Source organism: Rhinolophus sinicus, linkage group LG05 (genome assembly GCF_036562045.2).
Source record: "Rhinolophus sinicus isolate RSC01 linkage group LG05, ASM3656204v1, whole genome shotgun sequence".
In the NCBI taxonomy this organism is placed as follows: domain Eukaryota; kingdom Metazoa; phylum Chordata; class Mammalia; order Chiroptera; family Rhinolophidae; genus Rhinolophus; species Rhinolophus sinicus.
The window spans coordinates 63057221-63122993 of record NC_133755.1 but is presented as its reverse complement, the minus strand read 5'-3'; the positions used below and the strand labels follow the sequence as shown (position 1 = coordinate 63122993).

The following is a 65773-nucleotide window of genomic DNA, read 5'->3' as shown; positions in this document are numbered from 1 at the left end:
GGGATTCCAACCATTGGGGTGGAATCGAAGGCTGCGGGAAACCCAGACTTCCTTTTAAACATCCCCCACACAGACTCGCTTGCTCGCAGGCACTCACCTTGGGTTCCAGAGGAGGGACAGTGACTCGGGGGGCCTTGGGGATATACAGGGGGCAGACTGAGGAGTGTGGCATCAGTGGGAAGACTGGAGGACAGTCGGCATTTTCCTGTGAGGGATCCTCTTCGTGTGCAGCCAGCAGGCGGGCGCCATCTTTACTATGTTGAGCACGCCCCCCACAGGCCAAATCTGAATCTGATTGGCCTGGTGAGCTCTGCTGCTGCTTCACCCTGTTGACTCAGCTGGGATTCTGCCCCACCCAACGCTTACATTTCCGGAGGCACTTTCTCCTCAAGCAACTATCCCCTCCCACATTGCACTCTTTCTAGGAAAACTATTGAAATCCATGGGCCCCAGGCAGGTGCCAACTGCCCTTGGTGTACTCTGACACTTTTGCTGAGTCACTTCAGGCTCAGCACCAGCACCAACCAGAATTTACATTAACCTGGTGACCACAATTCTTCCCACTCTCGTGACTCCCTGAGACCCTGCCTCACTTAACTTGCATACCACAGGAGGCTTTATCAATGGCTGAAACTTAAGGGAGCTGGCAGGTGGCAGCAGGCCTCCAGGCTTTTTGTGGAGTTACCCCAGGCCTGTTACTGGTGGCAGCCATCCTCGATTCACAGCGTGGAGTTCATCACCACCAAACCAGTATTACAAAGAATCTTAGAAGGACTTTTTTAGATGAAAAGAAATAAAAAATATGAATAATATAATAGCAACAACTACCTATCAACAATTACCTTAAGTGTAAATGGATTAAATGCTCCAATCAAAAGATAAGGTGGCTGAATGGATAAGAAGATAAGACCCTTTCATGTACTGCTTACAAGAGACTCACTTCAGATCAAAAGACACACAGAGACTGAAAGTAAAGGGATGGAAAAAGATATTTCATGAAAATGTAAACAAACGAAAACAAACAAACAAAAAGCTGGGGTAGCAATACTCATACCAGACAAAACAGACTTTAAAACAAAGATTACAACAAGAGACAAAGAAGGACCTATTAATCCCACTTCTGGGTATTTATCAGAAGAAACCAAAACACTATTTCTAGTTGACATGCTCATCCATATGTTCATTGCAGCACTATTTACAATAGCTAAGATATGAAGGCGACCTGGGTGTCCCTGAATGAATGAAGGGATAAAGAAGAAGTGGTACATGTATACAATATAAGCTTATATACTTAGCCATAAGAAAGAATGAAATCTTGCCATCTATGGCAACATGGATGGATCTAGGGGGTATTGTGCTGAGTGTAGTAAGTCATATAGCAAAAGACAAATGTCACATGATTTCACTTTTAAGTGGAATCTAAAGAACAAAATAAATAAAACAGAAACAAACTGAGATACAGAAACTATTTTGACGGTTGCCAGATGGGAGGGAGATTGGGGGTCGGTCAGAAAGGGGAAGAGATTAAGAAGTACAAATTGGTTGTTATAAAATAGTTATGGGGATGTAAAGCATGGGGAATCTAATCAATAACATGGTAATATCTATGTGTAGTGTCAGGTAGGTACTAGTCAGGGGGATTACTTCATAAATTATACAAATGCCTAACCACTATGCTGTACTCCTGAAATTAATTTAAAATAATATTGAATGTCAAAAAAATAAAATGACCACATATGTTTAAAAAATAATATTCAGATTTTGTCAATTTTAATAATTTTTATAGAATATTGTCAATTTTATTTTTAACAATATAACATTAATAGAATTCACTTATGATTTTTAAAATCTCTGTCATATTTATAGTTTTATTTTCATTCCTACTATTATTGTTCATTTATTCTTTGGAAAAGTTTATTTTATTAATTTTTTTCAAAGTCAGCTTTTGATTTTCTTGATAATTTCCACTTTTAGTTTCTTCCTTCTGTGTAGTGTGAAATTACTTTGTTTTTCTAGCTTACTGTGTAACATGTTTAATTCTTTTTTACTCAGTCTTCTGTTTCTACTAAATGCTTTTATTAAAAAAAATTTAATTATAGTTGATATTTAATATATTAGTTTCAGGTTTAAACATAGTGATTAGACATTTATATAATTTACAAAGTGATCCTCCTGATTAGTCTACTACCATCTGACACCATACAGTTACTACAATATTATTGACTATATTCTCTATGCTGTATTTTACATCCTTGTGACTGTTTTGTAACTGCCAATTTGTTCTTCCTAATCCCTTCATCTTTTTCACCCACACCCCAAATCCCTCTCCCATCTGGAAACTATCAGTTTGTTCTCTGTATCTATGAGTCTGTTTCTGCTTTGTTCATTTATTTTGACTGTTAGATTCTCTATATAAGTAAAATCATACTATATTTTTCTTTCTCTGTCTGACTTATTTCACTTAGCATAATATCCTCTAGGTCCATTCCATCTATGTTGTTGCAAATGGCAAGATTTCATTGCTTTTTATGGCCAAGTAATATTCTGTTGTATGTATGTACACGTCTTCTTAAACCAGTTGTCCATTGATGGACACTAAGGTTGCTTTCATATCTTGGCTACCTTAAATAATGCTTCAATGAACATGTAGATGTATATTCCATCTGTGTGTCCTCTTGGGAGAAATATCTATTCAGGTTCTCTGCCCATTTTTAAATCAGATTATTTTTTTGCTGTTGAATTATATGCAATTCTTTATATATTTTGGATATTAATCCCTTACTGGATGTATCATTGGTGAATATCTTCTCCCATACAATAGGTTGTCTTGTCGTTTTGTTGATGGTTTCCTTTGCTGTGCAAAAACATTTTAGTTTGATGTAATCCCATTTGTTTATTTTTTCTTTTGTTTTCCTTGCCTGAGGAGACATATCCAAAAAAAAAAAGTTACTAAAAGCAATATCAAACAGTTTACTGACTATGTTTTCTTCAAGGAGTTTTATGGTTTTGGGTCTTATATTAATATTTAAGTCATTAATCTATTCCAATTTTATTCTTGTTATATGGTCTAAGAACGTGGTTTAGTTTCATTTTTTTTGCATGTATCGGTCCAGTTTTCTCAACACCATTTGACAAGACTGTCATTACCCCATTGTATATTCTTGCCTCCTTTGTCATAGATTAATTGACCATATAGGTGTGGGTTTATTTCTGGGCTTTCCATTCTGTTCCATTGATCTGTGTATCTGTTTTTACACCAGTACATGCTGTTTGATTATTATAGCCTTGTAGTATACTTTGATATCAGGTAGCATGATACCTCCAACTTTGTTCTTCTTTTTGAACATTGCTTTGGATATTTGGGGTCTTTTGTGATTCCTTATACATTTTAGGATTATTTGTTCTAGTTCTGTGAAAAATGCCATTGGTATTTTGATAGGGATTGCATTGAATCTATAGATTTCTTTGGGTAGTATGCATATTTTAACAATCAATTCCTATCCATGAGTACAGTATGATTCCATTTATTTGTATCTTCTTCAATTTCTTTCTTCAATGTCTTATAATTTTCTGAGTACAGGTCTTTTATCTCCTTGGTTAAATTTATTCCTAGGTATTTATTTTTGGGGAGGGATTTTATTTAAAATGGGATTGTTTTCTTAATTTCTCTTTCTGATAGATCATTGTTGGTATCTAAAAATTGAACCAATTTCTGAATATTAATTTTGTATCCTGCTTGGTGTGGGGCTGAGACCTCTCACTCCTTAAAGTGCACCTCTGCAGATAAGATATCCCTCCTGATTGTCAACTGTGACACATGGGTGCGAAACCAGCTTATATCATCAATGTCTCAACACTCCTCCTACCAGTCTCAATGTGGCTTCTACTTTGTATCCTAGTTATAGGAGTTCTGTTCAGCTAGGCTTCAAATGGTTCTTCAGGTTGATTCTTCTATAATTTAATTTTAATTTTGATGTTGTCAGGGGAGGAGGTGAGCACAGCGTTCACCTACTTTGCCATCTTGATCAGAATTCCTCTAATAAATTTTTTCAAGGCTACACATTTTCTTCAGCTGCATTTTACCCTATATACATGCTCACAAGTTAGCCTGCCATATTTTCATGGATGCTGGTAAAGGATTCAAGACTTAGTACCCACAGTTTTTTTGCCAGTTCTCCACGTCCCAACTCCCACAGAGTGATGTGAAGAGATCCCAATGATACCTCTACACACAAAGATTGTATTACAGGAGAGGGATCCTGAGCTTACAGAAAACAAATCTTTTACAATGGGCAATTTTATTACAGAGGGAGGCAGTATCTCGTCCAAGACTTTTCATTATTGAACATCTTTGAGAAGATAGTCCAAAACAAAGGGTAGTTATTGCCTCACTCACAACGCATAAAGAAACATGAGAGACCCTGGGAGTATTTTCTTCTAATGATGTATATAGATCCAAGTTGGGGAGAATTGACATCTAAATAGTCCCGAGTCTTCTAACTTGGGAACATGGTACACTTTTCCTTCTATGTAAACCTTTAATTTCAGTCATATCTTGTAGTTTTCAATATTTTAATAAATTTCTTCCTAGGAATTTCTTTTTGCTGCTATTGTAAATGGTATTTAAATTTTTCATTTTAAAATTGTTATTGCTAATATTTAAAAATACAATTGATTTTTGTATATTGTGTGATCTTGCTAAATTAACTTATCCTAGTAGTTTCTAGATAATTTTGGATTTTTCCATACACAATCATGCCATCTGTGAATAAAGACAATTTTACTTCTGTCAGATTTTTAAATTCCTTTTCTTCCTTCATTAAACTGGTTAGAACCTCCAGTATAATGTTGAGCAGATTTGGTTATACTGTGAAAATCATTGATTTATTCCTGCCCTTAGCAAGAAAGTACTAAATATTTCACCATTATGTACCATTTTAACTGCAGTTTTTCCATAAATGCCCTTTATCATTTCTAGTTTACTGAGAATTTTTATCAAAAAGCTGTTTAATTTTTAAAAGCTCTTTCTGATCTTTTGAAATGATAATATGGTTTTTCCCCTTGATTCTGTTAATATAAAATATTTGGATTGATTTTCAAACACTAAACCAGTCTTGCATTCCTAGGATAAACTCCACGTGGTCATATTATACACATATATATGTTAATATATATTATATATAATGTTTGTATATAATATATAATGTTAATAATTATTAATTATTTTCTAAAATATAAAAGATTGTAATCAAAGACAAAAAGGGTGTTACATAATGATAAAAGGGGCAATCCAACAAGAAATATAACATTCGTAAGTTATGCACTCAACATAGGAGCACCTAAATACATAAAGCAAATATTAACACACCTAAAAGGGAGAAATAGCAATACAATAATAGGGGACTTTAATACCCCACTTACACCAATGGAAAGATCATGCAGACAAAAAAGTCAATAAGGAAATATTGCCCTTAAATGATACATTGGACCAGATATATATAGATATATACAGAACATTCCATCCAAAAGCAACATAATACACATTCATCTCAAATGAACATGGAACATTCTCCAGGATAGATCATATGTTAGGCTACAAAAAAAGTCTTAATGAATTTAAGAGGATTGAAATCATATGAAGCATCTTTTCCAACAAATGGTATAAAACTGGAAGTCAATTACAAAGAAAGTAAAAAATTCACAAATCTGTAATTAAAAATCTTGCTATTGAACAACAAATGGGTCAAAGAAGAAATAAAGAGAAATTTGAAAATGCCTGAGACAAATGAAAATGGACATACAACATATCAAAATTCAAGGGATGCAGCAAAAGCAGTTTTAAAAGGAAAGTTCAGAGCAATAAATGCCTACACATCAAGAAACAAAAAAAATCTCGAACAACCTAACATTACACCTCAAGGAACTGAAAGAACAAATGATGCCCAAAGTTAGCAGAAATAAGGAAATAACAAAGATCAGAGCAGATATATCACATAGATACTAAAAAGACTGTAGAAAAGATCAATGAAACTAAGATCTGCCTCTTAGAAAAGATAAACAAAACTGACAAACCTTTAGCTGTGCTCAGCAAGAAGAAAAAGGGAGAACTCAAAATCAGAAATCTAAAAGAAGACATTACAGCTGATAATACAGAAATACAAAGGATCATAAGAGACTACTATGAACAAACTTGACAACCTAGAAGAATCATGAATAAGAAGAAATCCTAACACAGCAATTACTAATAAAGAGATTGAATCAGTAATCAAAAACCTACCAACAAAACAAGTCTAGGACAAGATGGCTTCACTGAATTTTACTAAACAGTCAAAGAATACCAATCCTTATCAAACTCTGCCCCCAAAAACAGAAGAGGAGGGAATACTTCCAAACTTATTTTATGAGACCAGCATTATCCTGATACCACATCCAGACATAGACTCCACAAGAAAAGATATTACAGGCCCATATCCCTCATGATCATAGATGCAAAAATCCTCAACAAAATATTAGCCAACCAAATTCAACAACACATTAAAAGCATTATACACCACGATCAAGTGGGATTTATTCCAGGGATGCAAGAATGGTTCAACATTTGCAAAGCAATTAACATGATATACACCACATTAACAAAATGAAGGATAAAAATCATATGATCATCTCAATAGATGCAGAAAAAGCAACAACAGTATTCAACAACATATATGATAAAAACTCTCAACAAATTGGGTATACATAAAAATGTACCTCAACTTAATAAAGGCCATATAATGGCAAGCCCACAGCTAAAACAATATAAAATAAAAATTGGAATAGTCCTAGATCTGCTAAAGAAATTGAGTCCATAGTTAAAAATTTTCCTAGTCCACATTTTCACTGAAGTGCTTCTACAAACCATTTAAGAATAAAAAAATTACTAGTATACATTTTTTTCAGAGATTATATTGAAGAAACACTTCCCAGCTGGCTTTAGGAGGTTATCATAATTTTGATATCATACTCTGACATTACAAGGACATTTCAAGATTATACACCAATATTCTTCATTAATAAAGATGCAAAAATCTTCAACAAAATGTAAATTATTATACATATTACTTACATGTATAAATTTAAGCCTTTTCTTTTTTATACACTTAAAGCTATAAATTCTCCTCTAAGCACTGTTGTAACTGAATCCCACCATTTTTGAAGTTTTGCATTTTTATTATTTAGTTCCAAATATCTAATTTCCATTCTGATTTCTTCTTTAATTAATGGGTTACTTAGAAGTATGTTGCTTAATACCTCAATATTCAGGGATTTTGTAGTTATCGTCATTTTTAAATTCAATTGTCATCATAGACATACTCTGTATAATTTCAATTTCAATTTACATAATCCTTTGAAATTTACTGACTTGGTTTTTGGTTGAGTCTTTCTGAACAGTGCATAGTTAAAAGGAATGTGCTTGTTGCAGTCACCGGCTTTGGTGTTTTAATAAATGCCAATTTGGTCAATTGGTTTGATAGTGTTCAAATATATTTGTACTGGTTTTTTGTCTGCTTATGATCAATTACGGAAAGAAGTGAGTTAGCATCTCCAACTACGTGAATTTTTTCCCTTTTGTCACATTTTTCTTCTGGATTATGTTGAAGCTCTATAAGGTACATGCCTATTTAGGATTATTTTATCTTCCTGTTGAGTCAATCCTTTTATGATGTGAAAATTTTTTCTGATAACCTTCTTTATCTTAAAACCACTTTGGTATTAATATAGCCATACTTGCTTTCATTAGTGTTTGCCTAGTTTAACATTTTCTATACAGTGGAACCTCCGTATCCACGGGTTCTGCATCTGCAAATTCAACCAGAAATTGAAAGTATTTGAAAAAAATTACCTTTTTGCTGACGTGTATTGTGTAGTTAGGCCTATGATGCCTGTTACCTGTACCGAGCAAGTAGACTTTTTTCTTGTCATTATTCCTTAAACAATACAGTATGACAACTATCTATATAGCCTTTACATTGTATTAGGTATTATAAGTAATCTAGAAATGATTTAAAGTATATGGGAGCATGTAAATATGCAATTTTATATAAGAGACTTGAGCATCTGAGGATTTTGGTATCCACAGAGGGGGTCCTGGAACCAATCCGTCTGCATACCAAAGAACAATTCTACTTTTACTTTTAATCTAGTCTAACTATATCTTTTATAAATAGCATATACAGTCTTCTTTTATTTAATCCAATCTTTATATTGCAATTGGACTGGAAAAGTCCCATTTCTTCCTTCTTTCCTGCCTTTTAATCAAATTTTTTTAAAAAATAAGAATGTCATTTTGTCATTTAACTCCAAAGGCTTTTCCTACCTGTTTTTATTTTGGTAAAATATACATAAAATTGACTATTTTAACCATTTTTATGTATACAATTCAGTGGTAGTACATTTACAATGTTGTGCAACTATCACCATCTCCAGAACTTTTTCATCATCCCAAACATAAACTCTGTAGCCATTAAATAATTCCCATTCCCCCTTCCTTCCAGCCGCAGTAGCAATCATCCTTCCTGTCTATGAAATTTGACTATTCTAGGAATTAGTGGAATCACCAATATATACCCTTTTGTGCCTGGTTTATTTCACTAAGCATGTTTTCAAGATTCATCTATGTTGTAGCACGTGTCAGAATGTCCTTCCTTTTTAAGACTGAAAAACATTTCATTGTGTATATATATGCCACATCTTGTTTTTCTATTCACCTGTTTATGGACATTTGGGTTGTTTTCACCTTTTGGCTCTTGTGAATGATGCTATTGACATTGGTGTACAAAAGTATCTGAATTCTTGCTTTCAATTCTTTTGAGTATATACCTAGGAGTGGAATTGCTGTGTCATGTTAACTGTTCAACTTTTTTGCTGAGCAAATTTCCTTAGACTTCTAAAAATACTGTTGCATATTACTTTTGATTTTATCCAAGAGTTTACAATTTCCCTTGTACACTTTTTCCTTGAATGATGTGGGTTAATTTTCGTCCCTAAGCATATCCTTAAAAGTTCCTTCAGCAAGGACCTGAAAATAAACTCTGGTTTTTGCCTAAAAATGTCTGTATATAAAAGAATTTTGCTGTCTAGATCTGATTTCAGATATGTTCTGAACATACATGAAAATTAAGAATGGCATCTACTTTCTTCTGATTTCCACTGTTGCTGTCGTTAGTCTGTCACTTTTTTGTAGATCATGTTTTTCCTGCCCCTAGCTGCTTTTAAGAACCTGTTTGGGGTATTCTTTAAATTTATTACTATAGACCACACAGGTGTAGATTTTTATTTATTTTGCTTAATTTAGTTGGGGCTCTTCAATCTGACAATACTGACATCAGTCCTAGAAAATTCTGTCTCTGAACATCACCCCCATTCATGCTCTTTGTCATTGATTACCAAACTATATTTTTCTGTCTTGCTTACAAGTTAACATCTCTTTATGTTTCCCGTTATTCAATGTTGTATCGTGTATTTTTACCAATCCTCCAGTTTGTACAAGAACATTTTTCTATTTAATTCATCTGCTACATTTCTAATTTTAAACATCATGCCTCACTCTGTGAATTCCATTTATTGCTTTTCCAAATCTGATCATTTCTGGCAATCTCATCCTTTCATGTTTCCTATACTCCCATTTCTTTAAACATATTAACATTTCAGAATATACAATAAGTATTAGATTATTTCAGAATCTGTAAACTTTGCAGGTTTAATATGACAAATTTTAAGGTCCTTTTGACTCTTGCTCATGATAGCGTTGTTTTTGTATTTGTTGTTACAACGTATTTGATTATGAATAGTCCTTGGAATTATCTGTGAGGCTCCTTTGAAGCCTGTCTTGAAGGTGGTTTCCTCTAAAGACCCAAATTTTTCTATTCGTCTTAGGGAAGATTTCTAAGCAACAGTGCCAATTCTAGATGCAAATCTACATAAAGGAACTTCAGCACTACCACTGAATTGTTCACTTAAAAAGGGAAGACTTTTCCTACTGAGTTAGGCAGACAAATCGGCTTATTCTTTTCACGAAATTTTATTTATCCATTTAAGGTTTTGGCTTGAAGGGGGCTGGCATTAGGTAGGGACCTACTCTGAGCTCATATGTAAAAATCCAGGCTCTAAGCCTTGTCTATACTACTTGTCAATTTAATTCTCTTAGTACAGCTATAGCTGTTTAAGAGAATCAGTGAACCATAAAAAGGTGGCTTCATGAATTTCCTTCCTTCGTAGAGATGAATATTTTAGGTATTACTGTTCAAAAACTATTCTAATCATTTCATTTTTCTTTGTAAACTCTTAAATTATGAAGGGTCAGAAGAAAGACAAAGTATTTTGATCTTCTTTTTGGAACCATTTAACCAGTCACGATTTCTTGGAGGTTTTCTTGTTAATTCCCGCTTCTAAATTGAGTTTATTGGTGGTGTTTCTTTCCAAGTGTGACAGCGTTTCTACCTGGCTGGGTAGAAACTTTTTCCCATGTTAGCATTGTAATAATTACTCAGACATCACTATGGCATCTAATTTTTTTGCTTATCAGATGAGGTCCTGGAACAATCTCTTATATCTGTCACATTTGATGAAAGGTGTGTGGAATCCACAACTGAGGAAAATGCCAATAAATTGAGTCAAAATATTATATGAATACTTTAATGCAAAATGCTTAACACTTAAAATTAGCAAAGCGCCATTTAAATTAAAACTCCATTTAATGAAAGCTTGTTAACCCCAAGAATTGTACAGTAGTTGATTTCTGCCATATAATGCCAGTCATAATGCAAAACAGTAAGAACAGCATCGTTAACTGTCATTTCCTCCACTGCTCTTCTAAACCCTAAGAGGTGGGGGAGGGGATACTGAGACAGACACAAAAACAAAATACAACCCAAATAAACTGCGCAGTTATTCCTAATAGTTATAACCCATTTTGACTAAGCTGTTCAACCAAACAGATGGAGAATAACTTCAGGAATTGTTCCAGAGCTGATAAGAGGTTTTACTTTTACAGCTTGGTAGTTCTGCACTAGGTGAGAAGTCACAGTTTAAGGATGCATGTTTGGTAAATAGTAACTACATATACACATTTAGTGTCTGTAAACACTAGAAATATACATTAGACAGAGTACCCTCACCAGGTACAGTTTAAAAAAGAAGATGAGGTAACACGAATCTCAAAGTCCACAGGAATCCTGCCTGAAGAGTTTGAACAGCTGCCAGTATTCACTTCCAATGTACAGTACGGCGTCTCTGGGGAGCCTTAGGGTTTGCTGAAACTAGCTTCACTGGCTTTCAGCATAGCAACTGCATCTTTCACTGCATGGTAGATAACATTCTTCACCTAAAGGAATGGGAGAAAATATGGTCAGTTTACTGTTAAATCTAATATCCATTACTAAAAGTAAACTTTGCCCCTACCAAGTTTATTATCATTCTCTCGGAATTTAAAACTCAATATTCAATATGAAATGTCAGTACTTGAAAGGTCCCTGGGCTCCTTTAGGCAAGCCAATATTTCATATACATTTTAAACCCATGCCTCCTTTGAAGAACTTAAAAGCTTATTTTCCCCTTTCCACAGGCTCTGATGTCACATGACCCTACCCGTAGTGAGTGTAGAGAGACGCAAGTGCAAAGGTACCGTTTTATTTTTCAGAGTTTATATCGTCCCCTCGTTTTCCAAACATGAAATTATTTTACATAGTTTACTATTAAAAGCCTCTAAAAATCCCACCCTATCGTCTAGACCCTCTTTGGGTCCCAGAGATTCTGTCCTGCTCTACAAAGGGTGAGAAAACTGCAGCACTAAAGGTCTCTGTTCAAGACCCACGTCTGGCAGCTGAGCCAGGATCAGAAGTCAGATCTATTCATTTTTAATATTAAGACTTTCCCTTTGGGCATAGTCCCTTACAGAGCCTAAAAATATCAAACCAAGGTTAGAGTTCCTTTGTTTGTTCTTCCTTTGCCTAAGCAGACAGCGGAATTAAAGCCAGGTCCTCAACTCACCGTACCAAGTGTGAGTTCACTCTTTTTTTTTTTTTCAAATCAAAGTTTATTGGGGTGACAACTGTTAGTAAAGTTACATAGATTTCCGGTGTGCAATTCTGTTAATATATCATCTATGTATCACATTGTGTGTTCACCACCCAGAGTCAGTTCTCTTTCCATCACCATATATTTGATCCCCTTTACTCTCATCTACCACCTGAGTTCACTCTCTTCATAAGGTCAGAGTCAGAGAATGCAAGAAACCAGTACTATTTTTACCTGTAATTTATCTTCATGATTGGTGTGAGTCTGTGACAGATAACGGAATTCCTGAGTAAGCCAGAAGCAGTGTTTAACATGCTCCGGAGAAACAAAATCTTCAGCCACTTTGATACAGCTATATAAGTTATGAACCTGGAAAATAACAAGCCACATCAGTAACACCCACAAAAGTTTGTAGTGTACTGAGAACAAAGAACAAAGCAATGGTTCTTGCCTGATGTGGAGCTCCTGCTGGGATAAATACCACATCCCCAAGAAACTGTACAATAGCCCAGCCTTGAACGCCATACTCTTGATGAAGACGCTTTCTTAGTGATCGGTCTAGATACCAGCTCTGGTCATGAATGGGGTCATGGTCTGCTGGGTTTTCTTGACCTTGCTCTTCTGATACCTAGAAAATATTCAAAATATTATGAAACTGAGCAACATGCTAAGGTCCAAAGAGGGCATTTGCCCCCTGAACAGTGTGGGGAGCTAAATGTCAGGCCTTCTTTACTATAAGCGCCCTTGGCACAAAGAGACAAGTAGTACTCAAAGACATCAATTGAATGAACTAAGGAGGGACTGAAAGAAAATGTGGCTTTCCTATAAACCGTGACTGGCAGTCTGTATATTTTTATAAATACTGTATTTGGACAATATTTTGGTCAAGACTTCTGAATATAAATTGGCTCAAGCTCCTTGGAAATAGACTTGCATTTTTTTAGTTAATAAAATCCTGTATTCACATAACAGTCTGAATTACAAAGGAGTCCCAAAGATAGCTGTAGATTAAGCTTGTTTATTCTAGACCCAGTATCGGGCAGACTCAGGGTGATATTATCAAAGAAACAATATGATGACTAGCAGGTTTTCTTGAAGAGTCAAATGACTCTTCGCCAGAACACTTTGATTCAAACAAATGCTGGCTAAGGACCTACTTGGTGACAGGCAACAGGCTAGGAGTGTCCATATCCATTGCTTATGAACAACTGAAGAATACCAACCAGATACCCGAGCTGCAACCAGTGGCCTCCTTGGTGAACAGGTTAAAAACTGAGTACATCCATCTTTTCATTGCCTAGAACTTCCACATTCAGCTCTTGCTCTAATATAATGCACTCTAATATAAAACACAGATAAAAGAAAAAAGACAAGGGCTCCTCTTCTCAGAGGTGTGGGCCTAATCAATTAGAAATCCTCTTCCTTAGCAACCAGCTTCATCCTATCTAATCTGACATGCACAGAATTTAACTTTTGAGGTTGTGGTAATTACGCAGTCAGTTGTTGCCATGTAGTAATTTGTGGTGTTGCTATTCTCCACGTCTCTCTTCACATGCCGTAGGGTAAAGAACACACCTTTTTAAGGAATTCTCGGATCTTCTCCGTGTCCTTAGCAGCATATATATGCCAAAGGGCCCCTGGCTTCTCTTTTCCTTCAATAAATCGCTTTATTGTGAGTTCATCAGAATCTCCGTCTTGGATTGTTTTAAGGACTTCTGGAGCAAGAGAAAGCAAGTTATCAGACTAGGGTCTCCAGCTTAGAAAGCAAGCCCCGCGTTTCTGCTCAGCACCTACCTTCTTCTTGGTCACCCTGTCCTTTGGGAATCCCCACATAGACCATGACATTGGCTGCATCAGACACATCTAAGTGAAGATTTGTTGTTCCAAATTTCCGATCTTCTGGCGTAATTAATCCTGTAGACAAATAATGCCATAAATTTACTGAAGATAACAAAGGCTGCCATAGTCTTGCTCACTCCCTGGGGGATACCTGCTCACAAAATTTAAAAGCTGCCTCTCTAATCATGGAAAAGTAAGAGAACAGTATTTAATATTAAATTATTATATCCCTTCATATTTGAAAGAAAATCATCTCTTACTAAATATTTAACTATATATATATAAAAAAAGACTTAATACTAGGACTTCCATTGCTGGTGATAGGTAAAATAGGTCCCTGACAGACCCTCCTGTTGAGAACAACTAAAAATCATAAAGGAAATTTTGAAAAAATTTTTTTTCAATAAATCAATGTGTTAGAAAGAAAAGAATACTCAGACGCCGAAGCTAGAAAGCACGACTCGGGAATGGTAAAGCCGACTACTGAATCTGGGATTTGCCAAACAGACATTTGCTCAACCAAGTAAGCGCAAGCTTTGGTTGCCACAGCCTCGAGGGCTGTGGCGCAAGACATAAACCCCAGGTCCCCTCAGGGTGTGGAGTCTAAGAGAAATCTTCCTCACATACATACAAAGCTAGGACCGCAAATGGTTCTACACTCAATGCTCAATATGTTCCTTGGTTCCCTCAACTGGGAAAAAGAGGTGAGCCAGAGCATGAGGGCCCCATGGGGGCGCACAGTCCCAGACTCCAATCTCTTCCCTACAGGAGAAGGCTCACCTTGCTCAGTCACCGAGGCTTGTCAAGTCCTGCATTCACCTTGGAAGGCCCATCCTGACATGAGGACTCTGCTTCTTGAATGGGCAGCAGAGGGAAGCATAGCTTATGGTGGGCAAGCAGAGGCCATTTTCTAACCTGCCAGCTCCTGAAAAAGCCCTCTCGTTTGGAGGAGCCCACGGGACTTCTCTCTGGCTTGCTGGGGCCTATAGTTCTAGGAGTAGCTATACACAGAAGGGGGGGCATAATTTCAACCTGGGACCATGGCCGTAGGGTCCTGTTGTGCTTTTTTCTTTCCAATTTGCTGAAATATCAGCCCTAGGACTAGGTGAAGCATGAGGTATAAGGGAGAAATCATAAGATACATGAGATTTGTTTTAAAATGGTAAAGGAAAAATAAAAAGAGAAAGGATAATGAAATAACTATGGCAAAGACTGATAGCTATTATAACTGTGTGATGAGTAAATCAGGAGTTAGTGTACTAGATTCTAAAGTTTTGAGTGCATTCGGAAAATATTTCTGTAATAGAAACTAAAATTTACGAAGAAAACAGCAATTATCATGATAGAAGGAAAATGAATGAAATGAACAGTTATATATGACAGCATGGACAAATATCCAAGTTGGATTCAATTTACATAAAGCTAAAAACTGGTTAAAAACTGAAAGAATATTCTGCAGGAATACAAATATATATGGTAAAATTATAAAAGGGAATGATAAACTTCAGAATGGTGGTTAACACTGAGGGCAGGAAGGGAGGAGATGGAGCTGGGAGAAAAGCGAGGAAAGGGGTACATGTCTCAGAGGCTGGTCAGACACTGCTTGCTGTTTGGCCAGTGCCAAACCGAGTAAAAAAAAGTTGTGCAAATCAAGGAGGGAAATGACACCTATCCAGCCATCAGCCTAAAGTCTATCCAATCCCAGCTATGGGTGACATTGATAAAACCAGTCTCTAAACTGAGGGAGCCTGAAATCAGACGGGACGGAGATTATAAAAACAATGGTTCCAGGGAAAGGATTCCCAGAAAATGGAAAATCCTGAAACAAAACACCATGGACTTTTATGAAAAGAAACCTAAATTGACAGCAGGGCCGCTGGGTGGCAGAGTACGGGGGATGGGGAAAGACAAAGGGAGATTGGATCTAACCTGGAAATCAGGAGGGCCACATCCTAGTTGCAGACCTGCCACGAGCTGCCCCTTTGAGATCCTGAGCAGGTCAATGTCCCCCTTATTTGCTTATTTGTCCTTAAGTTCTGGTCCCCATTTGTAAAACTGGTAGTGGTGTTGGAACTGGATAAAGGTTTACTGTGTGATCTCTCCAAAAAGCCTTTTCACCCTGCTCTGACTGAGGAGGCACAGCTCAGTCACCCAACCTCTGAAAAATGATCACTCTTTAATGATGTTTATGATAAGGTAGAAAGTGTTTGAAAATGAACACTTTTTTTTTTCTTCAATCCCTAACTGCTTACTCTGGATGGAAACCAGTTTATCATAGGAAAAGCTTTTATAGAATACCACTGCCATCTATCGATCGGAATCTAGAGGGAAAATTTGATCTGCTGCCAAGCTATTTAAAACAAGCACACAATTTATTTTGAAGCCTTCTCAGACAACCACTTCTACCCTATAAAGCTTCATGATTTCAATAAAACATGGATAATCACACTATGCAACATTATACCATTTACTTTAGTGGAAAATGCTTTCATTTATGTTAAGTTCATTGTAAACAGCCACTGTGAACAGAGGACGCCCCAAGATCCCGACCACTCATCTGCTCTGAAGGGAGGGAACTCGGGGAACATGCTACAGACCCACTGCATATTTAGGGCTCTCTCATCTGAGACCTGAGAAGCAAAGAGAATAGGCAAAGGGACTTCTGCCTGCAATGTCCTCTCTCCCACAGACCATTTCTCAACCTACCCTGGCAGAACTACCTTGGGTATTTAGTTTGTGGGAGTTTCCCAACAGAAACTCCCCTCTCAGAGCATTCCCTAGCCCTACTCCTGTGGTGCCCCAGGCTGACTCCAGCATAACGGAACTGTGGCATCGAGGTCCAAGCCCTTGCTCCCCCAACCCCCAAAGTCTCTGGAGAACAAAGCAAAGAGACCAAAGACTCCTTTCTTCAAGAGGACTACCATCCTCAGGTCTGAAAGATCAAAGTTGGGAGTAACTATGGGAGGAAGGAATACAATCACAATAACTTATAAAAGGACTGGAAAAACGGAGGCCAAATAGTATAAAACATTAAATCAAATTCACTGAATGATCTAAACAACTGAAACTTCATTCAGCAATAAATTGGTAAATAACCATTTCAAAACAGCCAACTGTAAGTAAGGTCACAGGAATTATGACAGAAGAAGAAGCTAGTAACTGCAGAAACCAATTTCTATCCTGAGTAATCCCCCCTATTATTGGATAGTTTATCGAGTCATGTCCAAACAACAAACTCTCCATTCAAAGCATACTTTAAATACTAACTTAAGTAACTAACTACCATCCATCAACACAGAACACTACATTTAAGAAGAGATGTTAAAACATCTGGAATGCTTGCAAATTGACCTAAATGCCCAGCAACTTTGACTGAAATTATTAAGAAAATTACATTCATTCAATGTATCATGCAACTATTAAAAATTATTTTACTAAAGACTATAAAGGACTAATGTAATAGTGATAGAAGTATCATGGCAAAGCAAGAAGACTCCTTTGTTTCTCTCTTCAAATTTATAAGTAGGACAACTATAAATCAATAAAGGGTCCCCCACTCAACACACAAACACGCCTGAAAGATCCACCCATTGGAACATCTGAAGGTGGGCAGATTGGATCGAGTAGGGGAGATAAGATCGGGGAAGGACAGGATGGCTGATTCAGAGGGAGCTCGACACCCACCATGGCTCCAGTGAGCTCAGCATCCAAAAGGAGGGCAGAGTGTTATTGAAACCCTTACACTATGGCCTCTCACGACCACATCAAAATTACAAATAAACTACAGAAAAACCATAGAGAATAGCCTGAAATCTAGCCAAACAGAAGTCGTATAACTAAGGACATACAGAAGTAGCCACATCGAGACTGGTGGGAGGGGCGGAGATGCTGAATGAGCTGGTCCCACACCCATGTGTGACGGTTAAAATTTGAGAGCGATATTTCAGCTGTACAAGTTCCTCTCTGAAGAGCAAGGGGTCGCAGGCCCACACCAGGCTCCCAGCCCAGGGATCCAGTGTGGAAAGAGAATTCCCCTAACTTCTGGCTGTGAAAACCAGCAGATTGTGGCTGAGTGAGACGGAGGGCTGCCGGAGTCCCAGGCATTTCTCTTAAAGGGCCCGTGCATCTACATACTCACTGATGTGTGCTCTGAGCTCCAGCTCTGGGGTAGCAGCACCAAAGGTGCCAGGGACATATGAAAAGGAATGGAATTATCTGGCTTCAGGGAGGGGCAGCTTCTCTGGCTTCTCCCTGACAGAAGCACTAGCAGAAGCCATTATTCTTTTGTTGATCCCCACCCATCCCCATCCAGCATGTAGATGAAGGTGGCCACCATAGCTGAGTGTCCATCAACATGGTGAACACTGTTCACCCAGTCCTGGTGATTCCCTGAGACCCCACCTCACCCAACTTGCAGGACCACCCAAGCCACTTCCAGTGGCTTTTTTCTATACAAACGGCCTGTATTGCCTCATGTTGTGGACTTCTCTGCATATCACTTTGTAGCACATACCAAGTGGCCCTGGGCAGGGCACAGGCAGCAGCTGCCCTTGGTCTGCACCAGAGCCCCTTCCAAGTGGCCCCAGAACAAAAACACACGGTGGCCAGTCTCAGACCACACCAGAGCACCACCCAACCACCTCCCCAAAAGACACACCCAAAGGGCAGACTCGGTAGGCACCAGAGCCCTGCTAAAACAAATTCTGCTACTTAGGGTGAGGCCCTGTACAATAGCTCACCCTGTATAGTCATGGCCAGTCCTCACAACCAATCAGCCTGAGGATCAATTCCCTCCAACTGATGTGAAAACAGCAACCAAGGCTCAACTACAAGAGGAGGACACACACAACCCTCACAAGGGACACACCTGACACCCAACTAAGGTGAATAGGGAGACTGTGCCACTGTGACCCACAGAACATTTATTAGTAAGTCCAGTCTACTAAGATCAGGAGACATAGCAGCTCTACCTAACACTTGTACATAGAAACAAACACAGGGAGGGAGCCAATATGGGTAGACAAAGAAATGTGTCCCAAACAAAAGAACAGACAAAGCTCCAGGAAAAATAACTAAACAAAATGGAGATAAGTAATCTACCAGATGTGGAGTTCCAAATACTGATTGTAAGGATTCTCAATGATCTCAGTGAGAACTTCAAGAAAGAGATAGGAAACATAAAAATTGAGATAGAAAACATAAAAAAGAACCAGTCAGGTATGAACAATACAGTAGAGGGAATCAACAGTAGATTAGATGAAGCAGAGGATGGAATCAGCTATTTGGAACTTAAGGTGGTAGAAAACACCCAATCAGACAGGAAAAAGAGCAAAGAATACAAAAAAATGAGGATACTTTAAGGGGCCACTGGGACAAAATCAAGTGTACTAACATTTGCATCATAGGGGTACCAGAAGGAGAAGAGAGCAAGAAATTGAAAACCTATTTGAAGAAATAATGACGGGAAACTTCCCTAACCTGACAATGGAAATAGACATACAAGCCCAGGAAGCACAGAGGGTCCCAAACAAGATGAACTCAAAGATGCTCACACCAAGACATATCATAGTTAAAATGCCAAAGATTAAAGACAAAGACAGAATCTTAAAAGCAGCAAGAGAAAAGCAGTTACCTATAAGGGAACTCCCATAAGACTGCCGGCTTATTTCTCAATAGAAAACTTTGCAGGTTAGAAGGAAGTGGCAGGAAATATTCAAAGTGATGAAAAATAAGGACCTATAATTAAGATTACACTACCCAGCAAAGCTATCATTTAGAATCAAAGGACAGATAAAACGCTTCCCAGACAAGAAAAAGTAAAGGAGTTCACCACCACCAAACCAGTATTACAAGAAAAGTTAAACTTCTTTAAGAAGAAACAAGATAAAAAATATGAATAATATAATGGCAATAACTACATATCTATCAACAATTATTTTCAATGTAAATGGATTAAATGCTCCAATCAAAAGATAGGGTGGCTGAATGGAGAAGAAAACAAGACCCACATATGTGCTGCCTACAAGAGACTCACTTCAGATCAAAAGACACACATAGACTGAAAGTAAAGGGATGTAATAAGATATTTCATGAAAATGGAAACAAATTAAAAAAAGCTGGTGTAGCAATACTTATACCAGACAAAACAGACTTTAAAAGCAAAGGCTATAACAAGAAACAAAGAAGGACCCGGTAACCCCACTTCTGGGTATTTATTAAAAAAAAACCCAAGATACTACTTCGAAGGGACATGTGCATCCATCTGTTCATTGAAGTATTATTTACAATAGCCAAGATATGGAAGCAACCTAAGTGTCCATGATAGACAATTAGATAAATAAGATGTACGTATTTACAATGGAATATTAGTCGGCCATAAAAAAACAACGAATCTTACTATTTACAACAACATGGATGGATCTAGAGGGTATTATGCTAAGTGAACTAAGTCAGACAGAGAGAGACAAATACCATATTATCATGTGGAATCTAAAGGATAAAATAAATGAACAAACACAGAAACAGACTCATAGATACAGAGTAGAAACTGATGGCTGCCAGGTTGGAGGTGGGTTGAGGAGATGAGTGAAAAAGGTAAGTGATTAAGAAATACAAACTGGTAGTCACAAAAATGTCACAGAGATGTAAAGTACAGCATAGGGAAAATATAATCAATAATACTGTAATAACTATGTATGCTGTCAGATGGGTACTACATTTCTTGGTGTGATCACTTTGTAAGTTACATAAATTTCTAACCACTTTGTGGCACACCTGAAACTAATATACTATTGAATGTCAACTGTAGATGAAAAAATAAAAAAGTTGTACTTCTGAATTTTATGTTTTTAACTAGTTACCCTAATAAACTTAATTAAAAATTTTTAAAAGGATTATTAAGGAACATGTAAAGATTTTACAACATAATATTAAATATAGAAAAGAGAAAAACAAACAATTGCATATGCCCTACAACTACAACTATGAAGTACACATACATGTGGCCAAGGAATGAAAGAAAATATGCAAAAATGAAGCCTATTGCTATGTTAAATGTTAAGATTATAGATGTTTTTCATCTCTTCCTCTCCAAAAATCAATTTTCCAAACATTTTTATTTGCTTTATTTCCATTATAATTTTTTCAAGTTAGCCATTTCCTCCTTACCATAAGCATTATACATCTTGGGACCCAGATCTGGCCTAACAAAGTAGTTTGGCAGCCTAGAGGCCAAGTTCAGTTTGCCATCTCTCCGTGTGTACTCAGGCAGTGGGATGTTGGCCATCAGATCATCAAACCTAGTACAAAACAAAGAATTTGAAAAATAAGCTTGCCCTTCTAATTCATTATTGTTATTTGTTTTGCTCCTTTTACACAAAAGGAAGAAACAAAAAAATCTGTGTTCATGAAGATGGAAATAGCTAATGTTAACAATATTTAAAATTAAAATTACAGTGGTTACGACTAAGGATGTCTCCTCCCTCTCCTATACCACACACACATATCAAAATGATATGAAATATTTGCCAACAGATTTGAGAAATAAATTCCTAAAGATAAGGACGCTCAGGGATGTATTATTCATTAGTTCTGAGGAGCCTTTCTAAGGCATGAGCTCAAATCATGAAAATGAACCTACCAATCTGCTGTCTTGTTGTCTAATGCAATGACATCGCTATATGGCCCTGACCCCTGGCATGTCAGATCCCACTACTGCCTCTAACCCAGCACTCGCACACCCGAGCTGCATCTTCTCTGGAAGGGCACTACCGGGGAACCTTTCATTGGACAACCAGTTCTAAAAGCCAGTAACTTCTTCATCTCACTTAAAAATACGTATCTCCAAAGTTTACAGACTAGAAATGAAAAACCAGCACCAGTAAAACTATGGGAACGTTCATATTTCCCTGAAAACTATTTTCTCACCGTCTCAAAAAAGAATTTATGGTACCAAATCAAGGACAGAATTAGCTACCCCCAAATCCATAATCATACCTGGAAGGCATCATATCTCTAAAGTCTTCTCCTGGTGGCCAGTCCTTAAGTTTCAACACCATTGGTTCTTTATCGTTTTTCAATCGGTCTGAAAAATAACCCAAATAACTGAACTGTTACTATTCATAACTCAGAAACAGACCAAAATAAATGGTAAATTAGCATTTTTTTTTATTTTTTTTTTAAAGATTTTATTGGGGAAGGGGAACAGGACTTTATTGGGGAACAATGGTCAAATTGTTGTCCTTTCAATCTTAGTTGTGGAGGGTTCTGTTCAGCTTCAAGTTGTTGTTCTTTCAGTCTTAGTTGTGGAGGGCGCAGCTCAGCTCCAGGTCCAGTTGCCGTTGCTAGTTGCAGGGGGCACAGCCCACCATCCCTTGCGGGAGTCGAACCGGCAACCTTGTGGTTGAGAGGACGCGCTCCAACCAACTGAGCCATCCGGGAGCTCAGCGGCAGCTCAGCTCAAGGTGCCGTGTTCAATTTTAGTTGCAGGGGGCGCTGCCCACCATCCCTTGCGGGACTCGAGGAATTGAACTGGCAACCTTGTGGTTGAGAGCCCATGCTCCAACCAACAACTGAGCCATCCGGGAGGCAGCTCAGCTCAAGGTGCCGTGTTCAATCTTAGTTGCAGGGGGCAGAGCCCACCATCCCTTGCGGGACTCGAGGAATTGAACTGGCAACCTTGTGGTTGAGAGCCCACTGGCCCATGTGGGAATCGAACCGGCAGCCTTCGGAGTTAGGAGCACGGAGCTCTAACCGCCTGAGCCACCGGGCCAGCCCCCAAATTAGCATTTTATGCTTACCAATGCAAATAAAATTTATTTATCTCTGCAAAATGTTCATAACCTGATACATTTAGTATACAAATGATATTTTTCTTTAATATTCCCTTCTGTCAATTCCTAACCATTTTCTACAGTGCCAAAAAAACCATTCATACCCAGGAGGCAGCAAAATAAAGATCACCAACTCATTTGTATCCGGACTCTGTCTATTCTAGATGCTTATTAAACTGCCACTCATTCTGAGATTTCAGCCACTCCCTTTTCCCCATTACATATAGGTGGTGCCCTGACAGTTGTCCCTCTCACTCAGTTCCAGTCTCCTCCTTACATCCAGAGTTCTGGAAGAAGTAAGCAGCTCCCCAACTAACAAACAGCAATGCACGTTAACAATCAAATGACACAGAAAAAAGCCAGTTTTCTGAGGCTAGCATGAAAAAGAAATGACCTGCTTTACTCAGAGAGACTCTGATGTTCTGTCCAGGGAGAACTAGGGCCAACAAGGCCCAGTCCCTGACCCCCAATCTTCTGGATGTAACACACAGGGTTCAGTCAGAACTATTTTCTTGTAGCCGTCAGAACTATTACCTATTGTGGTAATGCCAAGGAAACAAGAACCAAGGAGCTCTAATTGGAAAAGATACATTGATAATTGTGATTAACAGCAATGACAACTATTATTTCATTTCTTGCTGTGTTCCAGTCTCTGCTAAGTGTTTCAATGATTTAATCCATACAACTAAACCCAATATCCAAATGAGATTAAGTACTATTTAATAGTCTCAATTTTCGATGAGGAAATTGACAGATACCCTATGTCATCTAGCAGAATTGGAACCGGAACCGGGCTTGACTTCAGAGCTTGTACTCCTGAGGACTAATATTTGTAGAGTGTTCTACGGTCAACCAAGCACTGTTCCATAACCTACTTTAAATAGGTGCACACTTGAGGGGGCAACAAAGACAGGAAATCACAGGGCACAGTGTATGTTCAGAACCCCAGCAGCACTTCAGTGTGGGAGGCACGCTGGGATGTGTGCAACAGAATGGGAAAGGCAGGCTGGGGCTGACTCTGGGCTGCCCCAACCATTTGTAGGCATGAGGAAGTGTGAGCCGCAGAAAAACTAAATCAGCAAGCTCATATAATAGCAAGCACTTATCACGAGTCAGGTTGTAAACCCAGGCCTAACTGGAAAGCACACTGTGGTTGCTGTGCCGTTAGAGCCCCTTCAAAGTACGTGCTGCCCAGACACAGCTGGGTCTGCCTCTGCTGCGGAGAGCTGAGTCACCAGGTCGCTGCCTTCCCAAGGCACCAGCATCTAGAGAGTGAGGGAGGTAGGAGGTACAGGCTCTAACATTTCCCACTTCGGCCCAATCTGAGACAACAAGGGCTGATAGTTGCTCCAGAACTCCCTACACCCTGGCTGAGGCTTTGTTGAGTCTGCATTGCAGCTGACTCCTTTTCCTGCCCACCTCTCTCTTTATTTCACAGATATTGATCCCTAGGTAAATTATCTTACATCTGAAACTCCATCTTAGCATGCACCTATGGAAAACCCCATCATATCTTATGTAAGATTTAGTTATAACTCTGTTATAAAGTTGTTGAAAGTATGGCCCCTAACCTGTAAATGTGAGTAACATGGAATATGAAAGGTGATTAAAATGTGAAAGTATGTCTAAAAAGAATGACAGTGATGAATGAGCTGACTTCAATCACTGAGTCTAAAGCATGAACCGGCCACTCTTCCAGCAGGGATTGGGGTGACCCAGGGCTGTGCTGACGTGGACCAGAGCCCAGTGCAGTCTTCCAGTTCGTGGAAACAATTGAGACTGGCTGATCCACACAAAAGGCCACACCTCTGCACAGGCACACGCCTCCCACCCAGATGAAGTAGACAGTGACGCGGAGACCAGACTTGTATTAAATGAATTCCCGTTCCCTGGCACTTTCAGGCCTACTTACCTTGTTAAACAATAATAAAAACTGAAGAAGAAAAAAAAAAGGATGTTCGAAAGTGAGATGCACATAAATAAAACCACCAGCCTTGAGTCATAAGCGCTGGCTTTGTGTTCCCCTCCCGCTGGGCACAGGCTGAAGCACAGCGTTCCTGTCACAGGATGGACATGGAGGCCCCTGAAGAACAGACGACCAAAACCTCACCTTCCTAAGAAACTACAAAGGGAATCTGTCTCAGTTCAGAAACATAAATTTTGTAAACTGAAAGTGGAGGAGAAGAGAAGACACTAATTTTAAACACCAAAATCCTGGAAAACGATGTTGTTGCCACCAAAGAGTCTCCGACTCCTGCTATTTCTGGCCCCTTTCACATCCTCAACACCCCATAAAAAGCCTTTAATACCTACTTGGAACATCTTCAAATCCATCCCAGAAGTCTCCTACTGTGGCTCCTGTGATGATTTCATTGGTTCTACAATTAACTAGGTCGACTTCCTGACCTCCAAACTCTTTCCTGAAGGATTCAGGTTTCCAAAGTTCAGTGTTCAGTTTGTGATGCACTCCCGACACCATCACTGGCTAAAGAAGAGAACGGAGACTTTAGTTTGTACTCCCCCAGCTCTGTCCCCACACCAGAGGCAGCTCCCATTCAAACCGCTGCTGGTTTGTTTCTCTGTGGCTCACCCAGTCTCAGATCCCAAAGTGCCAGCTTAGTCCTCTGAGCTCCCACAGCATTCCTCGTCTTCACCACTCATCGGTTACACACACCCCTTGCCCTCAAACTACATTAGTAAGTCTCTAGGGGCAAGGATCACACCTTCTGACTCAGATCCCCTTATTTACAGAATACCAGCGCCAAGGCCCAGGGGAGCAGAAGATGTGAAGGAGAGACAAAGGCTGGCAGGAGAGCCTCCTCCAAACAAGGCGCTGCCACTGGCCTCCAGTCAGGAATATGGACCGAAGGTTGCCAAGTCCTTTGATTATCTAAGACAACCCAGAAATCCTGATCCTCACGTGAAACAGCCTGACTAAAATATTGGCAATGAGTTCAAATTGTGTTTAAACATTATGTTATCCATGCTGGTGGTCTGTACTCAGTCACTGTCATCACGAGCAAATTAGGATTTTTTGTTGTTGTTAATTTAAATACATACATTTTTCTATGTGGCAGTTCCCCAAGTCCTGGCCTTGTCTAAGAGCAAAGTGTTCCTTGAGCGAGGACTCCATTTGGCCCAGAACAGAAGCCAAACATTCAGAAAACAAAAGCCAAAACAAGAAAGCAGAGGAGCAGGTATACAAAGCCATTGATTTCCTAAACTATCGAACAAAACTTAAGAAGGAACAACGCTGCCCTGTAAAGCAGGCCCCTTGGGGGACTCCAAGCCAATTACGAGATGACACCACTTGGCTCTGGCCCACCTAAAACTGCCTTCAGCACAAGGTTTTAATTCATGGAAGAGGGACACACAATTATCTCATTTTGTCTAATCCTCCAAATCCCATCAGCCTCCTAAGTCATACTCCCACTTCACCTGTTGAGCTTTATCACGCGCAAGAATCACTGAGTCCAGATTGGTCTCATGAAAAATTCAATGATGACTGCTCAGAAGCAATCAAAACCTCATTGGAAAAGACAGTTCAGGAATGTCTGCTGAAAAAAATAAGACTCACAGCCACACTCTGCCTTAATGATATTCACTCTAAACAATAAAGTACAAAAATAGAAGACAAAGTATATACCACCTACAATTGGTGGGGGGGATGGTTGGGTGGGGTTGTCGGAGTCTGCCAAAGGTACTGAGAAGGGGGAGCAGAGGACCCTCTTACCTGCCCTTGTTTCCAGCACTCCCTAAACACGTTCCAGTTGCTCTTGTTGTTGGGATCTTGCAAGCACAGCAAACGATTATCACACAGCCAATAGTGAGGAGTGTCAAAGCCCAGAATGCTGGGCTTGATCGTCAGTCCTTGAGGCCTCTTAGATAAATCAGAGGAAGTCTTATTTTGTACCAAAGAGGCAAAGATGTCATCAAGGATTTTTGGTGTATTCTTGAGTCCATTTTCTGTCTGAATTTAAGGAAGAACACAAGTCTTAAATATGTCGTTCCCTACCATCAAAACCTCATTCCTATAATGGTAGGATGAGTACACACTGCATATCCAGCAGAGACCTTCCCCCACTTGACATCACAACTCATAGAAGTGGGTACAGGAGAAGACATAACAGGAGAAAATGGCCCAGCCCAGTACTACAACCCTGTGAAGCCCACCTGCCAATGACACGGCCTTCTGTACCAATGAAGGAAAGCCTAGGATTCACTCCCTCTTTCTACTTTTCGTTTCAATTTCTCTAGTCTCTTGCTGTTCTGCCTATACTCATCTTTACTCGGCCGGGTACAAACATAAAACAAATGCATACCTTTCCTGTAGAGGAATTCAAGAGATTTCGGAGGAAACCAGAATTGTTGTTGCTTACAGGTGTCAAAATTGTGCTGTTGAAAGTATGGAGGACTGTGCTGGATTTGCTCAAAGGGGGGAGGGGTGGAAGGCATTTGATTTCATTCTTTAAAATTGGCATCATTGGTTGTTTTTCTAAAAAAAACCAAAAATATCCAGATGGAAAAGCATTCTGAACGGCAAATCCCCTACTAGTCTTCATTTAACAGAATTAATTTGGAACTTGGTTTCATTTATTACAACCAAAACTTAAGATGATAAATACTAATGACATTGATTTAGACAAGGATTTCCAACTGGTATGAATATAACAAGTATCTAACATTCAAGGCACTACTATGATAAATGGTATTTTTTAAACTTCCATTTTCTATTTGTTTGTTCCTGGTATATAAAATACAATTGAGTTTTGTAAATTAACACTGTAACTAACAACGTTGATAGACATGTTTATTAAATATAGCCTCTTTCAGATTTTACACATGTATAATCAGATTGTCTACAAATATCAACAGATTTATCTCTTTCTTTCCAATCCTACTATCTTGTTTGTTTGTCTGTTTTAATGCAATAGCTGGGGCTTCTAGTACAATGTTAATAGTGATAGCAGGTATGCTTGTCTTTTTCCTGAAGATAGGAAAACAATAAATAAAATACTCAACCAATTCAAAAAATTAAATCATTATTTATGATGTTTTATTGTAGAAACTATCAGTTTTATTGTAGAAACTCATTATATTAAGGATATTCCCTTCTGTTCCTAATTTAAGAGTTTTTTTAAAAAATCATGAACAAGTATTGAATTTTACTTTTTTCCTGTGTCTCGTCATATGATTTTTCTCCTACTTTTTTAACGTTTAACTACACCTGCATTTCTGAAGCCCTTGTTCACGCTGTATAACTCCTTTATTTATAGTGTTGAATTTTATTCACTGAAATTTTGTTTAAGACCTTTGCATGAAAGAAACTGACCTGCAATTTTTCTTTAACATAGCCAGAAAGCAGAATGATGTAAATTTTAATCTAATTACCTGATTCTAAAGGCCATGTTCTTTATACTATCATCAAGCATCCTGAGACAACAGCACAGATGAAAAAAATAAAACTGAAGCCAGAACATTCCAATGTAGACAAAATAGGAACTGTATATTGAGTAAGGATAAAAAACAAACAAACAAAAATCTCAATCTCAATCTTATGTAGAGTTCTCCTCACTGGTGCTTCCTTTTGAAAACACCTGCATTTGCGTCAGGTCTCAGGGCGACTACAGAGAACCCCTTTCCTTGTACACGACTTCTAACCACTGTTCTCACAGCAACTGAAGTTGCCAAGCCCCTCTCCAAATGAACTCAAGTTCCCAAGAAGCCACAGGAAAGCAGGAAATGCTCACCCTTGTTCTCTTTGTTGACATTCCCGCTGGTCAGGTCTGCCAGCCAGTTTAAAGGAGATGTGCTGGCTGGACAGGCTGGCTTTAGGCTGCTGGCCGGCTTGGAGGCAGCTCCGCCACCCACAGCCACTGGCTCCAACACCGAGGGGTTCTGCTGGAGCACGGAGCCAAGAGTCGGTTTTTCTCCAGCTAAGGAAGTCTGAGTGCAATAGGAAATTTTACATAAGCTGCAAAATTATATTTCCCCTTTCTTACCCTCTCCCCTTACCTTCCATCTCACACTCACACATATCCTTAACACTCCATCTACCATCTTGCTTTAAAATGACCAGTTTGTGCCTCTCTCTCCTAGGAACTCATCCCAGTATCCTGAACAGGCACTTAAAACAGGGTTGCTGAATGAATAAATGAAGCAGGGTAGAAAAGGTACGCTGTGATTTCAGAAGCAAACTGGATATAGAGAAAAGAAAATGCTCCTGATTTAACACAGTGGAATGGGCTTTAAAATGTGATGAACATCTCTTAAAAGAAGTCAAATAAACTTAAAAAAAACTAGAAAGAGCATACCACTTATGTTTCTGTTATTTGAAAAACTGCCTTGGTCATGCCTGACCAATGCGCTACACACATGAAGCTGAAGTAGAATAATATTGTATGTCAACCATAAGAAAATATACACATTTTCTTACATATATAAGGTGGAGTATGGCATAAGGAAGATGGTCAATGGTATTATAACAGTTATGTAAGATGTCAGAGGGGTACTAGCTTGGGGACGGGAGTTATCACTTTGTGAGGGGCGTAAATGTCTAATTAGTCTGTTGCTCTGGACACCTGAAACTAATAAAAAAGAAAAAACTGCCCTGACAACTCCGCTGGTCAGTATATGCACACATTAAGAAGGAAAGAACAGTCAAATTCCTGTGTGGTTCCAGCCCTCCCTGCACATATGATGTAATTCTATGATGCTCAATTATCAGTATTGTTCACTATTCCTCTAGTATTGATGAGGTAGCCGAAGCACACAAAAATCAGTTCATCTGAGTCAAAGTTATACAACTAGAAAGTAGCAGGAAAAAGACTCAAATTCAGTTCTGACAACTCTTCTACCCATACTGCCTTTGACATCACAGCTTTATATAAGCATGAAAAAATTACTCGTTATTAAACACAACGTGGAATAAGGATTACTGGGGTGAGGGAGAAAGGGGGACAATGGACGGTAGACGGGACAGTGGAGATGAAAGGGGACGCCTCCAGGAAGAGCACCAAGGAAATGTACATTTTTTTTTTACGTTGACTGATGGGTACATAAAGATTCATTTCAATATTATTTCCTTTAATTCTTCATATACGTTATAGGTAAATTCTACTTAGTAACTGAAAAAATTTTAAAGCTTATCTGAGTCTTAACTCTGCAAAAAATGAGCAGTTTTTAAAAACCCATACAAATTCGACAACAACAGGTTAGGTAGACTATAATATAATAGAAAAGGTTTTTGCTTTTCCAAGAAACAAAAATTAAAAACCTACTACAAGAGGCTAAAGGTGAGGTCCATAAAAGTAATGTGAAAAGTGAGAATGGGTCTATGAAGTGTAACATGAAATGTATGAATTCTCCTTCTACTGACCACTGTCCCCATGTTCCTTTCAAATATAGTACAGAAACCCTTGGGTTATTTGAAAGCAAACAGACAACAGTAAAAATCTAAGCATGGTAAATCTAAGCATAAACAGTAATACCTGTTTCATGTCTTCCTTTGAGGCCGGCTTTGAAAACAGTTTGAATTGCCTGTTTGAACAGGGACAATTTGCCTTGATTCCCCATTTCGCTCTTACAGAATGAACAATGTCTCCAACATCATACAGGGCTAAAAAAAGAAAAGGGCAGAGGAAACATCCGAACACCGATATTAGGTATTTTCAAGCTCCACATTACAAAGCAGAAAGTGACACTGCAAACAGGATTACTATTATTAGCAGCAGCATCTTACACTTCCTCATTTTCATCCACCTTTTCATGTCTAAGAAAAGGCACTATTTTCTTTCCTTCCACAAAAGTATTTACAAGACCTTAATCAAAAAGTTTTAGAGGCATTATCTCATACACTTCCGGAAAATTCATGGTACACACGAAAATAAAGTTAGCAAGTAATTAATTACACTATACAAAGTAAAGCCAAATTAGCAGCTCCTTTGAGCTAACCAGAACAAGGGGAAAAGAAAATCATTGCATCACATGAAATACCTTTTCCAGGAATGATCTGTGTAGGCATCAGGTTCTCTGGTTCATGTATCTGACTCTTCACACATCGTATCCAAGAGAAAGTCTTGTAGGCAGCACCTGCAAATAACTGATTTGTAGGAACTGTATTTCCTAATATTTTAGAAATCCATCACCTACAAATCAATGAAAGGCTTAATTGAAGTGTGTAAGGAGCCAGGTGTAGAATCAAGTCAGTTCTCACCCTGTTGGCAATTTTTCTTCTTCATCCGGTAGCAATCCACGCACACTCCAAACCCACAGCGAGGACACACCCAGTGCAGGTTGAAGATGGTGGTGTCACACACATCACACATTTCTCGAACACCTCTGACAGCTCGCTTCCAAGCAACCTGTCCTAGAAAAATCAATAAATCACTTAGTCTTGGGGAGGAGAAGGCTTCTGAAGCAAAATGTGTAGGTGCTAGGGAATTGATGTTATTCCTCCCTCTGACGAGTTCCCATTAACTCTGTTCAACTTCCAGAGCCCATCTCAAATCCATCCCGTCCTCAGGCCTCTTCACACTCTAACCAGCCGGACGCAGTTTTACCCCATCTAGGAGAATAAACTCCACACCAGCAGAATCCCTGCTCAGGCTGTGTGCCCCACTCCCCCACCTCTCCCACCCCACAAAAGGAGCTCTGCACATTACTGGTGTGCAGTTATTAAGTACCACTGAATAAATCAACGAAAAGAGTAGCAGTGGTTCCTCTGGAGTTCAGACACAGGTACCACACAGGGCTTCTTCACCTTTGGAGTCATGAGTCCCTTTGAGAATCTGAAGGCAGCATGGACCATGCTTTCTCCAAAGGAAAAATAAAACTGACTCAGATACACACACCTAACATTCGGTGTAGAACAGCAGGTTATTCACAGATGCTCTGAACCCACTCTGACTGCCCAATAAAAACCTCATGGCGCTTAGGGAACTGGGAGGGAGCAGCACATTAACGTAGTGGGGCCACAATAGTCCGTGGCTGGTTCCTTCACGGGCCAGAGTTAGAAACACGATTCTGTTGGTGCCAGGAGTGATGCGGGCATCCAGGACTGACTCACACTCACCAAATATCAGATTAAGGATAATCCAGACTTTACAAAGTAGCATTTTCCAGTGCAGGGGCCAAACCCTGATAACTGGAGAGAACAGCCTTCCATACTGGGCAGGACATATAACTGCCCCCAACCCCCAACTGGTATGCAGAAATGCCACATCAGGCGACCAGATGAGGTATCAGAAAGCTTCAAGGAGTATGTGCAGAGGGAGCAATTTTCCTGGGTCACAGGAAAGCCCAATGTCTGCTGATCAGAACACTCTTTTTAACCTATCTCTCTCTTGAACAAGACTGGATCAATACTGCCACATTCTTGTTCTATGGAGTACATTTTTGTCCCAATCTAGTCTGTGGTCAACTCATTCATTCTTCAGACTGACCACAATGCAAATGACCAATTTCAGTTTGCACGGAATTAATCCAACTGCTGAGTGAACCTCTGCCGTTTCATTATAATGCAATAGCTCACTGCACAATACACAGAGCTTTAGGCATTTTGCAAATGAGATTTTAGGAACTTCCCCTTGGTCACCTGGATTAGACTGTTTTCTTAGAGGACATTCTTAGATTTCTTAGTCACTATCTAATGATTATTTGTTATTGAAAAGACAGAATAAATGTATAAAGGTTGAGATCTGTTTCCTAATTTCAGGATGAGAGGGTAACCCCTCTGGGAACACCTTGTGGTAGCATCTTTCAATATCACTCAAAGTGAGTTCCTCTCTCTAACTGACCAGTTAGAGGAAATAAAAAGGAACAGAGTAATCAAAAAGGCAAGGAGAAAAGGTTAATCACATTTACATCTTCAAGGACAGTTTCTTAATTATGCCTATTTTTGTATGACAAAAAAAGTACATTCTTCAGATGACCCACCTTTAGCAAAGAAAAAAGCATCAGTTGTTTAAAACAGCCCTGCTGATTCAGGAATGAAGCTATCAATATATCCCAAAGAACTGTTTCTACATTTCAATCATTTACATACCCTGAGACCACTTAGTTAAGAATTTTTCTGTAAATCTATTACTTTTACTTAAATGTTTATGATAAAGAAACATTGTATCTCTACCGAAAATAGAAAACCAGTATCACTTGTCCTAAATAGATTACAGGAAAAACTTCAGTAAGATTTTTCACCTTATTAGAGTCTATGCTACTTCAACAGTATGGTGTGATTCTAAAGCTGCCCTTCTCTTCAGCACGACTTTGGCTGCCCCAAGAGCTCACAATCCCATTTCTCCACTAGCTCTGAATTCCTGTTCCAGGGAATATACTCCAGTTCCTATTGCTTGGACTCTGAGATGTAACAGTATCCCTACCTACCCAATAAGATGTCACAGTATCCCTACCTATCCAATAAAATGTCATAGTATCCCTACCTATCCAATAAATTGTTATTGTGCTTAAGCTAGCTTCAGTTAATTTTTGGTACCTACAACCAAAATTCTTAAGACTGGTATGTGTGGTTGCTTGTATTGAAACATTCTTCACCTATGCAAAGTCTGAAAAGATCCACTAGAGGAATGGAAAAGCTTCACTTTTAACTTTTAACCACTTGGGAAAGAAAAAAATGATGGAAGAAAATGCAAGACTTAAAAGGTAGATGCCCCTTGGTGCTTCTGGTTGGCTATCTCACTCTCACAGAGGCACATGAACAGATAAAGTGTGCGATCCTCCCAGACGTCATACCTTGAGATGTCATGGAGGAGCTCTGGTTCTCATGTGTCACCCACACTGATCCCTATGGCTCAGAGCTGCCAGATCAGTGTGAGAGTGGAGGACAGCTGCACGCACCCAGCTGGAACCTCCAACTACTTCCTTAAAACCTTGACTCTAACAGAATCATTTTCTTCTGAGCTTGTTCCCATTCTTATGCCTGGGACCCAGCCACCTCAGATTCTGATTGAACTTTTGTCTTAAAATAAACCACCCCGAGGCCTCACTGCCTCTTGGTGAGCCCACACTGCTATCAGGCTGTGCAAACTCCACCACCACCTTGTTTTACTTTTCTTAACAAAAAAGGAGTTCTACTCTTTTGGTAATTGCTCCAAAATAAATCACAGATAAGTAACTGACTCTGAGGAAACCAATATGTAGGATCTGTTACAAAAGGAACACTGCAACTTCATTACACCAAAGTCACCTAAACTTCAGGGTGAAAACGAAACCCATGCAATTAGGACTTAGGTATCATTTAGGAACAAAAATCAAGTTGGACTCAAAAATCCTACCCCCTAAGAGATGCTCTTACTGTGTGGCTCAATAGTTGACATAGCTTCCTTTTCAGAAATCACCATTTGACAGAAGTGGTCTCCAATGTTGGCCAGGATATACTTTGCTGTGTCCAAATCAGTCCCCACAATGTTTTTGGTTAAAGGCAACCACAAGCCAATTGCTTCACTGTCATACTTGTTTGGTGTTAAGAAGCCTTCCACCCGCAACACGCCATGTTTGTTGAATTGTAACCTAGAGGAAGTGGAGGGGAAAAAAGTGTTATGCATACACACAAAATTAATTTACAACTTATAGTTACTATTTAAACCAATAAATTCCTTCCTAGTTCTCTATAATCTCCAAGGCTAATTATAGCCAATTGTTATTTGGCAAGGTCAGTAGAAAGACTAAAAAAACTTTCCAAAAATCAGGGAGTGGGGAGGTGGGTTTGCACTGGAACCAAGATCTAATCATACTGCCTCCAGGGACAGTTGTTGAACCACCAGACTTGGGGGTTAATACCAAGGACAATCACAAGTCACTGCAGAAGTAAAATGACGACAAACAGAAGGTGATAAATAATCTGATCAGATCTGAATACAACTACAGCTCCAAGAATAATGCTCGGCAACGGAAGACTAACCCTGGACAGTCACTGAAGCCAAGACCACGGAGCTCCATAAGGTATACAGCACCCATGATTCCTATCTGCAGAGTACAGTGCAAGCTTCTGGAATGAGAGGCTGTGTTAAGATGGGCCTCAGTACCTAAACAGGTGGAGTAAAAGGCAGAATACTTTCTCAGTATTCTCTTTTAATATTTTCGATACTTGCATGTTTTTTCTAAGCTATGTATTAGTTTTTATTTTAAACACAACATTATATGTCAATCTAGTTGGGGACATAGAAGTAGACCTAAAACACACAGTGAAAAAGGATATAATAGGTATAACAATCATTAAATTTTACAGGAGCCAGAGGAGGAAATGCTGACTATGAGGGTTGTGGGGCTAATACAAAGATTTCACGGTAGAGATAGTAATTAAGCTTGACCTTGCAAAAAAAGGAGACACTAGGTAAGAGAAAGTATGGCAAGGAAACATTTCATACAAAAGCAGGAAAAACGCAGGAACCTTGATTTCTTCTCTAGTCACTGAGCAGTTACTGAAACTGAGCCTCTGAGACACATATAAGTTGCATTTTAGAAAAACCACTTGTTCAGAAAAGCGTAGAATAAAGTGGAGAGACACTGAGAGTTGCATAACAGATGCAAATTTATTTTAAGCAGTCCAAAAGAGAGATGAAAAATTTTAATTGCTAGCCTAAATTAGAGAGAATAGTAATACAGAAGTTAATCTGAAAGCCATTTCCAAGGGGGAGATGTCGAACAGGGTCAGGCAGCTGAGCTTTACCAGTGGGGCCTTACCCCTCCCTATTTCATCTGCAGGGGAATTTAATGAGAAACACACTTGAAGAGGAAGCCTCAATCTTCACTCTAAACATGGGGGTGGGGCAGGGGAGCTCTGTATTTTAAACTATTATATTCTTTTTAACAAAGAAGTGAGTTTGTTCTAGTTTCTACTAGACTAGCTTCTACTACTCAACATTAAGCAAAGGCACTCTCCCCTCCAAAGAGGTCAAAAATGGGAAAACATCTAAGTCATAAAATCAGATTTCTAGAGTTACAAAATAGAGGTTAAAAAAAAGCTCTAATTAACACTCAAAAGAAAGAAAAACATATCCCCTCCTTAAAATGACTCTATGACTTAACCTCAAACCAAATAATCTCTCGTGCAGTCCATTTATACACTTCATAGCAGAGGAGCCATAATGACATGAAATCAAGCCTGTAACAGGAATACATAGATCTGTACAAAGTATACCCATTTTGTGCTTTCTTCAAAATATACACAAGTACCTACAGAAGCAGATATACCTTAACACACTTACCTATGTAGTAAAAAAAAAAAAAAAAAAAAAAAAAAATTCTCCAGCGAGGAAACAGAATGGAGCTATCCTTTATTGAGAACTTATGCTGGGCCAGGTATTATTCAGACTATATATTAATATATGTGTATATTAACATGTTAGTAGTTATCACGGCTCTAAATGTTACACGCACAATTTATCATGGTGCTTTTGCACTTTACTCAGGAATGAATAGGGCAAACTACTATTTAAAAAACTCTAGTTCATAACTAGGCCTGAATCTGAAAGTTACCAGCACAAGTATAATTAATTATCTAAAATACCTATACATTTAACTCAGTTCATCAGTAATCATTAATCTTGATAAAACTAAAGGGGAGAAGGAAATACCTAGAAATTAAAGTCAATACTTCTGTTTATAATTAGGACTAGTGAAATCTGAAAGTATCTAAATTTCTGAGAAAGTAAATCACATCTGAAGTGCCTTTGTAACCAGAACAACATCGCTCATGTATGTATTAAAAAAATAAGATGCAGCTACCATTCTTCACTCAGGATCAAGAATTTAAAGAAAATTAATTTGGCTTATAAAAAACACACAGATTAAAAATAAAAGTTTTTGTCTATAAAATTGGAAAACAATGTTTACAAAGATATGCCTCTCCTTGCTGGCCAAGGTACATAGAGACAGGACTGCTCAAACGTACCAGTGGGCACAGAGGCAGGCACAACTCTGTTGCAGGGCAACATGGCAGAACAAGTGTATCAAAGTCTTAACACACACACACACACCTTCTGGCCCGGTACTGCCACTCTCAGTACTCCTTCCAAAGTAAATAATCAGAGATGTGGACAAGGAGACGATTATTGCTACATTGTTTTCAGTGGCAAAAAATACAAAATAGTCTTAACACCAAGAAGGGAACTGGTTAAGTGATTATCAAACAATGTTAGGTGTTTACATAGTTATTCAAAAGTATTTGCAGAAAAAAGTTAACATGATCAAGTGGTTTCTACTATGTATTGGGAAAGTAAGATTCAATACGTATGTACAAGCATACCTTGGAGATATTGAAGGTTCCATTCCAGATTACCACAATAAAGCGAATATCGCAATAAAGCAAGTCACACGAATTTTTTGTTTTTCTGGTGCATATAAAAGTTATGATTATATTATGCTGTAGTATACTAAGTGTGCAATAGCATTTTATCTAAAAAAAAAATGTACATACCTTAATTAAAAAATACTTTACTGCTAAAAAATGCTAACCATCATCTGAGCCTGTTGGAAAATGCTAACCATCATCTGAGCCTTGCTCAACGTGGGGTTGCCACAAACCTTCAATTTGTAAAAAAAATGCATTATCTGCGAAACACAATGAGGTATGCCTGAACAATACATCAAATAGGTATGCTTAAACATATTTTATGACCATATAAATATTAAAATGCACTGAAAAGTTAAAATTAGTTATTGTGGTTTTCCAGAACCTTCAGTATTTTTCTGTTTGTTACTTTCAGAAACAGAAGTTTCTATTTTTAAGCTTCTCTGCTTTAAAAAAAAATTTAAAGGGGAGAACATGAAGGAAATAATAAGCAATCAGGTCTAGCTTCCCAAATTAGAGATTAAAAATAGTATCTGTACTCTTTGTAGTTCTAGATTTCCTGTTGATAGAAGACGTGGGGGGCAAGTATGCTAAAAGGCCCAGGTTATCTGAGCTTTTCTCCAAATGCCTCCTCACCTCCTAAAGTGAAAAAAGCGACAAAATACAGGTGAGTCCTTCTGCTGCTCCTTGTCCTTTCGGAGACTGTCCAGACGACATTCCCGGCACTTGGGCAGCTGCGCGACGATGTTCACGCAGGAGTCATCCTGCACGAAGGCCTCACCACTCTGCTGCAGCTTCTTGAGTTTGGCTGGGTCTGTCAAAACTGACTTCCGGGCTGGAGCTAGGGAAACAAAAGATTAAGGAAATGGGACCTCAAACATTTAAAAATCACATCAACATGTGACTGAATTCTACTCAAAAGGCCAATTTTCCCAAAGGCAGAATTCAATTACTGGTTCAATTCTCATTTCTAAAAATGGTTTAATAGAAGACAACAATTATAACAATTGGAAAAGGTTCACTCTATAAAATAATTCTCATTTGGTGAATCCATTTGGCAACTTAAAACCCCCAATTCAACAACCAGACTCACAATTCCAAGTATTGTATACGTCTAGTCACAAACCTAGATGACAGACATATTTTGGGAAGATTTTTCCAAGTCAGATACTTAATTCAAACTCATCAGCAATGCACAGGTTCACCCCAACAAACAGAAGACTGTATGGAAGTCAATCCTGTCACTTTTCACATTAAAAAAAAAAAAAAGACTGGTTTAAGGTGTGTTCTCTGCGAAAGCTAACCACTGTAATTAACAAAAGCAAAAAACAAAAAACAAAAAAAACCCAAAGAGCTCGCCTACATAGGCCCCTTGGTCTATAAAATAAGAGCTATCTTCTAAATGCTTCCAAGAGATGTCACTTGCCCTTAACATTTCTTCAATTATTTCCTTTGCACATATATATGTTCCATGCAGGACTAAGAGCACTGGCTAAAGACAGCATTATAGTCTAAGCAATGCATGTCTGAAGTTTTTACTTGTAATGGAGCCAGAGAGTTGGAAAGGAAAGGATAACATGGTTTCTAAAGAAAAAGAGAAAAAAAGTGGAGATGTAACAGGAGAGAAAAATCACTGTGTCAACCTGAATAACACAGAAAGGAAATCCATTTGTAAGTCAAGAGCCTTAAGGAATACTTCATATAAAACCGACAGAAAAGACCTATTTTCAGGGTCAAGGGAGATGAGAAGAGGGAAGTAAGTTCTTAGGCAAACAAACAAATGAAAAATAACAAACAAACAAACAAAAAAACCCCAGAAACAACTTCTGGGGAACCAGTCAAGAGATGGGTGAGAGAGACTAGTAGTCTTGGAGGAAACTGAAAGTTCTCAAGCCAACGAACGCTTTAAATAAAATAAGCATCTTTAATAATTACCTTAGAGGTGATCTAATCTTACCTCTCTTAAAACAGGACTAGAGCAAACTGTAAAATGCTAAATGGATGCTGTCAGGCCTTGACCCCTTAAACATTATTATTCAGTTATAGTAAAAGAGAAGGTAAAGTAAGAAAGAAAATAGAGATCAGTCGTTCAAGGATGGAATTTTAATTACTCAAATATTGAAAAGACACCACCCTTTGAAATGGACCAGGTTTTCACAGACCATGGGCAAAGAGCCCAAAGGGTACTTTATTTATTCTATCCTGGCTCAAAAGAGAAAATATTTAGAAATAAGCAAGTTGAACTATCTAAACCTAGCTCCCTAGTGAGGAGAGCAATAGTTGATCCCCATCAATGATTCTCTCAATTCAGAGCAGAGCCAAGGGGAAAAAGAGCAATGCCAATTTCTGAAGAACCATTCATCTAATAGGAAAAAAGGCAGCTGTCCAATTCCAGCTTGCTTGTTTCCTAGCTCCTAAGCAGAGCAAGGGGACAAGAGAGAGAAACAGTTTCCAGTTGAGCCTTTCCATACCCATACGCAATACAAATGGAAACAACGTTGAGTCTTGGTAGGCTTCTGATCACATGCTCAGTCCTCAGCCAAAAATCCCAGCAGATAGGTCACCAGGATGTGTCTAGGCTTTTCATTTCTCTTAAAATCACTTTAGAAGGGCACAGTTGCACAACATACTAAGTGAGAAAAGGCTTGACTCCTAAGAATTCACTTATGTACCGTACCTATCATGTGCTTATCAATGTAGAATTTTTACTGTTTTTTCACATAATATTAAAATACTTTGCCTCAAAAGTTAGCTGAATAGCTAAATGTGAGGGCTGATGACTCAAAAAGAATAAAGAAATGGAACAGGCATGTGATTATGAATATTCACTTCCTTTGAGGACTTACACAACTCCTGAGAACACTACAATCTTATGCAAAGTAATAGCTGTATCAACTTAAGTCTCAAGAATGAAAAAGGTGGGTTAGAAGTATCACTAGGCAAAGAAAGTTCTTTTTCTATTTCTCCAACTCTGTACCAAAAAGACCCATAGTGAAATCCACCCATCTTGCCCTCTAGTTTCAGAGGTCTGCAGCAAAAGCTAGCATATGGATATATTCATTTGTTACATATCTAAATGAATAGTTTTTAAAAGTTATCAAAATGCACACTAATTTTCCCACACAGATGACAATTGTTTTTAAACTGTAATAGTTCTGAATCTTTGACATATTGAAGCCATTTAGTTCTACAAATTCTAGTAAGAGAGCTTCTGATAACTACCATCATTGGAATGCATCCTCAAACTTAATATTAAGTAAATGAAATACAGCGTACCATTTGCTCTGTAATAATTCAGTTTTAAATTGTGGGTGCAGCAGGACCTCCCCTTTAGCAAACAGACTCTGCAGGGTGTCTCAGCCCTGGCCTTCAAATCTTTAACCAAATGTCCCTTTTAGAGGTGGTGATCTCTGTCTTTTAAAAAATTTTCAGATCTGAACTACCTGTGTGAGCGTAAAGTATCAATAGCCCCTTTCACTTCAACCTGGATGTTACAGAAAGATCAGTGTTAGGCTGAAGATAAAGTAATTACAGGTTACTTCAGATTTTGTTTCAAAATTATTTTCTTACAAAAATTGGCAACAACCGAATTACCCACATAAAAGGACCCAGTTAAGCCATATGGTAAATGCATATAATGGAATCCATCCAGTCTTTAAAACGTTGATAGACACCTATACTAATTCACAGGGTAAAACTGTTGGTATGAACCCGTGACAAAGTTTATCTGTATTTCTATATACATGGAACCAGGTTCAGCAAAATATTAACAGTAATCATTTCTGAGAAGATTATGGGATTTTTACTTTCCTCTTTGAACTTTTCTGATTGCATGGAACTTTTTCTACAGTCGCTTTATTTTTTTCTCATAAGGTAACATGGAGCTATATATGCACCCACTACCATCTCTTACCTTCTATCAATAAAGACATGTAGAAACACTTACCATTCTGGATTTTGTTGTTGCTTCTTGTACAATAGCTTTCACTATCTTTGACTAAAGATTCCTTTAAATTCTGTGACTGGCAACCTAAAGTGGAAGGTTCTACCTTTTTTTCCACACAACTATTAGGGCTATCACTATTGACACCTGCATTCTCTTCCGGCTTATTTGAAAGGACATCAGATGTGGAAGGTGTGTGTTCCAGATGCTTCTGCAGTTCAGGAGTACTGGCAATTTCCAATTCTGCTGTAGGAAAGCATGCCTTAGAAAGTTCAGTCGATGGTTGTGGAAGAGATTCCAATCTGTTTTCCTGATCAGTGTTGGTCTGCAGGTGGGTACAGCTGCCGTTTGGTTCACTCAGGGTTTCCAAGTCTCCAGTTCCAATCTGAGGGGACTTTGAAGAGAGCAACTCTACTTTGCAGACATCTGTTTTTGTTCTCAGTATTTCGGGCTTCATATTTACACAGGAAGAAAGTTCTTCTGGTGAACTCTGCTTATGACATCTGAAAAAGATAACAGGAAAACTAGCAATCTAGGCCTCTTTTATCTCTCCCCAACCTTCCAAAAACATTGTTTGGTTCCCTAAGGCAACCAGAAGAGAAAAGAGAAACTACTTATATGAGAGAATTTAGGATAGGTTTCTATGACCTGGGGTAAAAGTAATCAATGGCGCTGCAAATGTATCTTAAACACTCAGAAAAATAAAACCCTAAATCCCATCTGCATGTTCTCATAAATCCTAAACTATTAATACTTCAAGTTAGTTCTGCTTCTTACAATATAATGAACCTTAGCTTTGCCTCAAAACAAACTGAGTATAATATGGAACCCAAACCACTAGCAGCACAAAACCCTGTCCTGCTGTGAACAACATTTACCCAGCCCCAGCAATGGATAATTTCATTGTTGTTTGATCAGCGATCAGGACTCAGAGCAAATAGAAGAGCCAATCAATTACTTGCTTGTTCACAGAATGATCTGGTAACCCCTCACCCCTCATCTCAACAGGGTATCTTTAAAAGAACATTTTGTTTCTCTGAAATTCATCCTAAAGTTCCTCCCTAGCAAAACACTAAGTCCTTTTTCCTGTTATAATTTCTTTATTTTTCCTGCCTCTAACAAAGGATTTCATTCGTGAGGTGAATTTCTCATTTCAACACTCATATATCTTTGCTTGGGTACCACTGAACTTCTTCCTGGTTCCCTCTTTCTACTCGGAACACTGCTCCCTTTTCCATCTAACTTCTATGGGGTCAACCTCCAACTCTGTCCCAGGGAGCCCACTTTCCTCCCAGTGAACCAATGTGCTCAACATCTCTCCCACCTTTCTGCAGTGGTCTTCCAAACCTACCTTCTACAGCCAGTCTCTCTGACCAACACGTTAAGTCTCTATCAACTGCCTGCACCCCAGCAGCCTTCTCTGTTAACCTATCACTGGATTTCCCTCCTATACCTGGGATCTAGGCTGATGAGAACTATTCACTGTAACTGTGCCTTCCTCTTCTTCACACTCCCATTTGCCTCAGTCTCCCACATACAATCAATCTACTCCCTTTTCCTTGAAAGCAGACATCTATTCTACAACTGTCTGTAGCATTTCAATCGACCGTTTTTCCCATATCAAGTCAAGAAAGCTGTTCTTTCTTTACATCCCCGTCATTTCTGTAACATTTTCTATGTTGTTCTGTATGCCTACTACACTTTTCACCTCTAAGGCACCTGGCCAATTTGAAAACTCAAATGAAAAACTTCCCTGGACAACCTGAAATATAATGATGGCAGGTCATTACACCAAATTTTAGCTATACTAATTATCCACGAAACACTGGTGTAGAAAAGTCTTGCCACCTGAGTAGTGTAAGCTCAGGTAGAAGAACCATGGCTAAAATAGTTTTTCTTATTATAATTAAATATATTTAACAAACAACCAATAACTCACCCTTGAGGAATCTTTGCTCCAAGGTTAGGTGGAGAGTTGGCAGCTTGGGGAGTACTCTGCTGTCTTGGGTCTTTACTAGGTGGGGTTGCTGCAGTACAACCGAGCAGTATATCCTTAAAAACTGTTGTGCGAACAGACTGTACAGGATACATACCGGGAGAGGCCTAAAAGATACCAAACCGACAGATATGAAAAGGAAAGGTCCCTAGTTGGGGAATAACAAAGTTCTAGCAAGATCTGTGTTTATTTGGTTGGTTTAGTACTAAACGAGCACAAAACCTTCACCAAATAAAAAGAACAAGACAGTCGAACAAGTGCTAAATCACAAATTTAAGGACTTAGATCTGAAGGCTGTTAATGAAGTCACTCTAGCTTTTTACAAAACTTGAGTCTTCCTATAAAAGGTCACAAGAGGATCTTTTTTCACCGACCTCTGAATCATTATGCCAGGAAAATGTAGCCCCGTGGAAATTTAATAATGTAATGCACAGAAGTGAGCTTTTAACAGTCTTCAATTGGTGGCAGCTTCCATGCATCTGGTTTAACATGACTCGAGTGCCCAGCACGCACTTACTGTGTAGACTGGCAGGAGACCAGACCACATAGGGCTCTTGTAGGCAGTGGTGCCTACTGCGTACCAATATAAGCCTTTACAGTGCAGTAAAGGTTGAGGACACGGTTCTTGTTCTTATGTGGCTCATCAAGTCACAAAGGTCATCCCATGCTGCAAAAAATGTCAAGTCAGGGCTGTGGGACAAAGCCAAGACACCCGTCCCCTTCCTTCTGCATGTAGTTTTTTATCTTTACAAAACTGTAAGTAACGGACCCACTTCTTCCCACTTTATACTTGCCGCAAAAATCAAGTTCCCACCATGGGAAAAGAAAGAAGAGATTTAACTCAACTCCAGACAACTAGTCTATGGCTAAACCAGGTGAAATCCATTCACCATCTTCACCACCCCTTCATATGCCTTTTCAATCCTATCTCTTTCAGACCACAATAACCTTTACATTTATCTCACCACCAAATCTAAACTTCAAAATTTCTTTACCTTCTAAACTTTGATGTGGAACTTGCCTTAGTAAGTTTGTACAACCTGACAATCCTGATTATACTTGTAGGTAGTCTACACATGAGTCTTTTTCTCAGTCATTTGCTGTGATGGCCTTGAAAAGACTGTGTGGTATACGCTATACGAGTATACTCGTAGAAATATCTAAACAGTGAGAAGAGTTTACTTAATCACTGTCAGAGTTTTGGCAGAGCTTCAAAGTACTAAATGATCTGATCGTGTAATATTCTAATTGACTCAATTTTGGTTAAATATTAGTTTAGTGTTCCCCAGAAGGATTTCGTGGGGGAGGTTTTGGCTATTGTAAGAATATCCTTAAAATGATAGTTTCCTAATCCTTAAAATGAGGAAATTACATAAGCTTATTCCTAAAGTCCTTTCCAACTCTATTTTATCATTCTCCGGTAATCGTTCATTAAAAGATTAACCTCCCAAAGTTTAACTGCCAAGTCATTTCAAAATGCTATTCAAGGCTCACTTTTACCAAGTATCTTCCTTCATATCATCTTCCTTATTCGGAATTATGTTCAGGCTTGATGCACTAATGCAAGATTTTTTCTTAAATTATTCTCCTTAGAATAATATACCTAAGGAAATTAGATAAAAAACCTAGGCATAAATTTTTATTCTTACAACATCCATTGAATTGCTCGTGTCAAAAAACCCTCCTTCTCATTTCCCGTATCTGATCAATGAACCAGTACATCCTGCCTCTATTTCTAAACTATTTGTGGAATTTATCCATGCCTTTCCATGCTATGACTACCACCATCTTTTCCCTAGACTACATGTCTCCTAACTGGCCTAACTACCTTCCATTTGAGACTGAACCTTCTACCACTTACCTGAAATTCATTCCACCACAGAGCAATCTTTATAAAATATAAATCAATCAGATTATGGCACTCCACTCACTGCCTACAAGAATTCTATGTGGTCTGGTCTCCACCAATAGCCCCCTAACCGCGCGCGTGCATGTACGCACACACACACAGTGCTCCAACTATACCTTCTTTTCTGGTCTTCAAATGTTCTAAGCTCTTTGTTGCCTGTGCCTTTGTACTATTTGGATAGTTTTCGTGTGGCTGGCTAGTTCCATCTGTTCACCCTCAAATCTACTCAATTGTCACCTCCTCAGAATCTCTGATCACTCTCTCCAAAGCAGTGTCCCACAAGCCACCCCCTTATTCTTTATCATATTTCCGTGTTTATGACTCTCATTGCATTACCACACTGTGAAAGTACCTTTATTTAAATTACTTTTTTATTGTCAATCTTCTCACAATGTAATGTATATCCCTATGGGCAGAGACCCTGCTCATGTCCACTGTTATACCTTATAAAGCCAGATGCTCAACAGATGAGACTGGTGGGATGAATGAGTGCTGTTAGCACTTAATATTTCAAAATAGCTATAAGTACTTCTTATGAGATACCTTAAGAGCCAGGCAGTAACACTCACCAATGTTTTGCACATATTATAAATATTCAATAAATATTTGTTGGAAAGATGGATGAAGGGATAGAGGGAAGGAACGAGATTTTTTTTGTTTGATTTTTGTGGTTGTTGTTGTTGCTATTTTTACAATGGTGACTCACCATACCAAGGAAAAGATTTGGAGAGTAGGGGCAACAACAGCACCGTGGTTAAGAGTATTGGGTTTTGGTATTAGACTTTGGACTGCATCCAGTCTGACACTTCCTGGCACATTATTTAACCTAAGATTCAGTTTCCTCAGTCGTAAAATGAGAGCAATGAAGCATACTTCACAGGGCTGTGCTTTACCATAGCACCCAGCACACAGATCAGTTGTCTCAAAGCAGAAAAACATCATGAAAATGTTCTCAGTTCAGTCACCATGGATTAGAATTAGCATAACTTAGAATGCTTTTCCTTTAAGAAACTGAAGTATATCACCCTACAGCTTTCCTAAGGGTTAGCTCAACAGGGACAGGGCTTCGATTCCAAACCCCATCTTCACGTGCTCACCACTGCACTGGCCTGTGACTTCACAAGGGTCAGAGTTTCTTCTTACCTGAAGAGTTTTCCCTGAAGGTCTTCTATACCAGTCATGGCAATAGTTCCTCCCTGCCAGCAGACGGAGATAATATAATTGAGTGTATGATGGTCTTCTAAAAAGGACACTGCTGGCTGACACTCCTTAGAGCAGACTCTCCCAATTAACCAAGCAACATCCTAACCCTGAGGAACAGTCTGCTAGGCAGAGAAGACCTTCAAGGAACCAGATGCAACTTGCAAACAAGTTTATCTTATACAACAGTATTCATCAAAGCAATTAAGAGTCTTATCTATCTAATCCCAAACTCCTGTCATCCAAAGAGCAGCCTGAAAGTAACTTGTGCCAGTCCAACACATCTGGGAAGTGCAAACACAGTGAGATGTGTGCCAAGTAGGTTACTGTACTCACCTTTCACTCACACATCTAAACAACCTCTCTTTCCCCACTTCTTCTACCTGTCCAGGTCTCTTGAAATCTAGGCTAAACCAGTGTTTCCAAAACTTGCCTAATTACAAGAATCACCCAGAATAAAAAGAGTATTTACTAATATTCAAAATCTACTGTAAAGGAATCAAGGAGGCTACAAAGAGTGTGATTTTTAACTGTTTTTAAAAAGGGTGGGCCTCCATGAATATACAGGTGGGAAAAAAAGACAAGTATTCCAAAATGTAAACAGTGAGAGTCTCTGAGAAGTATAACAACAAGTGATGTTTCTTATCTTTACTATGCTTTTCTGGGTTAACCAAAATATTTTAAATAACTTTTTTTAAACATGAGAAACTTTATTTTTATAATAAGTGCATCTATAATTAAAAAATTTTTTCTAAGACTGCCAACACCCAGGTGAAAATCTACCGTGTCCAACATCTTCTAGAATGAGAAGATGGCTAGTACAGGGCTGAAGAGCTGAAACAGACATTTTCACAACATCAAATTTAGTTTCTCATTTTAGAGCAGCAGTTAAGGCTCAAATAAGTTAAGGGAGAACTTATCTCCCAGCAAAAGTTCAGGCTTTTTCTAAAAGAAAAAAAAAAAAGCTTCTATGGTGCCCAACAATTAGTTTAGTAGTACACAAACCTACTGAGCTGAATACGCTGAGAGAGATAAAAAAAACATGTTCCCTGCTTTTTAACAATGTGAGTCAGGTAGAGGGAATCACATATATATTACCACATTTCACAAGTACCTCCTTGAAGGTTATTGATTTGCTCAATTAACTGTCCTATCACTAATAAATTTGACACTGAAAAACTGTCACCCTCCCCCCTAGGAGGGTCCCACTGACCCCAGTCTCGCCTCACCCCAGGTTGATTCCTCCATGATCCATCAGGATGCCATTTGCTATTCTTTGGCTCCCTCCTCCCCACCACATTATGTGGCTCTCCTTTCATCATACCAACTACTTATACTGCTGCAGTCTCCATGACAGGCAACACCCAATTAACTTCTTCAAACTGGCTTTTATTACCTCTACCCAAGATCGCTAACAATAAACCTGACAGGTTATTATTCTGTTTCTCTTTCAGCTTTTAATACTGTGGCTACCTAGACAATATCCTGTGAGCTTAACTCTAAGATGTAATCACTTGCTTGACATCCTTACTTTATAGTCCTCTCTACAGTAGTTCCCCTTTATCCACTGTTTTACTTTCTGTGATTTCAGTTACCTGTGGTCAAACATGGTCCAAAAATATTAAATGGAAAATTGCAGAAATAAACAATTCATAAATTTTAAATTGTGCACCATTCTGAGAAGTGTAATGAAATCTCGCTCCGTCCTACCCAGGACATGAAGCATTGCTTTGTCCAGTGTAGTCAAGTCGTACATGCTACCCGAATGCTCATCACTTAGTAGTTGGCAAGGTTTGCAGATCTACTGTAGCAATATCGCAGTGTTTGTGTTCAAGCAACCCTCATTTTACTTAATAATGGTCCCAAAGTGTAAGAGTAGTGATGCTGGCAATTTGAATATGCCAAAGAGAAACCATCAACTTTATCATAGGTATGTACGTATAGGGGGAAAAAAAAGTACATACAGGGTTTGATACTATCCGTGGTTTCAGGCATGCACTGGAGGTCTTGGAACATACCCCGTTCCAAGGGGAGGGCTACTATTCAACACAATACTTCACCCTTGTAAAACTTAAGGCAAAAATGAAAGGTAGTAATACTAATTTCCATAACCTCTTCAAGGGCCTACACACTTGAAAGGAAGATAGAGGTATCAGATATCTTGATTTACAAAGTTTTCGGTCAAGTATCAAATTTCCTGTTGCTTATACAAAGGCTTAAGATTCAGGAAAGCCAATCAGCAGTCCCAGCTGCCCAGATTCTTAAGTATTTGAGTAACAGTGCTTGCTTTGGTTCTAGCTGATTTTGTAGCCCAGTATGCCGTGATCCAGAATTCTAGATTCAATTAATTGACCCTGACCCACTCCCATGCCATTTCTCCTTGCTTTGCACCCCCAGACCCTAAGGCTCCCTCTAAAATGCTGCCAACAATCTTAATAATATCAACTTGGTGAATTTTAAAATTCTAAACTACAGCCTGGCACAGTGCACAACAAAGGCGTTTTTTTATAATTATAACATAGGAAACTATCCAAGTTAACACAAGTGCGTGTGGATACCTAAAAGTTGTGAAAAAGTTATTCGTACTGTAATAGGTCCTAAGGATTCAATTCACCTAAAAGAGAAACACTTTTAAGTTTCTTGTTCCAAACCCTATTTCAGAACAGAATTAAATCCAATACTTGAACTCAAACAGTGGCCTTCATTGGAGCCCATACTTTAAGGGGCAGAAATTAGTAATGGCAAACCAACCACTTCCTTAAAAAAAAACCAAGCATATTTGTTTATCCAATTATAAATGACCAAATCTTGTTATATTATTGAGGAGGTGGGAGTCCTATTTCACCACCAAATCTATTCAGAATTCTAAGGTTCCTGCCCTCTTCTCATGACAGGTGTTCTTCTAATTTGATACACACATCTCAATTTACCTTCAAAAACACCTCCATACGGTGAAATTGTCAAATCTATTGAGAACTTTCAGCAAACATCAAAAAACAATTTTTTTCCAACACAAAAATAGTAAACCAGAAACTTATATTATCTCCATCTGCTTGAGTGTAGAAATTATGGCCAAGATCTGGAGCTAGCAAAGAAGAGTAGACAAGACAGCACAGCAGAGCAGAGAAGACAGCTTTACAACCACTAAACAAACTGGCCATGCACTGTTAGAGTTAAGAAAAGCTTTACACAAGACACAAAATAAATCAAGTTACCTCAGAGCAAGATTTTGCTTGTTTGGAAACCAGACTTCCATTATTCTCAGAAGACTTGCGTTTTACAGTTCCCATTCTTGTAGAACTACCTAAAATATTTAAAAATAGTTAAATTGACTTCCCTGGTTCTCTTTATGTGAGGGGAAAGGGGAAAGACAGGAAGGAAAAGAAAAATTTCAGTCAAACAATATATCTTACCACATGTCACAAAGTTATCATGTACAACTTCCACATGAATCAGTGATGGATCAACAATTTTCAGTGCTGGAATCTTAAAAATAAAACAAATATACTGAAAAATTAAAAAGTGCTCTGGAACATACCAGAAATTAGCTCTACTAACATAACAATAGGGTCTGCTCACAAATAATTTCTTTTTAAAACAACTGTGCCATTTCCCTTTCTACTCCAGTATTCTAACATAGTAAAGGTGTTTACCTCCTATAAGATACCATCGTTTCTTTTTATAATTATCTTTTCCTGTCATGTTACATGCAATTATCATCTTTAATTATCATCTTTACCTGCTCACAGTTGACTTGAAGAGTTTTTGATGTTGGGTTTCCATTTACAACGGTTGCGGAAAACCACTGAGTTGATGGGTCCAAGCTATAAATTTTCACTTCAGAGCCAACTAAGTTTTTGTCACCTTAAAAAAAAAAAAAAATACTTAAAGCAATTTGCATTATCCCTCAACAGCACCATCATCCAGGGCAATCTCTTTCTGAGCCTTTTAAAAACGTAGGAGACAAAAGCAAACATCAACAGATATTTCTACAAACAACAGAAAACAGACATTTCTGCCAAACTAGGAGAAAATTTAAACTTTTTATTTTAAAGCTCCATTTTCCTATTGATTTATCTTCTAGTGACAATGTATTTATCCTAGCATTTGTATCAGACCAAGTAGTATCAAAGAAGTCACTGAGATCTAACTCAATGAAGAGTTCCAGAAGACCCAAATTCAGGAATGCCAACAGAACTGCTAAATCTGATAAAACACTTATGATTGTGAAACTGACCAAGAAACTCAATAACAGTAAATTGGAAGCTCAGGATTACCAAATTAATGCTTTATCAATTTTATAAGACCAAAACTCCAAACATAAATTCCATGTCAAAATATAGCTGAACTTTTAAAATACCTACTTTATTTTTATAGTTTTTACATAACCCTTGAATTGTCCAAATGTTAGAGGCTTTAGAATACATTTTATAATAGAGTGCTTTAATCATCTAGTTGCATGGGGAAAAGCAACAAAGGAATTTCCAAAAAATTAGAAATTTCAATGAGCGAACAAGTGAGAAGGGCTAAAACATAGCTTCTTTGTCATTGGTCAACACGAACTATCCACATACCTTGTAAAAGATGGCTTTCATCCAAATGTTTTACAATCAAAGCTTGAAATTCTTTACTGACGTCCTGATTATCCATAAGGGAAAGTCGAAGATTGTTTACATCCTGAGAAATGGAAAATCATTACATTTTAAAGTAACAAATAAGAAGAGTTGTTTAAATTCCAGTGGATATTTCGATTAGTTTAATTGGAGGATTTAAAGTAGTATCAATTAGCCATTTGACGTTGGAGATCATTTCAACTCCAATGAATCGGACAGATGATAATAGGAAACGATCAAATGATCACAGGTATAAGGCAGACTGAAGTGAAGTCACCCAAGCTAAGAGGATGACAAATATTAAGAGTGGCTCAAAGCGTAATTTTAATATGACATAACTTTGGCTATGGGAAACATAACAAACAAACAGACTAATAGGTCAATCCACCTCGAAAACACTGTATCCCAAACACTAGAGATTAGGCAAATCCCAGATCCAAATCTAAGGGGCAAAAGACACATAGAAACAAACAAATCCATACTGTCAACTCATCGAAATTACTGTTTTTAACAAATTATTTCACACAGATTCATTTAATCTAACTAGGATTCCAAACGCAATCTTCTTTACAAATGGTAAATGGGAGGCAGTGGTGACAAAATCTGAATGAACAGCCCAAGTCTTCAACAAGACAGTTTTGAAACACTCAATTCTTAGCAGCAGCTCCATTTTGGGCACTATTCCATAGTCTTCTGGCTTTGTATATACAGTCAGTTATGATAAATGTATACAGAAACTGTCAATAGGAATAGCCTGCCAACCCAAACTACTATATGGCACAGAAGCCCTTCAAATATCAGGCCTTCATGCTTTTTTTGCCACTGTGAAATGGATATATAGTGGCCAAAAATAGTTTACCCATTTCTCCCATTAGGAAGGATAACGAGTCTTTTCCAGGCCATTCTGGGAAAATGCATTTCTTAAGCCAAGTAACATTAGACCTAACCTAGAGTCTTCATATGAACTTCACATTAATTACCAGAATGGGCCATGTGTGGGTTTATTTTCTTTTTCTCTCATGCTACTGCAATTTCAAAAAATTTAAATGTGTTCTCCAACTACTACAAGATAAAACAGCACAAAGGGCTCTTAAATAAGGTAAAATAATTCTACTCTTCCTAGGAGAGTTTTGGGGCTCATAAAAAGTGCCAGAGAGTTTGATCTGGATACTTTGTCTTTTTTCTTAACCACAGATAACTGAGCCAAATTAAATCCAAAAGGCCGACCCTAAGTTTCAATTCCAACTTTGGCATATGCCAAATGGTTTTCAGGTTCTCTGTGCATTCTTTCGGGCAAGCATCCCACTGCGGTAATCATGTCCCCCACCATAGTTTCAGACAGTAGAAGCCTGATGTGACCATCCATATCTGTAAGGGAATGCCCCAAAGCACCAAACTTTGACCGCTATTAGCATCAGTAAAAGTCAAGAGCAACATCATAGTCTCCCTCAATTATTATTATATTAATAACAACATTCACACTGACAGCCCACAGTACATCTCCAGGAGACCAAATCAACTTACTGATCTCGATTTTTCTTTTTCAATCTCAATAAACAAAATTATGAGTTGTACTTTAACTGAAAAACTTGAACACATCAAAGATGTAAGACAGAACTGTCCAGAAAACAATGCTAAGAAGGAAACCTACTCTATCACTCAGTAAAGCAAGGTATCCACAGCCCCTCCCATATGCTCCTTGGTCCTTAAGAGCAAGTCATTCATCCTTTTAAGGCAGGAGAAATATCACGCTGTCTTATCTGACATGGGAAGGTAATTTGCATCGGAAATTAACTTAAATAAAAGCATCTTCCTCTGCTCCATTTACTTAATCATTATAGAATAAAGTTCAGAGTATGTGAACCTTATTTTCACTCACTTCCAGGATATGGAAGTAAAAGTGAGACTTGAGTAGAGAAAAAGCCAGTACTTTGGGTTTTCCAGTACATGGCCAGCAATGGCAATGACCATTGCCCCCTAAACTGCCTTTTAGCAAATAAACAGGTTTAACTGTTCTACAGGCTACAGAACAAGTCAGGTCACAAAACAAAAGTGGGTAAAGGGGATTATTAAGCTTTACAAACAACATCTAAAAGATGAATGTTATTAGACTAATATTATTCTCAAGGTGGTGATCTTTGGAGATAAATTAATCTGTGTGTTCTTGCCCTCCCTCCCTCCCACCCAACATTTTCATAATAATAATAATAAAAAAGATCACATATGAGCAAGATCCAGAAGCATAAATATTGTGAAGAAAAAGGTGGGAGTTTTAGAAGCTAATTGGAAAGCGCACACACACACACACACACACACACACACATACACTCCTCACTATTCCCGGTAGTTATATTCTATTAAGTCACCACAAACACTGAAATAGTGAACTAAATCACTGCTCCTAGGGGAAAGACAGAGTTAGGTTCTTTCAATGGTCACAACATTTTCATCACCCAATCAATACATAACCTTGTTTTACGTGTTTCTGTTGAAAGATACATAATTTGGTATATATTACTGGCTTGTTACTCTTGAGCTCACGACCAACAGCACTATAACTCACGGCTGAATAAAGCTTATTTAACACACATAGTTTCTCCCTGAGACAAATCAGCCTTCTTGTACTTAAGAACTACTACACAACAACACTTCAGCACTACTCTTGGGTAAACAGTGAAACTGTCAACAAAAAGCACAAAAATCTGGCATGAAAGAGACCTCAAAAACAGACTTGTTTACAGTATGAGAGATGAAACAAGAAGGCAGAATGTCATCTTATTCAACCTCAGCTGGGAACATGTGTCAGACCACTCAAATGTTTTTCCATTCTGTACATGTCTGTGACGACTGTGAAAGCACCGAAGTATTGATTTGTGGCTACAAATATATTTCAGCGAGTAGGCAAATTCACAAATATACGACCCATGAACAATAAAGACTGACATACATATATATACATGCATATATGTGAAGGATAGTCAATCACTTTGAAATTACTTTTGTAACACTAGGTGTTTCCATACACATGCACCATCAGCCTTGGCCTTCCAATCCCATACGGACGCACCAACCCAATGGCCAACACTGAGGGATAATGTCTAACAAGTAACTGTTGATGGAATTGTTCTTTTCTCTGATATCTGAATTAGATCAATCAACATCAACATTTTAGTTCTCATGTTAAAAGGGGTGTTTTTTTCCTTCTATTTTTAGGGTTTAATATTGTTTCTGATATACCTGTATAGGCTTCAAAAGGTCTTTACAAAGAAATACTCTTTGTTGATCTCCTAGAAAGCGAATAGAAGTTATGGATCCCAAACCGGCTTTGTCCAACAGAGATTTGTACACCTGAAACAAAACAAAAGAAAATGTTTTGGCATCATAACTATTGTCAGCAGAATTCTGAAAATGAAGAATGGCAATTTTCCACACACACAGGAAGAGATGAAGCCATTAAGTTTTTTATTTACTGCAAGTATCTCAATAATAACTATTCATGCAACCACAAGATCACACAATTTTTATCCAATCAATCATTTAAACCAGATATGCATTTGGGAGTCATTAACATGTAGGTCTGGGCCAACAGATGCATGGCTTCCCCAAAATTCATGCAAAAAAAAAAAAAAAAAATGTGTATGTACGTTTTCTTGGAGAAATAAGGCCATATTTTTAGCAAATTCTTAATTAATAGTTGCAGGGAAGAGGGGAATACAAAGAGCAAAATACAACTTTAACCAAAATCCTACATCTCTCAGAAACCTCTAGAAGCTCTTCTCACCCGTGGGCAAAATCTTAACTTTGCTAGCACAGCACACCAGGCCTTTTACGATCCAGTCAGCCTTTCAATCATCCTCCCAGCCTTTCCAACAAACCAAATCTGCCCTTCCTCCTCCAAGCCCCAGCTCGTCTCATAAAGCCTCAACTGTCCTCTCCCGACACAGTGCTGGCTCTTCTCCTCTAACTGCACCAGACTTAATGATGTGGAAATGGCACAATCACACCCTGACGGTCAGTATCTTTACAGTCCAAGACTATCATGAGTTAGAGGGAAACTTAGAGATCCTCAGAGCAAGACTGGACACCCCACCCGGGCCAGGCAACAGCGACGATTCAGTTCCAGCCTATTGTGATAAAGAACTGCCATAATGCTCCAGGGTTGCTGTATTTTCCAGTTTCTTCCAAGAGAAATTGGAAATGGAGATGTTTAAGTATATTCTCTACATTCTTAAAAGTAGACAACTAATTCAAATTTTCTTAAGACACTGCGAGAGTCAAACTATTAGGTTGGTGCAAAAGTAATTGAGGTTTAAAGGTTAAAAATTGTAAAAACCGCAATTACTTTTTTACCAACCTAATAAACAGATCTGTACATCTGGATTCTGACCTCTGATCTAAACTAGACATTCCCCACATTACCTCTCATGCCCAGTGTTTAACTGAAGAAAGTGAGGCCCGAGAAAGTCAAGGGCCCAGAGTCACAGAGTTCCTAGCAGCACTGACCGGAGTTCCAGGGTTCTCTTCTGACTCATCTACATTGTCATATATCTGTATTATTATCTGCCACAGGGACAAAGATAGGCGTTACATACATACTTTTCTTGTTTCACTCATAATGGATGAAACCCTTTTCTCATGAGTTCAATAAGCCCGAGTTTTACTCACTATCGCAGGCCACTGTACAATCCGTTCAGAAATTTCAGGACATTTTCGTTCAGCCAAAGCCAAATTATGCTCCACTAAAAATGCTCTCCTTAGATGGCCATAGACTTCGATCCATCTTCTCTTCCTCCAAGATTCCCCATCAAACTCCACACACACCTAGACAAATAGAATAGGAAAAAGCAGATTCAATGAACAAAGATAAACATGAAAAATGCCCGAGTTGAACTATACCCTTATTAGTCTACTCAGATATTTTATCTAAATGTACTGTCCCCCTCTTCTGCTCTCTTACTTCCTTCATAGGCCACAATAAACTACCCAGACATGGGATCAAGCTTTGGCTCCCAAACCATTTTGGGAAGCAGAAGTCAAGGTCTTTGAAGGCCAGTCTCTGCCCCCAAAGTAACCTCTAAGAAGTCACAGGCACAGAACCCCCATGTAGAAGGTTTTTACATATGTTAATTAGACATCAGAGCTTTGAGAACTGAAAGAATTTTAAAAGAAGTACTTATTGCAGGGCATTGTAATTCTATGTTGATACTGTGTGGGCTTAAGATGACCCCCCATCACCACAATCCACCACTTGCTTTTGAATTCCTCTGGTATCAGTAGGATTTAGAACAAAGCCTAATAGAAGGCACATCCTCAATACCCTTCGAATTGAATAAACTGGGAAATTTACTCCCACTACTTTGCTAAATAGGTAAACAAGTAATGGATAAACTCGGGGGTCCCGAGTTTTCCAGAACTACATCTAGCTTCTTATATGCAAGTTAAACTACCTTTGAAATATCATTTTCTAAGTAACAAAGTTTTCTGCTTCTGACCTGCAAAATACCTTTTAACCCTAAAGTTAAAACCCATACAATTTGCATAAATCTTTTAAGACGTAAAAAGAATTCAGTCCAAAAGTGGGTCTCTGACCCAAAAGTAGGAATCATTCACAAAACCTTAAAGGTCCTATAAATGCACCAAAGCACCTTACCCTTCCTTCACTCATTATGAACATGCGACCCCTTAATTTATTCTAAATCTTTAAAAAAATTTTTGTATTTTAACTGATATAAACTTCCTCAATATTTGTTGCAATAATCACAATTTCTACTTGATTTAAAATTTTTCCTCTTACTAAAGAGGCCTTTTTATTTTTGGTTTCAAAGAATTAAGTTAATAAATCTATGAACACTGTTCACAGTTTCACAGACAATCATATTTCCCTTTTCACCCTTTAACTAAAAAAAAACCAAAGTTTCGTTAACTTCCATTCATCTGTCAGAACCCAATTCAAGAATCCTTTCCTCAAAGAAGTCTTCCCCTACCAAAGAGCATTTTTCTCTCCCAAGAGAGGTCCCTTTGCTAACTGTACACAAACCCTGTACTTTTCCTTCCTAGCACTTATCCACATTCTGAATTATTTATTTGTGGTTACCTGATTGACATGTTATAAATTCTAATAGGTCAAAGTCTGTCTGCTTTTACTTACCACTATATTTCACTGGTATCCAGTCCCCAGTCAGTACTCAAATATTTGTTAAATTAATAAATTTCTCTCTGACTGGGCTCTTACCCTGTTTCTCTCATCCATTTAGAAGGGAGGAAGTTCCCAACTGATACACCACTAGCCCCAGTCCCAAACCTTCTCCAGTTTTAGGGCTACCATTGAAATTTAGGACCCACCATACCCTTCTCCGTCAACAACAAAATGTGCACCTCTAACTTCCCGAAAAACTTCCCCCAAGAAGCTGCAATCTGCTTGGTATAGCAGGCTTTTAACTTTGCAGTTACTAGAGAATAAGTAAAAATAAGTGACTACCTACTATGTGAGAAAGCTCCGTGTACTGTCTCCTTGGTTCTATGTATTCCATCTGTCACTATAACCAACCAAATGATGAACACAGAGGTGTTCAGAGACTGTTCATCTTTCTTTGTCTGTTTCCCTAGCCACATAACTTAGATCCTCCGATATCTCCCCTGCTGCCCCAAGTCACATCAACCTCAAACCCAAGGTAGCTTTGGATGACAGTTTTCCCATCAAAGTGGTGGAAGGGAAACAAGCATATACCAACTTTAGAGTCAGAGAGACCTGGGTGTGAAGCTAAGTAATGCTGAAGTTTTCTTAGAATGATTTTAGATGCATAAAATAAAATACATACTGTGTTTGCCCGAAAATAAGACCTAGCTGGACCATCAGCTCTAATGCGTCTTAATTTTTACTTCAAAAGACGCATTAGAGCTGATGGTCCAGCTAGGTCTTATTTTCGGGGAAACACGGTAGGATTACAAAGGAAACCAATTAACCTGTACCGCAGGTTAAGAAGCCTTGCTTAAATCTAAGCTCTCTGAATCTTGTTTTGCTAGCTTCAAAATGAAAGTACTAATGCCTATCTCTCATAGAATTGTTTAAAGATAATGTATATAAAGTATCTGGCAAAGAAACTAGGTAGTTTTAATACCTCCGTAGTAATTCAAATCTTAGTTTATCAGGGTATCATTCCTTCAGTTAGGAGTGGGGTTAAGAGGGCCTTCAATATGATTATCTAACATCTATTCAGGGGGGAAAAAAGTGAAAGACTAAGATCTTAAAGGGTTTCATAAAACCAAAGCAACATCACAATTCTTATCAAATCACTATCTATAAAGCTTATAATCAACCCTAAACCAAAATTTAGACAGGGTGTCTCTTTATATCTCAATATTTGAGTGATTTGAAAATTAAGTTAGCCCCTTTCGAAAATAATTTAGTTTATGACTTTGGAGTATTAGATTGCACTGGTCAAAAAGTCACATTGCTTTGAAAAAGACAACTTAAAAAAATATATATATGTCTTTTATTTGTGCCTGAGGTTTGAGGTTCTATATATAAGGATACCCCCTCCCCCAAAGGAAAAGCCTCTTCTGCAGAAACTTCTATAAAATGGCATACCAATAAGAATTAGAATCCAGGTGGAACTAAAATGACTTGACCAAGCTCCTGCAAGTTGACAGATGTAATTAGTTCTCATTCCAAGCTGTGTTCTCCCCCCATCTCCCTTGGTCCACAAAGATGTTGTTTACGCTATCGGACTCCAAAGGCCAAAAAAAGAGGCCTATTAATTATGATTCACTACCTATAATTTCCAAATTTGCTATTCCAGATAAAGAGAATGCCACTGCTCCATCGTTAGATTTCTCTAAACTGCTTTTCCCATGTTGAGATAATAATTTCAGGACTCATTTATTCATTCAAATGTTTTAGCAAACAATACATGTCAAGCAGTGTTCTAGGTTGGGATATAGGGGCCAGCAAAATAGTGTTCTAACCTCACTCTACCTGAATATTAAAACCTAGTGTTTAAGGTCTGAGACAATCTTGGGCAAGCTATTTAACTTGTTTAAGCCTCAATTTCTAACACTAAAAAATGTGGTTTACCACTTAGGATATTTGTGACAATTAAATAAAGCAGTATTTGCCACATAATAAGCATTTGATCTCATTATGTCTTCACCCTAACTTCTCTGTAATCAACTACTAGATACATTGTATCTGAGTAAGTGATTTTGTTACAAAGTCTCTCTCAAGGTAAAACAGTGTTAACAAGCCTTGGCCTCAATCATATCATCAACTAACAAAGCAAATCATCAGTCTAGACTCTCTAGACAGTCCTATACTTCTACTAATACTAAAAGGTTGCATACCACTTGATTTCTACTCATTCATATTCACCTCAAGCCCCAGTCTCACCCCATCCCCAAAAACTCAATACCCCTAAACCCAGGTGTAAGGATGGTCTTACTTAGTTCCTGCCTACATCTCCCCAAGCACAATTTGGTTCTATTGTTTTAAAATTCTGTTTTTGCTAATACAACATGCCTCTAAACTCAAGACAATTACTTTATCTGCTACTCAACTAAGGAATATAGCAATAAGTCATGATTAAAAAAAAGAAATCGCATAGATTTGCACTTTACATGAGGCTGAGTTGTGAGGTCTGCAAGTAAAGCAAAAATCCAAAAAAAATGAAAATTGTTCTTCAACAAACAAAACTCATAGACACAGACAATACTTTAATGGTTACCAGAGGGTAAGGGGGGAATGGGGTGGTAGAAGAGGGCAAAGGGGTCAAATATATGGTGATGGAAGAACTGACTGGTGGTGAACATACAATGCAATACATAGATGATATATTATAGAATTGTACAGTTGAAATCTATATAATTTTACTAACCAATGTAACCCCAATAAATATAATACAATTTTTAAAAAATTGTTCTTGAATTAAAATTCCATGTCAGGCAACTTAGTTCAGTGGAAAAGACATGCACACAGCAAAACCTAGATTCAAATCCTCCCTACATCACTTAGTAGCTCATTATGCAAGTTTAGACAAGACTCCTTTTCCTAAATCTATTTACTCATTCTGAAAAATGAAGATAATGCCACCACCTCAAAGGCTGGGGGGGTGGGGAGATATGGAGATCAAAAAGAATACACATATAGGACCTCCCAGATTGCCTTCCTAACCCAATGGTCCTCAATCACTGTTGAGGAAGAGAACACCTAGTCTTCTCATCATCTGCCAAAGAACTGAAGAGTGTACAGCTTAAATCAAATCTTGTTCCCATTCAAATCAGATAAGAACAAATGTACTAGAGAACATTTTATTTGCCAGGTGAAATAAACCACAACTTTGATTGAAATCTAGTACACAAAGCCCATTTTATGGAGAAAGATTATTAGCCTGAAACAAATAAGTTGGCCATCTCTGCACTACACTGCATTCTTTCTATAACATCAAAACCTGGTTTGCTGGGAGTGAAACGGAGGAAAAACCAAACTTTACAGTGTTATGACAAGAGCCCTTTGTGGCACAGTCCTTGATCGGGGAGCATGATGATTAAGAGGGTGGGCTCAGAAGTCAAAACTTCCTGGGTTAGAACACAGCCTATGCCAATTCCTAGGTGTGTGACCTTTGGCAAGATACTTACTCCCCCCCCTCCAACCCTACGATTTTTATCTGTAAAAAGGAGCAATGTTAGTACTACTCCCAAAGAACTGCTATAAGGATTAAATAAAATCATGGCTGTGAAGTGCTCAGCATGATTGTGGCACATGGTTAAATGCTCAATGGGTTACTCCTTTATTTCAACATGAAGACAAGGCACACTGTGGAAGCTTTAAAAATACATAACCACATATCCTTTCCCCACAACCCTTTGCAGAGTAATACCGGTTTAGGCATGCATGGTCACCTTGAAAGTATTCAAATGAATAGTTTTAGAAATTAACACATATTTAACTGCCAATGCTAAAAGTTGCTTCCCTTATTTGAATATAGTTTTCAAAAAAAGAAAAAAGCAAAGATAATGAATGACCAAGACACTGAAACACATCCATTACTCCGGGAGAAATCTCTTCTGTCCTGACAAGCTTCCTTCAGGTTATCATCACTTCGGAGTCTTTGTTAGGGACCTTTTTCAGTTATTTTTGCACAAAGGAGTCTTTGTTGGTACAATGGCTTCCTCACTGGTGTTCCCAGACAATCTTTTCATACCAACACTTCTATTAGGGAGTACAATAAGAATTCATCTCTTTTTGAAAAGATGTAACTGGAAAAATCCCTGGCCGCACTTGTTCTCATTTCTCTCCCTCTCTCTAAACACCCAAGTGGAATGTTTCCAAGTCATCCCTCCAACACACCACAGAAGGGGCAGCTAGCTCCACCCCATCCCTCCATATATGGTCCTATCCCACACCCACACACAGATTCGTCTTACACAACCAGGAACCCACTCCTGCCCTGATCCACCATATATGGACAAATACCCACCCTAATGTGCATAATACAACCAAGCTCCTCCTCCTACACGCACACATCATTTCTAACAGGACTGAAAGTTCATGAAGTTGGGTGAAGAAATTAAGAGGAACAAACAAAAAAGCCAGCTGAAGCACTTCCAAGCACTAGCCCTCAATTCTTAATGATTCCAAACGTCACTCACTTGCCCAGCTTAATAGTAACAACGATACTCCCCCTCCGGAGAAATAGTCATACAGTCCTAATGGGGCACAGCGCCGGCAACACCGAAACATGTCTGAACAACGCTAAGCCCATTTGCAGACCCAAGCAACTCTACGCCAGACATATCTCGGCTCTACACAACCCTTCCACAAACTTTTAAGGTCTAGTTTTCTGCACCTTGAGGTCAGATGCCAACTTTCTTTCTGATCGTCCTTTTCACAAAAGGGGAGGAGGGTGCTAGCTGTCTTGGGATCAAGGTAAGTACGAAACGTCCGACCGCCGAGGCCCCCGTGCCGGTTTTACCTTCAGATCCTTCTTGGTAACGTCCGTGTGGGAGACGGCTCGAATGGTCCCGGAGAGCCAGGGCCACTCGGCAACGCGCTCCGCGTCCCAGCCGTCGTGGCCGCCGTCGCTGCGGTCGGCTGCGGACAGACTAAGGAATCGTTTCCCCACCAGTACCGGCCAACTTTCTCCGAGCGTAAGCACCATGGTTTCCACGCCTGCAGGAAGGGCTCCTCCCTGCCAAAACACAAAACCAAAATGCAATGGGGGCGGCAGGTGGTGGGGGGCCGGGGAGACGGCGGTGGGAGGCGGGTGCAGAAGGAAGGGTCCTACCCACGCTCGGAGGACAAGACCCCGGGCGGCGGCGGGTGCGAAGGAGGACCCCTCACCCGACCTCTCCAACCGCACCCTCCCCGCGCCCCGATCCCTCCCCCACTGCAAACACGGGCCCAAGCGTCGCGTGACCCTCGCTCTCCCAAGTTTCGCTTTTCCAAAACCGTAAACCTACGTACAGAGAGTGAGGGGAGAATGACTTGCGGCTGAAGTGGATTTTAAAGTGTTCGCCCCTCACCCCTGAAAGGAAAAGGCCCCGATGCAGAGAGCCCGTCCCAGGCGGCCGGGTCCCCCACGGTTCCGCACTTGCCCCGCCCCGACACCCCGCTTCCCGGCCGCCGATCCCCGGCCGCCCCTCGCCGCCGTCTGCGGCGCGGGGGATGCGGGTTCGGCTCCTTCACCTTTCTTCCTCCTCTCCCCGGAGCCGAGGCCGCGACGCTCTTACCCCGCCTCCCTGAGTCACCCGCGGCAGCCGCCGATTCCAGCCGCCCAGCCGACTCAGGCTCTGACTTGGTTCAAGAGCTCTCACAAGACACGCACTGCCTCCCGGGCCCGCCCCCTCGGAGCCGCTTCCGTCGTTCATTGGCTGAGTCCAAGAAGTTGAGTAAGGCTCGTGGGGAAATAGCCCATCGCAATTGGCCGGCCTGCCCAGGGCGGGGCGAGAGAAAAAAACAATTCCTTAGCTGCCTCCTCCCTTTGCCCTCCCCCTTCCGACTCCCGGACGACCCCCATTAGGTTAAACTACACCGAACGTAAGCGAAAGATCCCTCCGCCACAGCCATTCTTTACGTTTATTGCCTCACGGTATGCAAAAAAGTCCAGCGAAATCGGTTCTCAACTTTAGGGCCCAGAGGACAATTGCAGTGGTGCACAGATAAGACTGAATGACGAACCCCTGGGCTGTAAGAGCCTATTAGATTGCTCCTCAAGTGCATAGCCTGTCGACCGAAGAAGGGCTTTCCACTTGGCGGAAGAATCTCACAGGAAAGGGGTGAAGGCGGTGCAGAGTCTGCGGGGGAGGAAAGGGACAAGAACGTGCGGTTTCAGGCGTACTCAACTGGAGGGAGGAGCGACAGTGCTCTGGGGGCTCGTGCGCAGGCGCTTCGCAGACCTGAGGCAGGATCTTGGGCTGCCGGGCGAAATGGCCGCGGGAGGCGCAGGCGCACGTGGTGCTGATCATGGAACGTCTAAAGTCCGCCATTTTGTAGGAAAAATGAAGAAAGGCATGGAGTGACGTTCATTAAATCAAGAGAGGCCACTCAGTACAATGCAGAATGGGATTTTTTTTTTTATATGCAAAGGGAAGATGAGAAGATATTCTGAGACTTACAAAGAAATTAAAAGACTAAATGAAGGCCATAATGATGCAACAGATACGAAAAAGGCTGTGACTTTGAAGGACAAAGGAGATGAGATGATTGTGTGATTTGGACCTGAAGTTTATTATTTGAAGGAAGAAGAAATGGAATGAAGGAATTGAAGACCTCTTACTTTATAAAAACTGATACTTGACATGGCATCATATTTAATCCTTAAAATAATGAGTGAAGAACTTGTGCTCCCAATTATACAAGTGTGCGAACTGGGAATCAGAAAAAGTTTAGAAATGAATTCAAAGGATTATAGATGCAAGTTAACTCCAGGTATTGTTTGTAAACATGTGTTCTAAATAGTTGATACTATTTTTTTTAATTGAGAATAAACCCTGAAGAATTAAATTTGATTTATAATTTGTAGACCATTAAAAATGAGGAAATGGAACAATGAAAACCTATCCGGTTCAACAAAAGTCAAAAATAAAAACAGAAGCAAACACTTGATGGAAGTATGGTAAATAGAAAAAAATTAAATGAGAGGAATAAGTCCAAATATGAGTATTTACAATAAATATAAATGGATTAATTTTACTCATAAATTAAAAAGACACAATGGATTAAAAACAAAATCCAGCTACAAACTGCCTACAAGCAAACTCCAATGACAGCAAAGGAAACTTGAAAATATTGGGGTAAAATATTTTCTAATCAAATTGAAGGAAAGCAATATAAACAAAATTAATAAAGTGATATTAACAATGGAAAGTAAAAGCATCAAAAGAGAAAAGGATCTTATATTAAAAAAAGATAAAGTTCGCAAAGATAATATATACTTTTGAACTATTATGACTCTGAAGACATAGCTTACCTAGCTCAAGCTAAGACTAAACTTAAATCTATATGGAAATTTTGACAATTTGTAGTCAAAGTAGAATATATAAATATATCCCATAAATAGGCACCTCAGATAGATTTTTTAAAATAAGTGAGGGTATGGAGGACTTAGATTACTACTAACTAACTGCTAATTTGAGAAACAGTTGCTAGGGACAAGTTCTACCAAATTTTAAGGAACATGTAATTCCTATGTTATATTCATGGTTCCAGAACTTAGGAAAGATGTAAAGAGATCCAATGCATTTTATAAAGCTTGCAAAACCCTATTATCAAATCTGAACCAGGAGAATACGAGAAAGGACAACTATTGTTAAGTCATTCTTATGAATTATAGATGGAAAATTCTTAAATAAAATATCAGCAAATTAAATCCCACAGTATATTTTAAAAATAACCAACACGATTAATTAGGTTTATCATATGAATACAAGGATATTCAAGATTAGAAAATTACTACAATTCACCACAACAGGTTTAAAGAAAAATCATATGTTCATATTAGTAGAGGCTAAAAAGAACATGCATTCACATTGAACAATGAACTACCTAGAAAACTAGGATTATTAAAAGCACACGTATATTCAATACCTATTCATTATTTAAAAAAATAGTTTTAAGTTTTCTAGAAACCCAGGAATATATGCTATCCACCCTAGAAAAACACCTATGCATATCACTGGGAGATACTAATAAGATTGTTCATTTCAGCATTGTTTGTGGTTGTGAAAAAATGGAAACAATCTAAATGTACTTCAACTGGGGAATAAATAAATGGAATGGAATATAATGGAAAGAAGTAGAGCATTTGAAAAGGAATGAAATATGTATGAGTATCAAGGATAGATTAGCAAAACACGTTTTGAATAAAAATGAAATTTATATTTGGTACTATTTAAAAATGCATGTATAAAAACAACACTATATATGTTCCATGAAATATATGTATTAAAAGTCATAATGATGGTTAGTGGTATTGATGGGTTCACACTAGAACTGGGGGTATTGGTCAATAAGCATTATTTGCAATTCATTTTTATAAGGCAAATGTATTCGTGTTACTATTGGAATTTAAAGATAATTTTAAAATCCTATGAATGGAATTGACTACACTAACATTCAAGAGCATTCATGACAATTAGAACTAACATAAGAATCAAGAGGGCGGTGCAATAAAAGATCAACATACAAAAATCAAAAGAATTCCTATTCCATAACAAACATCAATTAGAACATATAATAGAAAAAAGAAACCATTTATAATAATGAAAACTACAGAATACCTAAGAAAAAGACATAACATGAAATGAACAAAACCTATCTAGAGAAAACTATAAGAATTTTCTGGCATGTAATAAAAAAGATTTTTAAAACTTCCTCTATTTATATGATTTGATACAGTAAAGATTTCATTCCTCCTCAAATTAAACTATAATTTCAATGAATGAATCAAAATAGAAATATATAGTTAAAAGAATACAAAAACAGACCCATGTATTTATGAAAATGAGTTTATGATTAACACACCATTTCAAATAAGTGTAAATAATAAACTATTCAATATATGCTATGAGGTCTATTGGTTACCCAT

The 65773-nt window shown here is 38.6% G+C and overlaps 1 protein-coding gene across 3 annotated transcripts; it reads right to left on the bottom strand.

Moving 5' to 3' along the window:
* Positions 1–10658: 10658 nt before the first annotated feature.
* KDM3A (lysine demethylase 3A) lies at positions 10659–62570 on the bottom strand. 3 transcript variants are annotated; one of them, XM_019749219.2, is made up of 26 exons: positions 62418–62570; positions 61661–61876; positions 55359–55514; positions 53931–54041; positions 50655–50757; positions 49820–49944; positions 49494–49566; positions 49296–49384; positions 42915–43078; positions 40979–41478; positions 37669–37873; positions 34036–34250; positions 30940–31092; positions 30720–30815; positions 30215–30342; positions 28475–28670; positions 27047–27219; positions 26458–26694; positions 25038–25209; positions 21889–21976; positions 21061–21191; positions 13849–13968; positions 13630–13769; positions 12506–12682; positions 12289–12423; positions 10659–11362 (listed from the first exon to the last, which is right to left on the bottom strand). In XM_019749219.2, the coding sequence occupies exons 1-26, from the start codon at positions 62553–62555 to the stop codon at positions 11282–11284; spliced, it is 4122 nt and encodes a 1373-aa protein (XP_019604778.2). In that variant the 5' UTR covers positions 62556–62570; the 3' UTR covers positions 10659–11281. The 3 variants fall into 3 exon arrangements, with proteins under 3 accessions (XP_019604778.2, XP_019604779.2, XP_074188393.1); XM_019749220.2 differs by having other exon boundaries at positions 62374–62509; XM_074332292.1 differs by having other exon boundaries at positions 11150–11362; positions 13630–13766.
* Positions 62571–65773: the final 3203 nt, after the last annotated feature.

Excerpts from the sequence above, each read along its gene's own strand:
- KDM3A (XM_019749219.2), bottom strand. The coding sequence starts at position 62,555 with ATGAACGACGGAAGCGGCTCCGAGGGGGCGGGCCCGGGAGGCAGTGCG. Across the intron at positions 43,079-49,295 it reads AAGCAAAATCTTGCTCTGAG|GCCTCTCCCGGTATGTATCC; the intron begins GTAACTTGATTT and ends GGTATCTTTTAG. Across the intron at positions 28,671-30,214 it reads CAAAGGAAGACATGAAACAG|ACTTCCTTAGCTGGAGAAAA; the intron begins GTATTACTGTTT and ends TATTGCACTCAG.